The 71,929-nt window shown below is 42.1% G+C and overlaps 1 protein-coding gene across 7 annotated transcripts; it reads left to right on the top strand.

Moving 5' to 3' along the window:
- The first annotated feature begins 12,356 nt into the window (after positions 1-12,356).
- On the top strand, positions 12,357-62,138 carry SMAP2 (small ArfGAP2). Of its 7 annotated transcripts, none has more exons than XM_055392449.2 (10): positions 12,357-12,888; positions 45,541-45,674; positions 47,472-47,557; positions 48,572-48,650; positions 51,827-51,913; positions 52,970-53,051; positions 54,083-54,192; positions 54,987-55,152; positions 55,591-55,907; positions 60,483-60,770. In XM_055392449.2, the coding sequence occupies exons 1-10, from the start codon at positions 12,786-12,788 to the stop codon at positions 60,633-60,635; spliced, it is 1,317 nt and encodes a 438-aa protein (XP_055248424.1). In that variant the 5' UTR covers positions 12,357-12,785; the 3' UTR covers positions 60,636-60,770. The 7 variants fall into 7 exon arrangements, with proteins under 7 accessions (XP_055248424.1, XP_063556036.1, XP_004025585.1 ...); XM_063699966.1 differs by having other exon boundaries at positions 60,539-60,769; XM_004025536.4 differs by lacking the exon at positions 60,483-60,770 and adding an exon at positions 60,792-62,138 and having other exon boundaries at positions 12,358-12,888.
- Positions 62,139-71,929: the final 9,791 nt, after the last annotated feature.

The following is a 71,929-nucleotide window of genomic DNA, read 5'->3' as shown; positions in this document are numbered from 1 at the left end:
ATTCTGCTCTCTGTCTCCATGAGTTCAGTTGTTTTAATTTTTAGCTCCCACAAATGAGTGAGAACATGTGAAGTTTGTCTTTCTGTGCCTGGCTCATTTCACTAACATAATGACCTCCAGTTCCATTCTTGTTGCAAACTAGAGGATCTCATTCTTTCTTATGGCTGAATAGTACTCCATTGTATGTACGTACCACATTTTCTTTATCCATTTGTCTGTTGACAGACACTTAGGTTGCTTCTAAGTCCTGGCTATAGTGAACAGTGCTGCAATAAACAGGACAGTGCAGATATCCCCTCGATATACTGATTTCCTTTCTTTTGGATATACACCTTGCAATGGGATTGCTGGATCATATGGATGTTCTATTTTTCGTTTTTTGTGGGTTTTTTTTTTTTTTTTTTTTTTTTGAGACTGAGTCTCGCTCTGTCGCCTAGGCTGGAGTGCAGTGGCGTGATCTCGGCTTACTGCAAGCTCTGCCTCCCAGGTCCACGCCATTCTCCTGCCTCAGCCTCCTGAGTAGCTGGGACTACAGGCACCTGCCACCATGCCCGGCTAATTTTTTATATTTTTGGTAGAGACGGGGTTTCACCATGTTAGCCAGGATGGTTTCAATCTCCTGACCTTGTGAGCTGCCCGCCTTGGCCTCCCGAAGTGCTGGGATTACAGGCGTGAGCCACCGTGCCAGGCCCCTATTTTTAGTTTTTTGAGGAACCTCCAAACTGTTCTCCATAGTGGTTGTCTTAATTTACATTCCCAACAACAGTGTACGAGGGTTCCCTTTTCTTCACATCCTCTCTAGTGTTCGTTATTGCCTGTCTTTTGGATAAAAGCCATTTTAACTGGGGTGAGATAATATCTCATTTTAGTTTTGATTTGCATTTCTCTTATGATCAGTGATGTTGAGCAACTTTTCATATACCTATTTGACCTTTGCGTGTCTTCTTTGGAGAAATGTCTGTTCAGATGTTTTGCCCATTTTTAAATCAGATTATTAGATTTTTTTCCTATTGAGTTATTTGAGCTCCTTATATACTCTGTTTATTAAGCCCTTGTCAGATGAATGGTTTGCACATTTTTTCTCCCATTCTGTGGGTTGTCTCTTCATTTTGTTGATTATTTCCTTTGGATTGTTGAGTATTTCCAATGGACCCCATTGTCCATTTTTGCTTTGGTTTCCTGTGCTTGTGAGGTATTTCTTGAGAAATTTTGGATCACCTGAGGTCAGGAGTTCGAGACCAGCCTGGACAACATGGTGAAACCTCATCTCTACTTAAAATACAAATATTAGCCAGGCATGGTGACGTGTGCCTGTAGTCCTAGCTACTCAGGAGGCTGAGGCAGGAGAATTCCTTGAACCTGGGAGGCAGAAGTTGCAGTAAGCTGAGATCACACCACTGCACTCCAGCCTGGGCCACAGAGCGAGATTCTGTCTCAAAAGCAAACAACAACCACAAAAAAAAAAAGAAGGAAATCTTTGCCCTGTCCAATGTCCCGGAGAGTTTCCTCAGTGTTTTCTTTTAGTAGTTTCACAGTTTGAAGTCTTAGATTTAAGTCTTAGATCAAATTTTGGTTTGATTTTCGTATATGGTGAGAAGGGTCTAGTTTCATTCTTCTACATATAGGTATGCAGTTTCCCTAGCACCGTTTATTGAAGAGACTGTTTTTTCCCCAGTCAATATTCTTGGCATCTTTGCTCAAAAAGAATTCACTGTAGGTGTATGGATTTGTTTCAGGGTTTTTCATTTTGCTCCATTTGTCTATATGTCCATTTTTGTGCCAATGCCATGCTGTTTTGGTTACTATAGCTTTGTAGTATAATTTAAAGTCAGGTAATGTAATTACTCCAGCTTTGTTCTTTTTGCTCAGGATAGCTTTAGCTATTCTGGGTCTTTTGTGGTTTCATATAAATTTTAGGATTGTTTTTCCTATTTCTGTGAGGAATGTTATTGGTTTTTTTTAAATAGGGATTGCATTAAATCTGTACATTGCTTTAGGCAATATGAATATTTTAACAATATTTATTCTTCCAATCCATGAACATGGAATACGTTTCCATTTTTTGTGTCATCTTGATTTATTTCATCAATGTTTTATATTTTTATTGTTAAGATCTTTCACTTCTTGGGTTAATTCTTATGTATTTTACTTAATTTGTAGCTATTGTAAATGGGATTACTTTCTTGACTTCTTTTTCAGATTGTTTGCTGTTGACATACAGAAATGCTACTGATTTTTGGCCGGGTGCAGTGGCTCACACCTGTAATCCCAGCACTTTGGGAGGCCAAAGTAGGCGGATTACTTGAGGTCAGGAGATCGAGACCAGCCTGGCCAACGTGGTGAAACACTGTCTCTGCTAAAAATACAAAAAATTAGCTGGGCGTGGTGGTGGACATGTGTAATCCCAGCTACTTGGGAGGCTAAGGCAGGAGAATTGCTTGAACCCAGGGGGCGGAGGTTGCAGTAAGCCAAGATCACACCATTGCACTCTAGACTGGGTGACAGAGCAAGACTCCATCTCAAAACAAAACAAAACAAAAAACACACACAAAGTGCTGGGATTACAGGCATGAGCCACTGCACCTGGTCTTGAATTTTTAAAGACTTATTTTATGGCCTAACATATACTCTATCCTTGAGAATGATCCATGTGCTGAGGAGAATAATACGTATTCTGCAGCTGTTGTATGAAATGTTTTGTATCTATTAGGTTCATTCGATTTTTAGTGCAGATTAAGTCTGATGTTTCTTTGTTGATTTTCTGTCTGGATGATCTGCCCAGTGCTGAAAGTAGGGTGTTGAAGTTTCTAGCTATTAATGTATTGGGGTCTATTTCTCTCTTTAGCTCTAATAATATTTCCTTTATATATTTGGGTGCTCCAGTGTTGGATGCAGATATATACATCCTCTTGCTGAATTGATTCCTTTATCATTATATAATGACCTTCTTTGTCTCTTTTTATAGTTTGTATCTTGAAATCTATTTTGTCTGTTATAAATATAGTTACTTCTGTTCTTTTTTGTTTTCATTGACATGGAATATTTTTTTCCATTCCTTTATTTTCAGTCTATGTGTATCTTTTTTTGTTTGTTTGTTTGTTTGAGACAAAACCTTGCTTTGTTGCCCAGGTTGGAGTGCAGTGGCACAATCTCAGCTCACTGCAACCTCTGTCTCCCAGGTTCCAGCAATTCTCCTGCCTCAGCCTCCCAAGTAGCTGGAACTACAAGTGCGTGCCACCATGCCGGCTAATTTTTGTATTTTTAGTAGAGACGGGGTTTCCCCATGTTGTCTAGGCTGGTCTCAAACTCCTGACCTCAGGTGACTCACCCACCTTGGCCTCCCAAAGTGCTGGGATTACAGGCATGAGCCACTGCACCCCTATTTGTGTCTTTATAAGTAAGTTTCTTGTATGCAACAGATCACCAGGTCTTGTTTTTTCATCCATTCAGCCACTTTATGTCTTTTCATCAGAGAGTTTAGTCCATTTACATTCAGTGTTATTATTGGTAAGTAAGGACTTATGCCTGCCACTTTGTTATTTGTTTTCTGGTTGTTTTGCGGTTTTCTCTTCCTTCTTTCCTTTCTACTTGTCTTCCTTTTAGTGAAGGTGGTTTTCTCTGGTGGTACACTTTACTTTTTTGCTTTTTATTTTTTGTTTATCTGTTGTTTGTTTTTTATTTGAGGTTACCATAAGGACTGCAGATCATCTCTTATAACCCATTATTTTAAACTGATGACAACTTAACACTGATTGCATAAACAGACAAGCAAAGAAAAAAACTAATAAAAACTCAACACTTTATCCCCCTCCTTTTTAACTTTTTGTTGTTTCTGTCTATCTCTCATTGGACTGTCTATGTCTTGAAAAGTTGTAGTTATTATTTTTGATCGGTAAGCAATCACAGTACCTGGTTTTAACTTCATATTACAGAAAGAGGCACTGAAGGGGGTACAAAAGACAGTCTTTTTTCTTCTTCTTCTTTCTTTCTTTTTTTTTTTTTTTTTTTTTGAGATGGAGTCTCACTGTGTCACCTAGGCTGGAGTGCAGTGGCACGATCTTGGCTCACTGCAAGCTCCGCCTCCCAGGTTCATGCCATTCTCCTGCCTCAGCCTCCTGAGTAGCTGGGACTACAGGTGCCCACACCACACCTGGCTAATTTTTTGTAATTTTAGTAGAGACGGGGTTTCACCATGTTAGCCAGGATGGTCTCGATCTCCTGACCTCATGATCTGCCTGCCTCGGCCTCCCAAAGTGCTGGGATTACAGGCGTGAGCCACCATGCCTGGGCTTTTTTTTTTTTTTGAGATAAAGTCTTACTCTGTTGCCCAGGCTGGAGTGCAGTGGCAAGATCTTGGCTCACTGCAACCTCTGCCTCTCAGGTTCAAGTGATTCTCCTGCCTCAGCCTCCTGAGTAGCGGTATTACAGGTACCCACTACCACGCCTGGCTAATTTTTGTATTTTTAGTAGAGTCATGGTTTTGCCATGTTGGCCAGGCTGGTCTCAAACTTCTGACCTCAGGTCATCCACCTGCCTCGGCCTCCCAAAGTGCTGGGATTACAAGCATGAGCCACTGTGCCCAGCCCAAAGGACAGTCTTGAATTGCTGATGGCACTGCTCCCCCATTCCGCAGCAACAGCTGTGTGGCTCAGAGAGAATCAGTGTGCTTGGGAGAAGGAGAGCACAGTGATTGTGGGACTTTGCATTAGAACTCAGTGCTGCCTTGTCACAGTGGAAAGCAACCCTGGGCAGAACTCAGCCAGTGCTCCACAGGGAGCATTTAGATCAATCCTCACCAGAGGGGAGTTGTCCATACCAGTGGTTGGAAACAGTTCACATTAGTCTCACCACCCCAGGCCAAAGTGCTCTGGAGTTCTAAGTAAACTTCAAAGGCAGTCAAGGCCACGAGGACTGCAATTCTGGAGAAAGTCCTGATGCTATGCTGGGCTTGAAGCCAGTGGACATGGGGGGCACATGACCTAATGAGACACCAGCTGGGGCTGCCAAGGTAGTGCTTTTGCCATCCCTTCCCCAATTGCAGGCAGCATAGCTTGCAGTTCCAGGAGAAAGTCATTTCTTCCACAAGAGAGGAGAGAGAAAAGAGGGCTTTGCCTTGCAACTTGGATACCAGTTCAGCCACAGTAGGACAGGGCACCAGGCAGAGTCCTGAGGCCCCTATTCCAGGTCCTAGGTTTTGGATGACATTTCTAGACACACCCTGGGTCAGAAGGGAACCCACTGCCTTGAAGGGAAGAACCCAGTCCTGGCAGGATTCTTCACTTGTTCACTCAAGAGCACTTGGGCCCCGAATAATCAGCAGCAGTACCCAGGCAGGACTCACCATGGGCCTTGGGTGAGACTCAGAGATGTGCTGGCTTAATGTGTGACCCAGCACATTCCCAGCTGTGGTGGCTGCAGGAATGGACTCCTTCTGCTTGAAAAAGGAGAAGGAAGAGTAAAGGGAACTTTGTCCTGCAGCTTAGGTAACAGATTGACCAAGTGGGCCCTTGAGGTCCCCAATTCCAGACCTTAGCTCTTAGCTGGCATTTCTGGACCTTCCCTGGGCCAGAGGGGAGCCCACTGCCCTGAAGGGAGAGTCCCACACCTTGCAGCATTCACCACAAGCTGACCAAAGAGCCCTTAGGCTTTGAATGAACATCAACAGAAGCCAGGGAGTACTTTCCGTGGGCCTGGGGCACTGGTGGCCACAGGGAGAGACTCCTCTGCTTGAGCAAAGGGAAAGGAAGAGGGGGAAGGACTTCGTCTTGTGGCTTGGGTGCCAGCTCAGCTGCTATAGAATAGAGCAACAGGTAGATTCCTAAGGCTTCTGACTCCCGGCTTGATTGTGCTGTCATTTTTGACAAAGTGTGCATGGGAGATAAACTGGTTAGGATTCCAATAGGAAGCCCGTGGCCAACGCAAAAGAGGCCAGTGAGGAGCGTTTAAAGAAGGGACCATTTTGTAAAGTGTGGGTAGGGTGAAAGAAAATCAACCAAGGGCATGATGTACCTTGGGGCGAGCAAGTGCAGATGGCTGTTGCCCTCAAAGCCTGAAGAGGCCAGGGGAGAGAGTATGACCAGAATGTGATGTGAGCCCTCACTGTAGGAGAGGGCCACCATCACAGTCAAGAGGGCCACTGTCGCAGACACTTTGACTGTCACTGGAGGGGGGCAGTAGCTCTGCCAGTAGGGAGAAAGCAGAGAAAATAAATAACTCGACTTCTCTCTCCTCTTGCCCTCTGATTTCCCACTGTTCTTCCCATTGGTTGAACACAACCAAAAGCTGGTGTGCAGAGAAGCCAGGTTGATGCCATCTATCAAAGTTGTCTCTTAGACCTCAGAGCCAGGTGAAGGGCTGAGAGAGGATGTGGAAGCCAATGGAACACAGCCAGCGCAGGAGGCAAGACTTTGAAATCTGCGGTATGTGAAACTGTCTTTATTCAACACTGCCTCTAGAATAGTAGTTTGGCTGGTACAGAATTCTGGGTTGGCAACTCTTTTTTTTCTCAGAATTTTGGAGGCAAAGTTTCATTGTCTCCTGGCTTCCAGTGCTACTGTTGAGAACTCCATGCTATTCTCATTCCCGATTCTTTTTCATGTGATTTGTTTTTCCTCTCTGGAAACTTCAGATCTTGCCTTTTCCCCCAGTGTTCTGCCATTTCACATTGATATGCTCTGGTGTGGGGCAATTTCCTATCATTACACTACAGAGTTCTTGGAGTAGGCCTTGGTCAGTTATACTTGCTCTGTCCCTCGTAAGCACCAAATCCAGAAAATAGAGCATTCAACACAGGAAAAAGAGGAAGGCTATTCCCAGGATGATAGTGAAGGGGAATTCCAGGGTGATGATTACACAGCAGCAGGCCTCCTCCAGCTTGGAGCGGCAGGGCAGAAGCTTCAGGATGGACAGCGCCAAGAATAATGAAATTTATAGCTTAGCTGATGTGTTAGAACTCACTAAGAGGAAATTCTCTTCTGTCAGAGTATTAGGAGATGAATTAATCATAGGTTCATAGAAAATTAAGCACTCCAAAGTGGAGCAATTATTGACTCCAGGAAAAACAAAAAGTTTAACCAGGAAAAAAATGCAATCAATGAACACAAAGCACAACTGTCAATAATATTAAGTCATAATATTATAAATATTGAGCATTAATTTAACAAAATATTGTCATTTAACTATACTAGGAAAATGTGGGAAAGGAAGTCTGGGGGAGTATATATAAAGAAATCTAAATCTTCATCTTCCATAGCAGGAAGTGAATAAACAAAGCTGGGAAGGTAAATCATGGTGATAGAAACATGTTATTTGGGCAATACATAAATTGTAGAAGAAACAACTATAAGAGTTGAAAATGGTTGTCTCAGAGGAGTAGGGACCAGTGTGGGCAGAGATGGGGCAGAGGATTACTGTTTGTCATTATAAGCCTTGTATAATTACTTGCCTTTTAAAACTATGTGCATGTTTTTACTTTGATTTAAAACTTAAAAAAAAAAACAAAAACCTAATATATAGGAAGGCAGAGCAAGATGGCCAAAAATAGAAGACCTCACCAATTGTCCTCCCCACAGGAACACCAAATTGAACAACTATCCACACAAAAAATCACCTTCGTATGAACCAAAAATACAGTGAGTAATCACAGTACCTGGTTTTAACTTCATATTACAGAAAGAGACACTGAAGAGAGTACAAAAGAAAGTCTTGAATTGCTGATGCCACTACTACCCCATTTCCCACCAGCAGCCGTGTGGATCAGAGAGAGAACTGGTGTGCTTGGGGGAAGGAGAGTGCAGTGATTGTGGGACTTTGCATTAGAACTCAGTGCTGCCTTGTCACAGTGGAAAGCAACCCTGGGCAGAACTCAGCCGGTGCCCCCAGAGGCAGCATTTAGACCAGCTGTAGCCAGAGGGGAATCACGAAGCTCACTAAGCTTAGTCTCACCAAGCTCATTTGCATGTGACAAATAACACTGAGCTCATAGTAAAACAGGGAGCATAATTATCCAGCTTTCTAAATGAACAAGTCATTCTATGAGTGTTATCTGGCATAGGTAAAGTGACTGGCCAGTGAATCAGAAACTGAGTTATCTGGTATAGGTAAAGTGACTGGCCAGTGAATCAGAAACTGATTAACATATGGCTTAAGAGATTTTGATCTCTTAACTATAAGATACACCAATGAGAGTTTCCTGTGGCAATAGTCCAAAAATGTTCACCATACCTCTTTCTTGGTAGTAATCTGGGCATTTTATTACTGTGGCTTCTCTAGTATAGTGGTTTTTATTTTGTCCTTATTTATGTGAGTTGGGGTTTCAAAATACTCTGATTTAAAGAAAAAAAAGAGGCCAAGCATGGTGGCTCACACCTGTAATCCCAGCACTTTGAGAGGTTGAGTGGGGAGGATTGTTTGAGGCCAGGAGTTTGAGACAGCCTGGGCAACATAGCCAGATCCTATTTCTACAAACAGAAAATAATTTATTAAAGAAAAATAAGATGGGCCAGGCACAGTGATTCATGCCTGTAATCCCAGCACTTTGGGAGGCCAAGGCAGGAGGATCGCTTGATTCCAGGAGCTCAGGACCAACCTGGGCAACATGGTGAAACCCTGTCTCTACAAAAAATACACAAAATTAGCTGGACATGGTGATGTACGCCTGTAGTCCCAGCTACTCAGGAGGCTGAGGTGGGAGGACTGCTTGAGCCTGGGAAGTCGAGGTTGCAGTAAGCTATGTTCGAGCCTCTGCACTCCAGCCTGGGTGACAAAGTGAGACCCAGTCTCCAAAAAAAAAAAAATGGCTCAAGGCTGTGGATATCCTCCACAGGGACATCAAGGTGCTGAAAAGCTCAATAAGAATAATAATCGGTCAAACAGCTGTCGAAGAAGTATAATGTCTTTTTAGCCTCAGAGTCTCTGATCAAGCAGATCCCATGAATCCTTGGCCCAGGCCTAAATAAGGTGGGTAAGTTCCCTCCCCTGCTGACACACAACAAAAACATGGTGGCCAAAGTGGATGAGGTGACATCCACAACCCAGTTTCAGATGAAGAAGGTGCTATGTCTGGCTGTGGCTGTTGGCCATGTGAAGATGACAGACGATGAGCTTGTACATAACATTCACCTGGCTGTCAACTTCCTAGTGTCATTACTCAAGAAAAATTGCCAAGACATTCGAGCTTTATATACTGAGAGCACCGTGGGCAAGCCCAGGTGCCTGTATTAAGCCACATTCTAGGCTCGTGCCTGTAACCTCAGCACTTTGGGAGGCCAAGGTGCGAGGATCATTTTAGGCTATGAATTCAAGACCATCCTGAGCAACAAAGCAAGACTCCATCTCTATTTCAAATAATTTTTTAAAAGGCACATTCTAATAAATTCTACTGCCACCAAAACAAAACAAAACAAAATAAAAACAATAAAGAGAAATTATCTGGAAGCTGAGTATGAAATGTGGTATCAGGATTCTTCAATTCATTCCAATTTTCTGAAATCCATTAGATACAGTGCAACCAAACTATGCTCAGTAGCCACTGGGACAGATAGAAAATTCTATAACTGGCCAGGCGCGGTGGCTCATGCCAGTAATCCTAGTACTTTGGGAGGCTGAGGTGGGCGGGTCACGAGGTCAGGAGATTGAGACCATCCTGGCTAACAGGGTGAAACCGTCTCTATTAAAATACAAAAAATTAGCCAGGAGTGGTGGCACGTGCCTGTAGTCCTAGCTACTTGGGAGGCTGAGGCACAATTGCTTGAACCTGGGAGGCGGAGGTTGCAGTGAGCCGAGATCGCACCACTGCACTCCAGCCTGGCGACAGAGCGAGACTCGGTCTCAAAAAAAAAAAATTCTATAACTAATGTGGAAACAGTTTTATGATAAGATAACATGTGCATGATGGAACAGAGTGAACATTTTTGCAAGACTTGTCAAAGCAAAATTCAAGACTTCAAAAAAAATGTGTACTTGGGAGGAGCAGTTTGCTTTGTTTATATCCTCAGACCCTGGGCTATGCACTCACTTTACTCTGCTATTAGTAATGATAATAAAAAGAGCTAATACTTGATGTATCTGCTAGGATAGGCTAGCTTATACAGTGGTAAACAAACGAAACTCAATGGCAACACAATGCTTATTTCTTGCTTATGCTAAGTTATCCTCTATGGGCTGGCAGAGAGCTCTTGTTTATCAGCTACACAGAAATCCAGGCTAATAGAGCAACCAACATCTTCAGCATCAATAGTTGCCATGCCAGAGGGAAAGAGAAGCAGAAGAGGCTCAAAGCAACAAATAAATGCTTCAGAGACAAAGTAATCCATCCTTTCTGCTCAAACTCATTGGTCTTTCCCAATCACTTGAAGGCCAGGAAATAAAATCCTACCATGTGCTCAGAAGGCAAAATGCCAGAAATATTTAGTGAAGAGCGCTAATTGTCTATCATTCACTATCTGCCAAGGGCTGTTCTAATTATATTACAGGCATTATCTCAGCTAAGCCTCATAATAATCTTGTGAAATAGGTACTATTAATATTATCATCATTCCCATTTTATAGATGAAATAACTGAGGCACCAAGAGGCTAAGTAACCTGCTCAAAGTCACACATATAATAGGTGGTAAAAGCTGAAGATTTAAACTTAAGCATTCTTGCCCCAGAGTCTGTGTGCTTAATCACAAAGCCATGAGATCTCTCACTAGGTGGAACAATTTGAGAAACACTGCCATAGGCAATGGAGAGCCATTAAAGGATTTTTTAAGCAGGAAGTGTGAGTCCATCAGAATTGGCACTTAAAAGCTCCCTCTAGAGAGCACGGTGAAGGATTAATTTAACCAGATTTAGACTAAGGCAGGAAGGCTATTTGCAGAGTGAGGAGATGAAGATGGGGAGGGCTTGAACTAAGGTACAATCACCACTCACCGCAATTAACTGGGTTTTGTTGTTGTTGTTGTTGTTGTTGGAGACAGGGTAACGGGGTACATTGGGGGTTGGAGGGGTGGTTCTTACTGTGTTGCCCAGGCTGGATTCCAACTCCTGGGCTCAAGTGATGCTCTGGCTCCGGCATCCTGAGTAGCTAGGACTACAGGTATGTGCCACCACACCCAGTAACTAGTTAATCTTGACTGTCTATTTCAACTGAAAAATGGTTATGGTAATACCTACTTGGATGGGTTTTCTGAGGAAAAACACCCCAATGAACATGTGTGTTTTTAAAAGTCAAGTCCCCTAGGCATGGCTAGAAGGGAAGAGGCTTAGCCAGAAAATTTAATTGTTGTGATTAATAAAGTAATACAAATGTTTAGTTTTCCTCTGATGAGATGAAAGCTTTGAGGGGATCCTGGTCTTGGGAGAAAGTAAAGAAATGGAGGAGAGGGTTTCACTAGAGTTTAGATAACTCTTAGCATCTGCTTACTGTCTTCCCTGATTAATTATTTCCATGGCAGCCAGAGTGACCTTTTAAAACCACAAATCGGATCATGCTGTTTCCCTCTCCCCTAGTACAGTGCCTGATACTTAGAAATTTCTCAGTAACATCGTGCTCAATGAATGAATGAATGAGTGAATGAAAACACAAGCCAGATGGCAGGTGGATCCCTAAGGAAAAGGACAGCCAATGAGAAATTATCTGTAGCAACGGTGGCTTTGGATGATGATGTTTAATAATCATTTTTAAGGAGTTGCCTGTTCTGTGCTATGCTTTAATCACTGTCCCCCACCCTTCCCAAATAATGTTCAGTAAAAGTCTGCCACACAAAACTCGCTGTTTTGTGAGAATTTAAGAAATGGAAGAAGAAACAAACTGTCTGGGCACCAGGCCAAACAATATCCAAAAAGGCAGGAGTCACAGAGGAGAGCTAATGAGTATCAGTGGGAGCAGGTATTCCAAGTGAGAGGTGACCAGAGTCCTCTGAAAATTTGGGGAGGGGGTGACGTTCCTATATCCTGGGTTAGGGGCTTGGACTCTTCTATTTGGCTGTTGGAAAAAACTAGCTGGAGGACTTTGGGGTATCAACAACCCTCAGGTTACATAAGGATGATAAATAATTCATAGGGTTGTTGTGAGGATTATGTTGGGATGATTCATGCAAAGCGCTTAACACAGTGCCTAGCGCATAGTAAGAGCTCAGTAAATGTTAGTTGTTGTCTTCCTTCACTTTCTTCCATTCCCTCCACTCCCTTTTTACCAGGCTCCATTCATTCTCTTCCAAGGACACGCAGGGGGCGTGCCCACCCCTTCCCTCCGCCCCCACCCAAGGCCCGCCCCGCGCTTCTCCACGGATTGGTTCCCGAGAGGCGGAGCTGAAGGAAGAGCCCAGTGCGGTGCGGTGGGGGCGGGGCGCATGCGCGAGCTGGGCAGGGTGGAGGTGGGGAGGAAGAGCTGCCGGAAGTAGGCGGTGGAGGTGGTAGCGGAGCTGACGGCAGCTGCCAGGGAAACCGAGGCGCGGGACGCAAGGCCAGCAGACAGGCCGGCCAGAGGGTCATTTCTGCGTCCGGCACCCAGGAGGCTCGTGGTCCGCCTTTGCCTGGGCTGAGGGTCTCTGGCCCCGCAGCCTCTCTTGGACGCGGGCCTGTCCCTAAGCCCGCCAAGGGGCGCCGCGCCGAGGGGCTGCGGAGTGGGGGACGGACGCCCCCGACCCGGGAAGGGGCGTCCGGCGGGGCCGGAGGAGAGGGCTCTTCCCGCTCAGGAGGTGCCCCTGGGCGGGGGACCGGGAGTCCTCACCCCCGGACTGAGGCAGGGGTCTCTGGGGGCGAGGAGGGCGCGTCGCCCTCTGCCCCCGCCGGCACCCTGGCCATGACAGGCAAGTCGGTGAAGGACGTGGATCGGTACCAGGCTGTCCTGGCCAACCTGCTGCTGGAGGAGGATAACAAGTTTTGTGCAGATTGCCAGTCTAAAGGTAGCGCATCCCACCTGGCGGGCCAGGGGTCCAGCCGCGCTGGGGTGGTGGGGGTGGGCTGCGTGAAGAGGAGGTTTCTGAAGCTTAGGCCGCCCAACTCGGCTTATAAGTGGTAACGCGTGCTGCGCTTGCAGTGAGCCTGCTGGGCTTTCTGCAGCTGGGGGATTGGTATGGGTAGAGCTTGCGAGGGCGAGTGTGTGTGTGTCGGGGAGGGTGGAGGTGATGGTGCGGGTGGAAGTTGCCTGGCGTGTTCAGGTGAGAATGTCTGTATTTGAGGGCTCTGAATGAGTTCTGGGCCGGCTGTCCAGAGCTCCCAGCATGTCACTTGCAAAGCTGAGGATGAACTGCAGTGCGTGCGTGCGTGCGTGTGTGTGTGTGTGTGTGTGTGTGAGAGAGAGAGAGAGAGAGAGAGAGAATGACGAGGAGGAGGAGGAGGGAAGTGAGATGGCGGAGAGGAAAACTGCTTAAATGATTTTTAAAGGTGGTGATTTTTGCTTCCTGCTATTTGGTTAGCAACTCCTGTCATTTTGCAGCCTTGCTAAGATCTGACAAGAGTGCTTAGGTGACTTTATTCTTCCTGGATGTGTGCAGTGGGAAACTGCCTTATGCAGTGACACAGTGCGGATTTCTAGGCAGTGTAGCCCTGGCTTGTAGAGTGCGTTGGAGGCCTATGTATGAGTGGTGGCAGAAACTAGCCGATTATACCTGTAGTGCAGGATCCGTTTAATCAGTGGAGAGAGAAAGATGAATTCGATGAATTCATTGCTTCCATGGTGATTACACTTCTAAAGGTGAAATATGATCATTGTAAATTTAGTAAATTTAGTAAATGCAGAACCATTTAGTCTTTGTTTTCTGTGCCCTAGAAGATTCATGATTTGATACAATTAAAAGTCAGTACAATAGGAAATCTTGGTTATTAGTGAAATGTTGGCACTTGACATTTATACAAGCTTCTATGAATCTTTCCTGTATTTTCTAATTCTTTTGGCATATAATTGGAGGATTGGGAAAATTATTTTCCCTTTGGTTGGGTCGAAATGGATAGTTATATTTTGAGGGCGACTATTAATTTACTTTTGTTCATAATGCAGTGGATTTGCCATGGTTGTTTGCCGTACAGCGTAGTGGGCATATACTATAAAACACAGATTCAGTTATATTCGTATTTATCTATTTTGAGAAAGGAAGGACATATTTAATTGATGCTTTCACTTAATTACCTTTTATTTTTGAAGAATAAGGTTATAAAAGGAGAACAGGAGAGGGATACGTAGACACCTAGTAATGTATTTTAGTGACCTCTACCAACAGATAAATGGAATGTGCCATTAGGAAAACAAATTCCTAGACTTCTTTCCTGAATTTTTGCATTAGCAATAATTCATTTTAAAAAGTATTTTAGAATCAATTTATGTTGAGTAGGTTAGCTTATTGATTCTTGTTACATCTTCTGTTAGGTCTATTGGAAGATTCGGTTTATTTTAGGAGTGTACCTTGGCTTTATTCAAATTCCCTTATGTCCTCATTTGACAGATTTTGAGTCACAGTGAAGCAACCCACTGGAGTGAGCATTGCTGCATTTGGAGAGTCAGATGCCATTTTGGTGACTAGAATCCCCCCCATTTCTCATATTACCCTTATACTTACTCATATTCCAATAAAATACAGCACATAGCTGATTCACTACTTCTTCCTCCAAATTTCCATTGCTTTTTATTTATTTTATTTTTTATTTTTATTTTTTGAGACAGTTTCGCTTTGTCGCCCAGGCTGGAGTGCAATGGTACAATCTCGGCTCACTGCAACCTCTGCCTCCCGGGTTCAAGTGATTCTCCTGCCTCAGCCTCCCGAGTACCTGGGATTACAGGCGCCCGCCACCATGCCCAGCTGATTTTTGTATTTTTAGTAGAGACAGGGTTTCACCATGTTGGCCAGGCTGGTCTTGAACTCCTGACCTCAGGTGATCCATCCGCCTCAGCCTTCCAAAGTGCTGGGATTACAGGTGTGAGCCACCATGCCCAGCCCGAAATTTCCATTGCTTTTTATTAATAAGCTTACTGGGGATCAGGTTATGAAATATCAGTTAATTCTTAATGAGAACTAGTAACTGCTGGCTTGTAAACTTTATTAACTACTGTTGATGGTAGAATCCTGGATCCTCAATTTCTTTTCAGAAGTTCGTTTTACATTTTACCAGGTGGCTTCAGGGACTTGGTCATTGTATTAAAAATGAGATGACAATGGGTCAGTCATCTTTCGATTATGACAAATAGGCATTTGTTGAGGCCTCTGTTTATCCAATTTATGAATTACCTATCCCATTCCACCCCTCCAAGCCCTCTCACTCTTTTTCCCCTGCTGTTTTCTAATTTTGGTTGTCATAATGATCATTTGGACAACTATCAGATTGTTGAAGGAAAAGACATTTGGATCAATAAATTGTTACCTGTTAGCGCTGATAAAAAATACATTTCATTGGAGGAAGAATTTAAAAAATGTTGGCTAAAATGAGAATTGGGTTTCAGTTTATTTACCTGTATTCCTGTGTCCTTTCCTAAAAAATTGGAAGTTAACTGTACAGGATATGGTGAGTGATTGCTCATCTATTAATATCCAGTTAGATGATGTGGCATAGACTATCGATCTATGAGCAGGTATTTTTGCAATGTTCCAAAATATAACTCTTTGGCAATGACTTTTATTTTTAAATTCTTATACTTATTTAGGAACATTTATTAGTTGACTTTTAAGGTATGTGATTTAAACTTCAGAATAGAGGCTGGGTGTGGTGGCTCAAACCTGTAATCCCAGCACTTTGAGAGGCCAAGGAGGGAGGATCACTTGAGTCCAGGAGTTCAAGACCAGCCTGGGCAACATAGTGTGACCTTGTCTCTACAAATAGTTAAAAAAAATTAGCTGGGTGTGGTGTTTTGCATCTGTGGTCCCAGCTACTCAGGAGGCTGAGGCAGGAGGATCACCTGGGCACCTGAGCCCAGGAGGTCGAAGCTGCAGTGAGCCATGATTGAGTGCCACTGTGCTGCAGCCTGGGTCAGAGAGCAAGACCCTGTCTCAAAAACAAAACACAACAAATAAACATCAGAATAGAGAACAAGCTTGTGTTCTTTTTACTTCGTACAAGTTTTGTTGATCCTGGGGTTTTTAACTGTCCTGGGCACGAGTCTTACCAGCTTCTGGGACCACTAAACCATTCCAGTAATTTCAGTGTGGGAAAGGAAACTGCTTTGGGGCTGCCTATTTAAGAAATGCTATGATTCGCTCTAGGCTCAAGATGTGATTTCTTCATTACCCAAAGCCCTGGGGTTAATGTGACTTTTAGGGTGAACTTTTGAACTAACTTAGGTAGTGATAGAACAGAGGACAAAACTACTGAAAATTCCAGATATGTCAATGGTAACTCTGGCTGATTGAGGCTGGGTTCCATTTTTGGGTATGGGTCATACTTCCTTTGTACTTGGGGTCATACTGTTCCAAGTTTTAACTTCTAGCTCAGCAGTTCCAGATTTTATCAGTGTGTCAGGAATAACTGCTAAGCCACCCCGTCAGAGACTGTGTTTTAAACTGGACACTATCTTATTTACCATGAAAGGATCTACAGTTGTCCTTTGGTATCCATGGGGGATTAGTTCCAGGAACCTTCTGGGGTACTAAAATCCACAGATGCTCAAGTCCCTGATATAAATGGTGTAGTGCTTGCATATAACTTATACACATCCTCCCTTATACTTTAAATCATCTCTAGATTACTTATAATATCTAATACAATGTTAATGCTATGCCAGTTGTTACTCTGTATAATTTAGGGAATAATGAGAAGGAAAAAAGTCTGCACATGTTCTGTACAGATGCAACCATCCATTTTTTACTGAATATTTTCTTTCCTTTTTATTTTTTTTAGAGACAGGGTCTTGCTCTGCCACCCAGGCTGGAGTGCAGTGGTGCGATTATAGCTCACTGTAGCCTCAGACTCCTGGGCTCAAGCTGTCCTCCCGCTTAGCCTCCCAAAGTGCTGGGACTACAGGCATGTGCCATGGGGCCCAGCCATTTTTTCGAATATTTTCAATCTGCAGTTGGTTGAATCCACAGATGCAGAACCCATTTCTAATGGAGGGCTGACTATACCTTTCTGATGACCTAAATATTTGTGTCCACTATTGGGACACTCCTTTCTTAGTGTCAAGGTTTGTGAGAAATTGAGGGCTGTTTGATGGGCAAAGATTTATTTATTTATTTACTGGCTTATCTACAATTGAGACAGGGTCTCACTATGTTTCTCAGGCTAGTTCTAACTCCTGGGCTGAAGCAGTCCTCCCATCTCAGCCTCCCAGAGTGCTGGGATTACAGGTGTGACACACCATACCCGGCAGAGCAAAGAGTTAAGAGTACAAGACTTTTGATCATCTTGAGGAGTATTTACTTCAGACTGAAACACCACATGAAATTCTAGAGTCCAACAGAAAGTGTAATAATTTTTTGCTTTTCCCTTCTTCTGCTACATCCAATCTCTGAAATGTTTCACCCCACCCAACTACTGCCTCTGTTCCAACTCCTATATTTTTAAATCTACATTTAAATGTACTTTTTGAAAAAGGTAGCACTTTCATGTAGTTCAAAATCCAAAAGGTCCAAAGGGGAATATGTACGGTATAAAATCATTCTGCTGTCCCTTATCTCTGAGCCACCATTTTCACTCCATGGAAGTAACAATTGTTGGCAATTTCTTTTCTTTTCTTTTCTTTTTTTTCTTTTTTTTTTTTTTGAGACAGAGTTTCGCTCTTGTCGCCCAGGCTGGCGTGCAATGGCAAGATCTTGGTTCACTGCAACCTCTCCCTCCTGGGTTCAAGTGATTCTCCTGCCTCAGCCTCCCGAGTAGCTGGGCGCTCACCACCACGCCCAGCTAATTTTTGTATTTTTAGTAGAGATGGGGTTTCACCATGTTGGTCAGGCTGGCCTCGAACTCCTGGCCTCGGGTGATCCACCAACCTCAGCCTCCCAAAGTGCTTGGATTATAGGTGTGAGCCACCATACCTAGCCCATTGTTGGCAATTTCTTACGTGACTTTTAAGAGATAATGTATGCATAGACAAACAATTACATTTAAATATATTCCTTTGCAGTGCTTTTATGCAAATGGTAGCATATTACCCACAGCTCTTGACATCTGTATTTTTCAATCAACAGAACATGGAGAGCATTCACTTTCCATGCACATTGAGGAGTGCTTTGTTCTTTGAAGGTATTTTCTAAGGCTGTGACCAAGTTATCTTGACTAAGTAGAAAGATATTCTTAAATGATTTGGAAGACACTGTTGTCTTTTTTTTTTTTTTTTTTTTGAGGCGGAGTCTTGCTATGTACAGTGGTGCAGTCTTGGCTCACTGCAAACTCCCTCTCCCGGGTTCAAGTTCTCCTGCCTCAGCCTCCTGAGTAGCAGGGATTACAGGCACCTGACTAATTTTTATATTTTTAGCAGAGACAAGGTTTCACCATGTTGTCCAGGCTGGTCTGGAACTCCTGACCTCAAGTGATCTGCCCACCTTGGCCTCCCAAAATGCTGGGATTACAGGCATGAGCCACCATGCCCAGCAGACACTGCTCTCTTTGAAGGCATCTTAGAAAGTGTCCTAGGCCCATAGACACATATAAGCCTACTGTTAAGATGGCAGAGAGGCAGAGTAATGGAAGAGTCTGTAGACTTGGTATTGGAACAGCCAGTTAAATTCCTTTACTTTGCTTATTGCAGCTTGGTGACCTGATTCCACATAACACCTAACTTTCTCAGCTTAATTTTCCTAGTTTGAAAAATGAAATTGCCTTGTAAACTAATGTGTTACACAAATGTCTGCATTATTTACTTTTACCATTGCTGATCATAAATTTTTTAATCTTGATTTTATTAGTTTTACTTTTGACTTTATTCCCTTTTAAGATAGTCTGGTTACTGGAAGCCACAGTTAGAATGACTCACCCAGTAATTCCCCAGTTTTTAAGCCAAAACCATTTCCTATATATGGAGTTCTGACATTTTTGCAAATGTGCTTTATGGTACCCTTGAGGATGGTCTCTGGATGTTTCCCGATTTCAAACTTGTATGAAAGATTAGACCAGGGAATTTCTTTGTGTAGAAATTTTCTCATAGTTGTCTTAAATTTTAACTCATGTACATTAATCTTTAGCTTTGCTTTACATTTGTTTTCTGTTGATAGCCAAGTCATTGCTTGTTAAATATTCCTTAGAAATGAACTTTCCTATCAATTTTAAATTATTTTAGCTGTATCTGTGGCACTTTTTTTTTTTTCTTTTGAGATGGAGTCTCGCTCTGTTGCCCAGGCTGGAGTGCAGTGGCGTGGTCTTGGCTCACTGCAACCTCCGCTTCCCGGGTTCAAGCCATTCTCCTGCCTCAGCCTCCCGAGTGGCTGGGATTAGAGACGCCTGCCACCACACGCGGCTAATATTTTGTATTTTTAGTAGAGAGGGGTTTCATCATGTTGGCCAGGCTGGTCTCGAACTCCTGACCTCAGGTGATCGCCCACCTTAGCCTCCCAAAGTGCTGGGATTATAGGCGTGAGCCGCTGCACCCAGCCTGTGGTATCTTTTAAAAAGTAAAAAATTCAATGGCGCTAAACAACAGAAGGAGTTCTGCTTCCATTTCTAGTTGTTAAACGCCTTTCTTTGGCCAAGATCACATATATTTCTGGTTTTTTACAGCTAGTGCACTATAACTCTGACAGTCATGGTTAGATTGATAGTTTTACTGAAAGTGATTTATCAAAATCCCCATTAGATTGTCTTTTAATGTCAACATATTAAACCTGTTCCCTGAGAGATACTTTCCTATTTGTTCTCCTTGCCCTTTAAATATCATTTGGTGCCAGTGAGATGAAGAATAGAAAATGTAATATGTTTTAGGGGAACTTTGCAAGCCTGAGATCCCCCACTACATATAGTCATTCAGAAAATGTTTCTTAAGCACTTACTACCTACTTTTTCTCAGACATTGTACCGGGACATATAGATGAAAAGAAAGGGTCTTTGGTCTCAAGGATTTTACAGTCTAATGGGGAAGCAGATGCGTACAAATATAAATGATGCAATATAGAAATTATTGTGGCATGGTATACAGGGAGAAATGAAAGCATTGAAGAAGGCAAAGAAGTCTTCCTCAGGAAGTCATGGCTTCAAAGAGAAAAGTAGGCTGTGTCTTAAAGGATAAGCATGACTTTGCCAAGCGAATTTAGGGAACTTTGTATTCTAGGAAGAGGGAACAGAATGTGCAAAGCCTCGAAGGTGTACTGTTTTGTGTGTGTGCGTGTGGGGATTCTTTAGTATATTTTGACTGCATGTTGAGGAGTGATGAGGAGTAGAGTTTGACAGGTAGTCAGGATCCTGTAAGGTTAAAACCTGAGCTCTGTGGTTGACTTGCTTCGTGGCATTGAGATTTTGAATATGCACTATGCTTTAGACTTCCTGTTGTGTAAGAAGCCCATAGTATTGTAGGTCCACCTGCTATTCACATGGGGTTATAAATATTGCAGGCATGAAACGCTTCCTGATCGCTGAATAGGAAGAAAGGTCTGAGCATGGTGCCCATTAAATTCTCCATTGAAATGTACCTTTGTGGGTACATTAAATTATTTTAGCATAAGTCTAGTGAAGTGCCAGCAGTAGATACTATGTTATTTCTGGAGCTCTTGATGTTGATTTTTGAGGCTGAACATGCTCTTAGCCTCAAGCAGGTCATATTTGGAATACCTGATGTGTGCTCCTGGTTGCTCAGTGCTTAGGATGCATAAACAGGTAGCTGCAGTCTCATCTCTCAGTATATATACTTTTCAGCAAATCTTTTTTTTATAGATAAATCGGAAAACTACCTTTTTTCTGCATTTTTCATCTGATGTCATTATGGTATGTAGGTGGCAGCTTTCTTGGGCACAGTTGTCTATATAACTGTTCATCACATGAGTCATTGTCTGTTTCTGTTCTTCTGCCTGAAAATTCCATCTTGGAAATCGTGTCATGCAATCGGTGACTGCGACATTCTACTTGTTATGTACACTGCCACTGGCTTTGTATGTTACGTTGATGGACTCTACCTGTGCTACAGTGAAGGGATAAAGTGACTTATTAAATTGAGTCAGACTCAGTTCCTCCAAATGGTATTTCCTGTAAAAATGATGCCAAGCAAGAATCTGCATAAAACATGCATATGCTTTACACTGTAAGCATACAGTGCCTATCTTTTGTTATTGTGTCTGCTTAAATCCTTACCACAGTTGTACTCCTGTTTGATCAAGTGGCCAGTTTAACTAAATACTAGCTTTGAAGAAGTTCTGTATTGGCCCCTGGAATGTGACAGTTCATACCACATTGAAAAGGTAAGAACCAAGTCTTTGTAGAGTAGAACACCTTAAAGTTAATCCACTTTTACCAAATTCCTCTATTGTTAAAGCAACAGTCCTGTATTGGCTAATTTTTAAAATCATAATGTGCCACACTTTAGACATCCCTAGAATGTAAGCTAGGGGCCAGGGGCCTATGCCTGTTTTGTTCACTGTAGTGTTCCCAGCACCTAGAACAGTGCTTGGCACAGACCAGGCTCTCAGTAAATATTTGTTTGAATGCATGAATTGATTTTATCATTTGTAAATGTTTTGTTTCATATTAGAAGAGATCTTTTCTAGGTTATCTGAATAATTGTTTTAATTCTTAGGAAAGCTATTAATTTTCTGAAAAATAAGTTTTAAAATATGTTTGGAAGGCCCTATGTCAGTCAAGGACCAGTCAGAGGAACAGAAGCCACTGTTGGTCTTATAAGCAGAGGGAATTTAAAATAGGGAGTAGGTTACAAGGCTGCTAGAAGAGCCAAGAAGCTGAACAGGGGCTGGTGAGGCACCCATTCGATTAGCAATGCCTGGGAACTACTATGCCCGCAAGGAAAATAGTGCACTGGTGTCACCAAGGGCTGGAAGTCCGAGTGGTCTGGTGTGAGCGGAAGCATGGAAAGAGGAGCAGTCTGGTGGCAGCTGGAAGTAGGCCGAGTGAGAGAGCGTATTACCCTGGCTGCTCCCTGCTCCTGCCTCTTATCCTCATCAGTGCCTCCCATTGATGGAACTTATCCCGAAATCAGTTGGCAAAGGGAGCCTGGGAGATGTAGTTCCCTGTGATCAAGCGGAGCAAGGGAGGGATCCCAGCGCAAACAGGCAAAGACACAAAGGCACTGAATTCTCCAAGATGTAATTTCTTTCCCCTTACAGTATTTGAATTATTTTGGACAAGAGAACAGAAGGGTTTTCCGGCAGATACAACATTGCGTGCTTCTAAAGGATCTTGACTGTTGCTGAAACAATTATTAGTCCCAGGAAGTAATGTAACAACTCAGTCATAGTTTATATACTTAGGGGGTATGACTAGGCAAATTGGCTCCTGTATTGAATATGTATTTGACTGTTGGCTGCTGCCAGGAGCAACTTATCATTTGGTTACTCAGAAAATAAGTTCCCACCCTGTCAATTCTGGGAAGTCTTAGGTATGGTGTATCCACATTGAGTATATCTACAACTGGACAGCTTGAGTTAGTAACACAGAAGCCATACACAGAAAATGTTGAGGATTGCAGCCTTAAAACATGGTACAGCTCACTCTTTTTTTTTTCTTTCGTTTTTTTGGAGACAGAGTCTTGCTCTGTTGCCCAGGCTGGAGTGCTTTGATGCGATCTCAGCTCACTGCCACCTCTGGCTCCCGGGTTCAAGTGATTCTCATGCCTCAGCCTTCCAAGTAGCTGGGATTATAGGTGTGTACCTCCATGCCCAGCTAATTATTTGTATTTTTAGTAGAGACAGGGTCTCACCACACTGGCCAGGCTGGTCTCAAACTCCTGGCCTCAAGTGAGCTACCCTCCTTGGCCTCCCAAAGTGCTGGGATTGCAGATGTGAGCCACCAAGCCTGAGCCTCAGCTCAGTGTTTTCTTTACAGTTAAGGTAACTGCAGTGTGGCTGTTTTATCTTGTGCTGCATGTCAGTTTAACTAGTCTTATTGATTTGTTTGTTTTACCCCACAACTTCAGATAAGTTTGCACTGGGCGAGGGAGGCAAGATCACTGGGTCTGTTTTCTTCTACCCTGACCTGAAAAAATATTTTGTCTTGTAAGGAATGTTGCTGCTGCTCCATTTAAGGGCAGAGCTTTCCAAGTTGTGGCTACTTGTTTTCTACTTGATTATAAAAGTGTCTAATGAGTTATGTAAGACAAGTTCAGCCCTTTCTAGAAGTGCTTTTTTTGTCAATCAGGTCACCTGCATTTGGGCCCTTGCTATATTAATGGAATTGGTGGAACTAGGCCAGCAGAGTTTTCAGTGCAGTGTGAGTATGTTTGCTTTTAGGCTGTTACTTCCCACAGAGGCCACAGATAAAGGACTCTCGTTGTTTGAGTGAAGTTACCAACTGTAACAATTGCATAGGTTTCCTTGTTTCTTTCTTTTCTCCAAAAAACTCATTTCCTCTTGGCAGGTGTTACTATAATTCACAGGTGTAATGAAAATGTAATTCGGGATTTGAAAAAGCATATCAGACTGCTTCCCAGAGTACCGGTTCTTTTCAGCTGGTCCATTTCAACTTAAGAGGTCCATCTATGCATTTTTGAAGCTTCATATTTAATAAATATAATATTTCACTGCTGTGTTTGACTATTCCGTTTCCCACACTTTCTCCTTCCCTACCCCACTCTTCTGGATCCTGTGTTTCCCCACAGGCTTTGTGAATGCCGGTCCACTGATGGCTGAACTGCAGGTCTCTCCCCAGTGGAAAGCCCCAGAGATGAGCCAGATCTGCCTCAGCTGTGGCCATCCGTCAGCGTAAGGTTGCTCTGGTGGTCGTCTTCAGTTTGTCCAGCTCTTCCCCTTATCCCCCATCCTCCCTCATGTGTGGCTGAAGCTTGCCCTGGAATCCCACCTTTGTAGCATGTCACTGGGTAGTAGTAGAATTTTATTATTGTTGCTTTTTTTCATTTTCAATTAATGTTAAGTGATTCTCTGACAAATTTTGTTGACCATAGCCCTCTTTTCCCCTCAGTTCATAGATTTCCTATAGGAATTCTGGTTTGCTTTTAAATACATATAGAATACAGTTTATTTAAGTTCTGGATTTCATAAGCTTACTTGGAAAATACTTTTTTAAAAAAAACATTTCAGGTCAAAGCTTCCAAAAAGAAATTTCTTAATCTGAAACAATGAGAACTGGGTTCCTCAGGCCTCATGTCATTTCCCCTCACCCACAAATCAAATGTGTAATGCTCTCATTTTATGATGTATTGAAACAGTGAAGCAAATGCGAGAGGGAGAGAGACCTACTCTCAGCTGTAGCTGATAAGTGTGTCCTAGCATGGTGATTTGAGCAAATAGAGCACCTTTTCTTTTCCTTTTCTTCAAATAGCCATGCTGTCTTTTGCAGCAGTTGCTGGTGATGGAATACCATAAATCCCCAGGCCTTTACCACAGAGCTTACATCTTTAGATGTGGGTTTACATGTTAATCCTACAATGTTATTTCACCTCAGTGGTCTGAAGTGCGCACACAGTACATTTTGTTCTTTAACTTCCTCTTTTCTTGTCTAACTGGAAGTCCCCAAATGTGTGGATTTAGAAATGAGTTCTCTGGTGTTTCTAGTTTTGAGTTAAGGAAATTTTGTCTTAATATTATTTAGGTGGTTGTTTTTGTTCTGTGCCTTCAAAAATAATTTCTTACAGAATTTTCTGTGTGAACTGGTGACATCATATGCTGTAGTGTAAAGCTTGTAGAGAAGGGCGCATTGGTGTCTTTTTGTTGTTGTTGACACTTTATCACTCCTTGTAACTGACACAAACCCTGAGAAGAGAAACAGGAAGGAAACTCCCTGTTCTTACCATGATGCTTTTGTTCAAAATAGCTGAAAACAGCAGAGCTGACGGAAACCAATTTGAATGTGACAGCTGATTTGAGAAAGAATGAATTAAGAGATTCAGGCTCTTCTGCTATGTTGAAATCATTTTTACTGAAAGATTAGCTGTTTGGAACAGGGATTGACTTTGTCTCTCTGAAAGTAGGCATGAAGAGTTCGGTTAGAGGAACCGTTACAGATGGAGGAGAAACTTGTGGAAAGGTCTTTCCTGTAGTGTGACTACAGTATTAACATTCCCAGATTATATGAAAGAGAAAGGAAGCTTCATTAAATGAAACATTGGAATCAGGAAGACTCCGGCTTGGCTCCCTGAGCATTCTGACTTGTTCTGAGCCTAGTCTCGACAGAAGTAGCCTGACACAAGTGGCTCAGATCAAGGGTCCATATTACGGGCAGAGTAAAAATAGGTCCCAGTTTCATTAGACTTCTCATACATTTAAGGAAAAAAAGATTTGTTGCCATAGGAACAGACCAGTTGTTTTCTTCTGTCTTGTGGGATTTTAGGAGCTGGGGAGATAGGAGGATCCCTGTGCTTATAATCTAAACATCAGTAAATGCCGGTTTTTTTAAAAACAACAACAACAACAACTTTATCTTTTATGATTCTGAAACCTATCCATGATAAAAATCATTGGAAAGTATGAAAAATATAATGATGCTGAAGGTATTTTTCATAATTCTTTTTTTTTTTTTTTTTTTGGAGACAAGGTCTCTCGCTCCGTCGCCCAAGCTGGAGTACAGTGGCACGATCTCAGCTCACTGCAGCCTCTATCAGGCTTAAGCAGTTCTTCTGTCTCAGCCTTCAGAGTAGCTGGGACTACAGGTGCACACCACCACGTCCAGCTAATTTTTGTATTTTTAGTACAGACAGGGTTTTGCCATGTTGCCCAGGCTAGTCTCGAACTCCTGAGCTCACATCATCTGCCTGCCTCGGCCTGCCGGAGTGCCAGGATTACAGGCATCAACCACAATGCCCAGCCTTATTTTTCATAATTCTTATCACCCATTTACTTGAGCTTATACCATAATGATTTTATATCATTCTTTTTTGCTTAACATTTATTATAAGCTTATTTCATGACATTAAAAACGTGTAAATATCTTTATTGTATCCCAGCATTGGAATATGTCATTATTATCTCTTGCCCAATTGTTAATATTTGAGTTTTCAATTTTTTAACAATACAAATAAGGAAGTATAAATTTTTGTGTTGTTGTTAGAGTGATGGGTTATTTATGTATTCAGATTTGAGTAGTCAAGTGGGCCCTCTAATTTAAAAAGTTACCAAGGGGATTCTCTGGGTTGAGCCCACGTAGAGATGGCTTTGCTATGGGCGTTATCATTCTGAACTGCTTCATTGCAGTAGATGTCTGCTGAAGCAAGGAATGGGGAATTCGGGAGAACCCTGGTTTCCCCATAAGGGACATAAGGAACATAAGGGACATAAGGAACAGCTTTATGGGTCATACCACAGCAAGATGGGCCGGCACTTTCACATTGAGAGGTGACAGCGTGCTGGCAGCCCTCACAGCCCTCACTCGCTCTCGGCGCCTCCTCGGCCTTGGCACCCACTCTGGCTGCACTTGAGGAGCCCTTCAGCCCACTGCTGCACTGTGGGAGCCCCTTCCTGGGCTGGCCGAGGCCGGAGCTGGCTCCCTCAGCTTGCAGGGAGGTGTGGAGGGAGCCAGCTCCGGGAACCGGGGCTGTGCGCCACATTTGTGGGCCAGCTGGAGTTCCGGGTGGGTGTGGGCTTGGCGGGCCCCGCACTTGGAGCAGCCGGCCAGCCCTGCCGGCCCCGGGCAATGAGGGGCTTACCACCTGGGCCAGCGGCTGCGGAGGGTGTGCTGGGTCCCCCAGCAGTGCCGGCCCACCGCCACTGCGCTGGATTTCTCACCGGGCCTTAGCTGCCTTCCCGCGGGGCAGGGCTCGGGACCTGCAGCCCGCCATGCCTGAGCCTCCCCGCCGCCTCTGTGGGCTCCTGTGCAGCCTGAGCCTCCCCGACGAGACCGCCCCCTGCTCCACGACACCCGGTCCCATCAACCACCCAAGGGCTGAGGTGTGTGGGCACACAGCGCAGGACTGGCAGGCAGCTCCACCTGCAGCCCCAGTGCGAGATCCACTGGATGAAGCCAGCTGGGCTCCTGAGTCTGGTGGTGCCTTGGAGAACCTTTATGTCTAGCTCAGGGATTGTAAATACACCAGTCAGCACTCTGTATCTAGCTCAAGGTTTGTAAACACACCAATCAGCACCCTGTGTCTAGCTCAGGGTTTGTGAATGCACCAGTCCACACTCTAGCTACTCTGGTGGGGCCTTGGAGAACCTTTATGTCTAGCTCAGGGATTGTAAATACACCAATGGGCACTCTGTATCTAGCTCAAGGTTTGTAAACACACCAATCAGCACCCTGTGTCTAGCTCAGGGTTTGTGAATGCACCAGTCCACACTCTAGCTACTCTGGTGGGGACTTGGAGAACCTTTGTGTGGACACTCTGTATCTAGCTACCCTGGTGGGGATTTGGAGAACCTTTGTGTCCACACTCTGTATCTAGCTAATCTGGTGGGGATGTGGAGAACCTTTGTGTCTAGCTCAGGGATTGTAAACGCACCAATCAGCACCCTGTCAAAACAGACCGCTCGGCTCTACCAATCAGCAGGATGTGATTGGGTGGGGCCAGATAAGAGAATAAAAGCAGGCTGCCCCAGCCAGCAGTGGCAACTTGCTCGGGTCCCCTTCCACGGTGTGGAAACTTTGTTCTTTCGCTCTTTGCAATAAATCTTACTGCTACTCACTCACTTGGGTCCACACTGCCTTTATGAGCTGCAACACTCACCGCGAAGGTCTGCAGCTTCACTCCTGAAGCCAGCGAGACCACGAACCCACCGGGAGGAACGAACAATTCCAGACGCGCTGCCTTAAGAGCTTTACCACTCACCGCGAAGGTCCGCAGCTTCACTCCTGAGCCAGCGAGACCACGAACCCCACCAGAAGGAAGAAACTCCGAACACATCCGAACATCAGAAGGAACAAACTCCGGACACGCCGCCTTTAAGAACTGTAACACTCACTGCGAGGGTCCACGGCTTCATTCTTGAAGTCAGTGAAACCAAGAACCCACCAATTCCGGACACAACATTATACACCTGATGTGCGGAAATACCCTTACGCCATTGACTAGCATCTTATGTTGTTCATACAGTCCTCATTCACTTAAACTTAGTCCTCTAGGAAGGTGGATTAGAAGTCCTACATTAGTAGAAAGGAGGTAACAGCTACTGCATTATTTTTTTTTTTTTGAAGAAGGGCCCTCAGACTGGAGATGAGGACAGGGACTGTGTTTTCATGTCTATCTGCATACTTAATGCACGGTGTCTGGCACATAGTGTCTATGTCCCTATTATGAGCAGCATTATTCTGTTAATGTGTGTTCAGGTCATATGCTTTGTTTTGTTTTTTGATAGTCACCCTCATACTGTTAGCCCAGATAGCTGAAGATCTGTGACACCAGGAAGCTGAGCAGGTGAATCTCATGGTTGCTTTGTGGTAATTGCTTCTTTGTGCCACTTCATTTCTGTGCTTCTGCCACCTGTGCTGCTTTGGAAGCTGGAGCTAGACATGAAGTGAATCCTCTGCCCTCTCAGTAGGAGGTTTTGGTGTGACACATCATCTTGGGGAAAAATGTAGCATGAAGTGTGAAACAGGAGGCTGAAATAGCAGTCCTTTAGCCCTTTTGTGGGATGGGAGTAAATATTTAGACGTGGTTCTCAGGTGCTGTAGAATTTAATAACTTTGCAGCAGTTTTAGAAACTCCTTGTGCCCACTGGAACAGGTTCGTTTAAAGAATCTTACTTGGGCTCTTTTGAAATTGTGATGCTCCCCCCTCCCCCCACTCTCCTCGCCCCCCCCCCCCCCCCCCCCGCCCCCAGACCTGCCCTGGGTTCATCTGCCTAATGTTCCCTTTGCAGGATCTTTGTACTCACATGGCTGGTATCTTTGCCCCACCCCCTTGTGCCATATATTTTGACCTCATTGCGTTCTATTCTGAAACGCCTGGGTTTTGAAACATCGTGGTGAATGTTTTCTTTTTCAAAGGGCAAATCTCCATCTTTTGCTCTCCTCCCTTAAGCCAGGGCTGTTTTGATGACTGATATTCTGCACACCACTGGACTAACCAACCATCTGTACTTTGATCCTAGAATTCATTTTGATTCTGCTGTTTGTTTAGAACTGAAAGCTTTCTAGCTTGTTTGGATGTGGTTGTGATTCAGTGAAACTGGCACTGATTTTCCATCTGTTTGCCATTGGTTGGGACTTCTCCAATGTGTTAGGAAAGCTGCTGTGCTGAGTTGCGAAGAGAAATTCACATGTCCATGGTCTTGCACAAGGGCTCATTTGCTCACTTAGAAGGTTTTGTGTAGAGCCTCTGCCTGGGTGAAAGACATGAGCTTCCTTGGAAACAATTGAAAAACATCTTCTGCCTGGCCACTCAGTCTTGAGCTCTAGTAGGTTACACTGTTTTTCCCTTCTGGGCTTTTTTTTGAGGAAGGGGAGTGTGGATGGGAAGAAATCTTCACAATCAGTCTCAGATTCCCAGCAGCAGAGAGCGAATTGTATGTTGTAATAATAAAAAAAAGAACACCTAAAGAACAAGATATCAATTTAGTGACCATTATTGAGCATCTACTATGTATGACACACATTTGGGTGTGTAAAGGTGATTCTAATTTCAGTCCAGCTGATCCTTTCTTCTGTGAACTTGGGCAAATGACTTGACCTCTCTAGGCCTTAGTTTCTCCAACTGTGCTTAGACTAGATCATTCCTAAGGTTTGTTACAATTTTAGAATTTTGTACTCTAAACGTGTATCTGTTTGTTACAGAACAAGAGAGGCTTTTCCACAAAATTGACATATTCTTATGTCTCACTTCAAACTAAATGGCTTAAAAATGGTTCCTCTAGAGCAGGATTTCTCAACCTCAGACTATTGACATTTTGGGTGATTCCTTGTTGTGGGCACTGTCCAGGGCACTTCAGAATGTTTAGGAGCCAGCATTCCTGTCCTCTGCCCACTAGATGCCAGTAGCTCTTCCCTACCCCTCTGCCCGTTGTGACAACCAAAAATGTCTCTAGACATCAGCATTGCCCCTTGAGGGGAAATTGTTTCTGTTGGGAGCCATTGGTCTAGAGGAACAAAGATGGGACTATTTGAATATGGGCTGTTTTAAATATCAGTTTTCATGTTGTTCCACTATTGCTTATTACCTGTTTAATCAGTAAGTATGCATTAAGTGTATACTATACACAGATGAATGCCGACGCTTGATTATGAGGGACTTTAATGACCATGTCAAGTTTTTAAATGTTGAGTCCACCTGGCCAACTTTGAAATGATTGCCCAGCTGTTAGCGCAGCAGTCCCTACACGCCTACACCCACCAGCCTGCTATTAGCCTTGTTCAGGGTAATGATTGAAATGTATGAAAGCATTCACTCGCAAAGGCTATCAGATAGCAACCTAGGAAGGCCCTGGGATTGTGAGTTATGGATCGGGACTGGGTCTTGTGCATCCAGAATCTAGTATTATGATAGTTATCCCTTCAGCTTCCTAGGGGAAAAAAATCCCTCGTCAATGTGGTGGGGTGAGGAATCTATCCTAGGGATGGAGGATGAAGAGCAATCTCATTGGACAATGACCATATCACCCTTTTTAGTAGCTTCTTCTAAACATAGGCCCTTTCCCTCCCGCAGTGGGCAGGCTCACTTTGCAGCTTTAGTTTTTTGTTTTGTTTTGTTTTTGTTTTTAAATATACGAGTAGATACTGGTTGTTGCAAAGAGGAAGTTAACCTGAAGTAACCTAAAAATGTAAAGAACTGAATGTCCCCAGGAGATGAAGACAGTAACTTGAAAACCAAGTTTGCATATATTACCTGAAGTGAGGTCACTAGGAAATTGGTTTAATTATAATATCAAGTTTTGAAATATCAGGTCCACCTGGCTGACTTTGAAATGATTTGCCCAGCTATTAGCTCAGCAGTCCCTCCCTGCACACCAACTCCACCCAGCCTATTGTTAGCCATTGAAGTGGTGATTGAAATGCATTAGATTGCCCAAGAAATCTAAACTTTGGACTTGCTACATTTGCTATAAAATATCAGTTTAGGTTTAATAACTTTGAATTTGCTCCCAGTACCCCCAGATTTTCTCATCTGTTTTAAATTCACATTCTGCACTTGGTCGGGTACAGAATGGTGCTTCTTGCTGATTGGGGTAGAGTGTGTTCTGTGAGCATCTTTGCTGGGATGCTCTGGGATTCCAAAGCCATGATTCAGACACTTAAGCCTGTGTCAGTCCCTATCCTTAGGTCCTGGCAGGCTCCGTGTTCCATTACAGCTGAGCCTTTGCTGGAGTAATTACCCACATGGAGTCTTCAAGCCAAACAATTGTTTGTACTGAGATAGTCTCACTGTTTGGCTCCTAATGAAATAATCTCTTTCCTGCCCTCAATGAAAGCAGCTATTTTTTGTGTCCTCCCTCCCCTATTCAGAGAAGCCATGTCTCATCCACCACTCTTCCAGCTTATTCATAAATGCTTTAAGCAGGGTCTTTGTGTAAAGGAAATTGGCTGGAGCTGAAATATCATAGGCTAACCAGGAGACAAGGAGCATTAAGGACACCCTTTTCCTTGACTTTCTATTTAGGGTATTTAAATTACCTTTGTGTGATTTTCTGTAATAAGTGATCTAAAACTTAAATCCACATAAGCAAAATAGTCATACTAGGTTTTTAAAAAGTATACTAAATTAGGCCGGGCTCAGTGGCTCATGCCTGTAATCGCAGCACGTTGGGAGGCCGAGGCAGGTGCATCACTAGGTCAGGAGATCAAGACCATCCTGACTAACATGGTGAAACCCCGCTGTCTCTACTAAAGACACAAAAAATTAGCCAGGCGTGGTGGCATGCACCTGTAGTCCCAGGTACTCGGGAAGCTGAGGCAGGAGAATAGCTTGAACCTGGGAGGCAGAGGTTGCAGTGAGCCAAGATCACACCACTGCACTCCAGCCTGGGTGACAGAGCGTGAATCCATCTCAAAAAAAAAAAAAAAGTATACTAAATTAGTATAATTTTATTGTTGTTGTTACCTAAAGGAGCTCTCAAAAATAAAAGCTGGCCAGGCGTGGTAGTACATGCCTGTAGTCCCAGCTACTCAAGAAGCTGAGGTGGGAGGATTGCTTGAGCATAGGAGATTGAGGCTGCATTGCACTCTAGCTTGGGCAACAAAGCAACAAACCCTATCTTAGAAGAACAAACAAAAAACCCAACAACAGAACAACCACAAATGAGTGAGTGCAGCAGGAGAGGCAGCAGAGCGCTGTGGGAGTTGGAATAGGAGGAGAAAAGGCTTCATGGGGAAAGTGGGCAGAGCAAGATTTGCACAAAAAGATGTTTTGCAAATAGAGGAAATAGGCCCTGTAAAGCTATTTGTGAGAGACTATAAGTTGATCAACAAAGTGTAAGTAGTTCTTCTAACTTTTTTTTTTTTTTTTTTTTGTGACAGAGTCTTGCTCTGTCGCCCAGGCTGGAGTACAGTGGCTCAATCTTGGCTCACTGCAACCTCCACCTCCCAGGTTCAAGCGATTCCCCTGCCTCAGCCTCCCGAATAGTTAGTATTACAGGCGTGAGCCACAATGCCTGGCTAATTTTTAGTAGAGATGGGGTTTCAGCATGTTGGCCAGGCTGGTCTTGAACCCCTGACCTTAGGTGATCCACCGGCCTTAGCATCCCAAAGTGCTGGGATTAAGGCGTGAGGCACCGCGCCTGGCCACTTCTAACCTTTTTAAGGAGTATTCGCGTGAACAGAATCAATGAGTTTCTTCAAATTAACTTCTGACAATAATCTAAATGGTCTCCATTTTCTGATTCACCCTTTTTTCCAATTCCAAGTTGCCATTATCCATGTAATTGGCTCTAAAGAGAGCAAGGAAATCTATCTTCTCCAGGAGTTTCAGTCATAGATTTTTAGCTGGCTCTCTTTATCATTTGCAACTGAGTTCATTCATATGCTTGTTTTCAAGAATTTTTTCCTTTAGTTCCAGAACTCTTTGCTTCCATCCTGTGGTTTCTTGGGAGGACAGTTCTAAGCTTTCTTAAGATAAGTGTTTCAATCACACCATCTACCATTTCCCTCAGAAGTTGTTCTCCTCTTATGTGGTGTGTTTAGGTGTTTGGGGCGCCAATCACTAGGGATTGGAAGGATTTTGATGAATCTTCAAGTAACCATGTCTTGAAGGTTAGCCATCATCAGTTCACTCCATGAAATGAAAACTTACGGGGGTCCACTTTTGCTCTTTTTTGAAGAAGTCTATTGTCCTCAAAGGAAGAGGTGGACCTGTTCAGATTTTTAAGTTTTATCTTATTCAGTGTTTGTAGCATCAAGGGACTGGCCTCTAACGGAAGCAACTGGGGGCTTCATTGGCTTATGCAATCAGTCTCATCTCACTGACTTTACAAGGTTCTTCAATACTGGCAGAAAATCTCTTGGCTAGCTCTTTCTCCCTCCTTAAAATATGTTGGCTCTTTACTATAAAAACAATCATAGCAGCACATACCAGAATCTCCTAGGGAAACCCCCAAAGACTTGGGCCTTGTCTCAGCTCTCAGACATTACCACCAAGAGCACTGCATAGCTTTCCCAGGACCAACTGGAAAGAATTCTTTTTTACGACGATATAATTGACAATGAAAATTGTATATGTTTACAGTATACAATGTGGTGTTTTGATATATGTGTACATTGATTTTTGTGGCAGTCAGGAGGTCCTCTAGTTGGAACAGAGACTCACCACACCCAAGAGTCCCTCTGTCTGTATCCCATCCCCAAATCAGAAAAAGGCCTGTGCGTCTCTGTGGGTAGTATTCACTCTCTCAGATTCCTCTGTGAGTCAGGAACATGACAAGTGGCATCTATATACACAGTTTTAAGAGGAAGTGATGTCACTGTTGGTGTATAGAAGTGAGAAGAGGAGTAATGAGAATTAAAGACCCAGATCACAGGAGAATTTAAGCCATACTTAGAAGTTTGGAGTTCAGTTGATGGTGGGGGGTCCAGTGACATAGCTTTGAATGGGGTGATGACATTATCAGGACGTATGTTGGCAGAATGTCCTTTTCAAAGCCAACAAAGTCCAAACTAGGATCTCATTCTTTCCCTCCTGAAGTCACCTGGGGAATTGAATTGATAATAATGATACAGGATGACTGATTGATAGTTCTTTATTCCTAGAAACATCACCTAAGTATACACTAGTTACCTTCCACTGCTGGGAGAGACAACAAGGAAGAGTCACAGTAAATCCCTACCTGTTAATAATAAACCAATGGCCAGGCCCAGTGGCTCATGCCTGTAATCCCAGTACTTTGGGAGGCCAAGGTGGGAAGATCACTTGAGCCCAAGAGTTCAAAACCAGCCTGGGCAACATAGCAAGACCTCACCTCTACAAAATAATAATAATAATAATAATAATAAAACAGGGCAGTAAGATTAATGTGGAGCCAAATTTACTAAAAGTTAATTGCCTTCAACCTTTTCAGAGTAGTTTAATGAATTTTTGAGATACAGTTACTATCTTTTAGAAGAGGTATGTTTGAGATAATCTGGTTAAGGTATATTGACTTGTCTAAAGTCACACAGGAAATTAGTGCTGTAATTTAGATAATTCGTATCTTTAGCTGTGTAGATAAGAAGGGCCAGTTAAATAACATGAGAAAGATGAAGAATGCCTTCTTCCTTTCTCCTAGTAGACCTCAGTCTGCTTTCCTGTTGATTTCTTTGTGTTACAGGCTTTAATGTTTTTTGAGAAAAGCCATTTTAAGTTAACTGCTGAATTAGTTTTAGACATAGATTGACTAATTATTTCATTAGTGAGTACTTAGCAGTGTTCTACCTCCCTTAACCTCTTTTTTCCGGTTACCTGGTAGGAAGATAATGTTGCTTTGCTTCATCTCCATTGATAATCACAGCAGTCTGTCTAATTGCTATGTCTGTTCTATCATTGAGCTCCTGGATTAAATTGGTTCAGCGGGCTTGTATTTTTGTTGAGTATATAAGTGGCTGCTTTCTTCTGCTAGAATCTCCAAACCTCCATCTTTATCTTGCATACTTTGATATATTATATAAGTATGGGGGGAGCAAAAAGCAGCACCAGGATATCAAAATGGTAGGAAGACAGATTAATGGGACTCTGTATAAGGAAGGCCTCTCTAATAGTGGGTGCCGTCTAATAGACAAACCAACTACCTTTTGAAATGGTACATAACTGACTCAGCATTGGACAAGCCAGGTGATCACCCCTAGAAGGAGGGTACATTCAGTGGGAGGCTGGACCCAAGAGGACTTCTAAAGTCCTTTCCACCTCTGATTTTCTAATTTTAAATTTCTTGGTGTAGGATTTACCTTTATTCTCTAACCAGTCTCAGACATGTTTTAATTTTCTTTGTCTCAGACATTTTTAAGCTTAACTTATGCTCTTTTTTCAACAGTACAAATGTGGACAGTGTTTCTTTTTGACAAACGGAAACAACATTCTTGCAAGATGGCCCAGATGGAAAGGGACTTGTCTTGCAAGTGTTCTGAAAGCAGAGGTTGATTGCATAAGCCTTTATTTTGGTCTCATGGTTCCTTAAAATGTTTGTACTTACAGAAGTTCAAAGTTACTGTTTATTGTTATTTTGGAATAAGGAACTTGATGAACTCTCTTTTGTGTAGATGAAAACATAGAGGTAAACATACCTCTCAGCAGCCCTACATAATTTTTCCAAGATCCCACTGGTGTTTCTGTGTATTCTTCCTTTTCAGTGAATCAGAGAATGGAGGGATATAATGAGTGGAACTGAGGTAACTGGCACTAGATTTGTTCTTAAAACAAATACTGCTGCTTTTTTTACTTTGACTTCCAAATTTTGGGTCAGAGTTAATGACAAGCTATGTCACGTAGAATTAATCTCTTATAAAATCTGAGTTTGTTGATTTAGGTTTTTCCTTATGTGTATGTTGCATTTAACCAGTTTTCAGTGCCTAGTGTAGGCTCCATGAACCAAATTTGATTCCGTGTTTTAGGTTCCTCAAGACCTAACATCTTCATAGATTGTTTGTTTCATTTTACATTTTCAGAACCATTGAACGGTAAGCAGGAAGGGACCTAAAAATTACTGCAAATCATCTACCGTAGTAGTAGGACTGTAGTAGTAGAAAGAACTGTAGGGCTCATTGTTCACCCAATTCACCACATGGGGATCATTTCTCTACCATCCCTGAGAACTGATTACCAAACCTCTGTTTGAACACTGCACTAACTGAGATTTTACAATTTCTGGATATGCTGCATTGGTTTTTACACAACCTTAATTGTTAGAAAATTTTTCCCTAGAGTGTGCTAAAATCAACTTCTACTCCTTGGTGCCAGTTCTGCTTTTGAAGCCTTTCCAAAGTAACCTAATCCGTTTTCTGTGTTACAGCTATCCTTTAAGGCATTTGAAAACTTCTCCCTTCATTTTGCAAAACAGGAAAAATATATACATTTATGTTGCTTATTGATGAATTCATTTAACACACATTTATTGTGTACCATCTTCTGTTTGCTAGCATTGTGTCAAGTGTTTGCGATAAATGATGAAGGAACATGGTCATTGCCTTCCAGAGCTCATAGTCTATTTAGGACAAGAGAGACCTGTAAGCAACTCGAACAAGATATTAAGTATTAGAAGAACAAAGCATACCCTGGGCTATTAGCAATAGAGAAAGTTAGGGTTTATTCCATTGGAGGGCGTCAAGATGAACTGGATTTTTAAGTTTGTCAAGCAGGGAATGAGGGAGAAAGCCATTCCAGGTAGAAGGAGTGGTGTAGTCAAAGAGATTTGAGTGTGCTGCATATTTCACAGTTATGACTTCCTCAGCATGTGTAAAGTACAAGGCTCTCAACAGACTTTATATATTATGTTAAGGAGTTTCAACTTACCCTGCAGCCAGTAAGGAGCCCTGGATGCTTACATTGTTTTGTTTTTACGATATCTGTACTGGTTTTTCCCATTGCAAAATTAATAGAAAGCTCATTGCAAACAATTCAGAGAGGATATATAGAGAAGAAAATAGATGTTTCACTATCCCATTATCCTGATATAGTAATAATTTACATATAGTCTTCTAGATTTTTTTTCTGTGCATACTCGTACATTTCTTTTTTTTTTTTTTGACAAGGTCTCACTCTGTTCCCTAGGATGGAGTGCCATGGTGCAATCATAGCTCATTGCAGCCTTTCAATCCTTGGGCTCAAGCAGTAGTCCCACCTCAGCCTTCCAAGTAGCTAGGACTACAGAGGCATATCACCACACCGAGCTCATTTATTCATATTTTAAACAAAAATGGAATTGTTTCATGTATACTCTTTTAATACTGGATTTTTAAAATTACTATATCATGGAGATACTTTTATATGAAATAGAGGCTCCAAAATTTTTCCCCGTTAAATGGGGATACCATAATTCCTTAATGTAACCTATTGATGTTTCTAATTTTCATAAAGATGTAATAATGAACATTCTTAACGTATTTCTTTGTGTACTTGACCTGTTTTTTCCCTGATGAATTCTTACAAGTGGGGTCAAAGAATTTACTTAGTTCTTTTGTTTTTTTGAGATAGGGTATCAATATGTTGCCCAGGCTGGCCTCAAACTCCTGGGCTCAAGTGATCCTCCAACCTCAGCCTCCTGAATAGCTGGGACTACAGACATGTGCCACTGCACCTAGCATACTTAGTTTTAATTAATCTTTAAGCAAATGTTGCTTCCCCGCTATGTTCAAGGAACCAAGCTATGCCGTGAGTATATGATAGTGAATGTTACAGGTCTGGTGTCAGCTCTTGTGGCACACATAGTTAAGCGGGAAAGACATCTTAAACAATCAAATAATTAGATAGTAACAAAATGTGGTATGATTTAGAAAAAGTAAAGGGTGGCCAGGCACAGTGGCTCACTCCTGTAATCTCAGTGCTTTGGGAGGCCAAAGTAGGAAAATCACTTGAGGCCAGGAGTTCAAGACCAGCCTGAGCAACATAGTGAGACCCTGTCTCTTTTTTATTTCATTGATTTATTTTTATTTTTATTTTTTTCAGACAGAGCCTTGCTCTGTTGCCCAGGCTGGAGTGCAGTGGCGGGATCTCGGCCCACTGCAACCTCCGCCTCCTGGGCTCACGTGATTCTCCTGCCTTAGCCTCCCAAGTAGCTGGGACTACAGGCACGTGCCACTACGTGTGGCTATTTTTTTTTTTTTTTTTTTTTGTATTTTTAGTAGAGATGGGGTTTCACCATGTTGGCCAGGCTTGTCTCAAACTCCTGACCTCAGGTCATCTGCCCACCTCTGCCTCCCAAAGTGTTGCGATTACAGGCGTGAGCCACCGTGCCTGGCCCATTTCTTTTTTTTTTTTTCTTTTCTTTCTTTCTTTTTTTTTTTTTCCTGACTCTTAACACCACTCAATGACCCATCTTTACAAAAATTAAAAATTCAGCTGAGCGTGGTGGCTCATGTATCTAGTCCCAGCTACTTGGGAGACTGAGGTGGGAGGATTGCCTGAGCCTGACAGCCCAAGGCTGCTGTGAGCTATGATCGCACCACTGCACTCCAGCCTGGGTGAGAGAGTAAGACCCTGTCTCAAAAAAAAAAAAAAAAAAAGAAAAGAGTGAAAAAAAGAGTAAAGGGTAAATGAAAGTTCATAACCTTTAAAAAAAGGTCCTTATCTTTTAGAGATATATGCTGAAGTATATACAGATGAAATGGTGTGATATTTAGGATTTGCTTCAGAATAATCCAAGGTTGGAGTTGAGGGGCAGTGGGTGGGAGTATAGCTGAAACAAAATTGGCTAGGAGTTGATAATTGCTGAAGCTCATGGTTAATTATGCTCTGCTTTCGTTTGTTTGAAATTTTCTGTAAGGTAAAAACCAAAAGAAAGGGTAGAAGAGACGTTACAGTCGGGTTTAGACTGGGGAGCCAAGGAAAGACTCCTTTGAGGAAGAAACATTTCAGCTGAGACCCTTGTGATGTATAGGAGTTGGCCAGGCTGCAAGTGGCATTTGGCAGTTAGGGAAAGAGTTTTTTTAGGCAGCAGGAGCAGCATGTACAAAGGCCAGCAAGCCCTGAGGAAGGAACATGTTGGTCCCTTGAGGAAATGAAAGAAGGCTGCTATCATAGGAATTGAGAGGCTGCGGAAGGAGGCATGGGCTAGACCTTTAAGACCTTGGAAACTATGTTAAGGATTTTGTTATTTAATCCAATAGTAATAGAAGAATTTTAAGCAGCACAATGTGGCTTTGCTTCTTTAAGAGCTCAAGTTGGCTGTTTGGTGGAAAATGGTTTTGGTTTGGGCTCAAGGGAGAAGAGAATGTAAAAGTGGAGAGAGAGCTATTAGGAGGTTATTGCAGTGGTCCAAAAGAGTCTGGTGGCTTTAGATTACAGAAATAGTGATACAGATGGAGAGAAGAGATACTGATTTGACAGATATTTTTGTCTTGGTGATGTGGGGGCTGAAGGAGAGAGGTTTCATGATGCATAATTTTCTGACTGACGCAATGGAATGGATGGAGGTGTAGTTGACTAAGATGAAGAAAAAAGGAAGAGATTTTGTAGCAAGAGATTGAGAGCTTAGTTTGGAATATGCTATTCAGAAAATGTGCACCAATTTACATATTTACCTTTGTGTATGAGACTACATGGAATGTTTATATTTAGATGTGTGATCTGTACAGATTTGTGTTTTAGAAAGATTATTCTGGTGGGATTCTGGAGACTAATTGCTTGTTAGTCTGTGAGCTTTTTGAATTGAGGAATCTCATCCTTATTTTCTCTGCCTTTGTATCCCCAGTACTTAGCAGGCAAATTGCTTGGCACATAGGTACACAATAAATAATGTTAAGAGAACCAATGCTGGTTGGGCGCGGTGGCTCACACCTGTAATCCCAGCACTCTGGGAGGCCGAGAAGGGCGGATCACTAGGTCAGGAGATCGAGACCATCCTGACTACCACGGTGAAACCCCGTCTCTACTAAAAATACAAAAACAAAATTAGCCGGGCGTGATCGCGGGCGCCTGTAGTCTCAGCTACTTGGGAGGCTGAGGCAGGAGAATGGCGTGAACCCGGGAGGCGGAACTTGCAGTGAGCCGGGATCGCGCCACTGCACTCCAGCCTGGGTGGCAGAGCGAGACTCCGTCTCAAAACAAACAAACACACACAAAAAAGAACGAATGCTTATAGGTGAGACATGAGGTCTAGGTAGAAATGGATAGATTCTGGAAAAGTTTCCAAGATAGATTCCACAGGATTTGGATGGAAGATGGGAAAGTTCTCTCCCTTCGCGTAGCCTGCCCGTTGAACTTTTTGACAGGTCCGTTATGCCAGCAGGTCTAAATATAGGTAGCCATCAATTTATCAATGTTTTTTCCTCCTCAATATTTATTTGTTTGGAACTCCATAGATTAGAACTCAATGATGTAATTATTATAATATTAGTAGTAGCTTGAAGTCCTCCATCATGCTAGTTCCCCTTTTCTGTCTGCTGAGTTGTCAATCCCAGAGCCCCTCTAATCCTGGCAGCTTTGGTGGTGGGGGAAGTTTCAGCAGCAAGAGGAATTTGCAGCAGTAGTTACTCGGTATGTAGAAGCTGTCCAGACGTTGAATATGAGTTGGATATTACGTATATGCTTTTCATTTTACAAACGGAGACATAAGCCCTAGAGAAACTTGTCAAAATACATGCAACAGGTCCATGTAAACCCAGATTTTTCCGATACTGAACTGGTACTTAGGACAGTTGATTTCTTGACTGATCAACCAAATCCATCTCCATCTACTTTTTTCTGATCCCTTATTGCAGAGTGATTCTATGTTAGTTTTAGTATTGCTTGATGCTGCCCGCGCCTGCTCTTAGGCTCCTGTTGAATATGTGCACTTATGTGTGACCTTGTTCTTGTGTTGTGCCGATCACTACCAGTTTACATCACTTGTCTATCCTCTTTGCTTTCAAAATTGTTTGGCATATTGCCTCTCAGCATCTCTTTTCATTTTAAATTTCAAAATGGTATCTTTTATATTTTTTCCTTGATTGCCATGACCAATGTGTATTAAACAATTGGTTTATCTCTTTTTATTGATACATAATAGATGTACATGTTTTCAGGGTACAAGTGATATTTTGATACATTCACATAATGTGTAATAACCAAATCATGATAATGCTATATCCATCACCTTAGACATTTATCTTTTCTTTATGCTGGGAATATTTGAATTGTTCTCTTCTACCTATTTTGAGATATATGGTAGATTATTATTTACTATAGTCACTGTACTGATTTATTGAACACTAGATCTTATTTCTTCTAACTGTATTTTTGTATTTTTGTTTTTTTTTGAGACAGGGTCTCGCTGTCATCTAGGCTGGAGTGCAGTGGTGTGATCTCGGCTCATTGCAACCTCTGACTCCTGGATTCAAGCAATTCTCCTGCCTCAGCCTCCCCAGTAGCTGGGATTACAGGCGCGTGCCACCATGCCTGGCTAATTTTTTGTATTTTTAGTAGAGATGGGGTTTCACCGTGTTGGCCAGGCTGACTAACTGTATTTTTGTACCCATTAATCAACCTCATTTCTTCCTCCATCCGCCTACCCTTCCTGGCTTCTAGAACACCGATTTACTCTCTCTTCATGAGATCCACTATTTTTTAACTCACTAACATTTGCAGCAACATGGATGGAATTGGAAGTCATTATGTTAAGTGAAACAATTGGTTTCACTTGCATTTTTGCAAGTTTACCAGATTAAAGTAGGCCGGCCTTATAGCAGCAATACCAGGTACTGTGGAATCCAAGTACCCACCACTTAGGTTGACAGCCTTGGGCCTTCTTTCTTTGCCTGTGTAATGGGGGCATATGCAAGCACAAGGGCAGGGTGGGGGTGTGTAGCAGAGAAAGGGAACAGGTGAGGGTTTAAAAAGTGCATTTTCAAGAAATATTTTAAGAAATAAAGGAAGCTGCTTGAATTTTCATGTTTTCTAGAAGACTTTGAAATTGGGTCTAGGGTAAATTTCTTCTCTCTGTATTCAGTTCATTTTGGTTCTGATATTTTAGGACCAGAACTCATATTCCTTTTTAAAAAGAAGCACTCTGGCTGAGCGCGGTGGCTCACGCCTGTAATCCCAGGCCTTTGAGAGGCCAAGGTGCGTAGATCACCAGAGGTCTGGAGTTTGAGACCAGCCTGGCCAACATGGCGAAACCCCGTCTCTACTAAAATACAAAAATTAGTGGGGCGTGGTAGCACGCGCCTATAGTCCCAGCTACTCGGGAAGCTGAGGCAGGAGAGTTGCTTGCACCTAGGAGGCGGAGGTTGCAGTGAGCCGAAATCACGCCGCTGCACTCCAGCCTGGGCAACAGAGCGAGACTCTGTCTCAAAAAAATAAAAAGAAGCACTCTGTGGTGTTGCATGGAGTGTTGGTATATATTACATATATGAATGAGTTAACTGGCCCTTATCAGGAAGATGGATGGGAAGTGGGTTCTGGAAACCTCATTCTATACCACATCCTTATATATAGTCCTCAGTTATTATTGTCCCTCTGTGTTCTAGGCACTGTGAGGTGAATGCTATTGTACACGTTTTATAGATGAGGAAACTAAGGCTCAGGAAATGTAAGTATCTCTCAGAAGGTCACACAGGTAATCACTGAAGGAGCTGCGCTCAAACCTAAGTCCTACAACTGGCAGAGCGTGGTTGCTCCCACCTGTAATCCCAGTGCTTTGGGAGGCTGAGGCGAGAGGATTTCTTGAGGCCAGGAGTTCACAACCAGCCTAAGCAACATAGGGAGACCTTGTCTTTAAAAAAATTAAAAAATTAGCTGGGCATGGTGGTGCATGCCTGTAGTCCCAGCTACATGGGAGGCTGAGGTGGGAGAATCGCTTGAGGCCAGGAGTTTGAGGTTACAGTGAACCATGATCTTGCCTGTGCATTCCAGCCTGGGCGACAGAGTGAGAGACCCTGTCTGTAAAAAATAAAATGAAATAAAAGTAACTACACCATTTCCCCATGTTTTCAGCCATATAAGTAATATTTGTCTCTTTTTTCTTTTCTCTAATTTCAGAATATTTTATGGAACATGTAGTTATTCACTAATAAATCTAGTGGCTCAAAACTAAAAGAGACTGAGTATCTGGGATATAACTATCACTATATTCACTGGGAAAAGGTTTCACAAGGGATGTCAGGTAGGGATTTGGCGGGGAGAAGAGGCTGTTCTTTGGCTTTTCATGAAAATACAGTTGCCTGTATTTCTGTCCTGAGGCCTTGTCAGTGGCTTCAGAGTCACCCCAAGGCTCCAAGTCTTAGCCTTGCATTCCTCAGAAGCAAAAAGACTTTAAGTACGCTGGAGTGGGAGCTGCAACAGCGGCTTAGATGACTGGGAATTGCCTTTTCCCATCTTAAGGCCAGGAAGCAAACAGTGTAACATTTCACAGCTGACTTTTAATTTTTAATGAATGTGTTTGGCTTCTGACTTTGTTAGCAAACAAATACATCTTAACTTGTCTTATGAGTTCTAGACTCTGGAATCTAGAGCAAAGGAAAAATGCTTTAAGAAACATGAAATATTAACTTGGTGCCATTTTAAATCTTGTATAACTTAGATCTTATTGGAGTTCCTTTATGAAAACTGTAACCTAAAATGGATATACAGCATGTTAAGAAACCCCGTTTACATCAGTTTAGGGTTTTCATTTTGTGTTTGACGTGACACTCTCCCACCTGAAACAAGTGTGCGAATTGTTTTTGTGTTTATTAGATACATGGCGGACCAACTATGTAAATCCATCTAGGAATGTGAAGGGACGAAATATCTTTTTAGAAGGTAAATCGGAGCTTGTGATAGCAATGAGGTATTGGGATGAAATTTCAGGCGGAGAGCACCACCTGGTGGTGGTGAGAATGTGAGCCTTCTGTTGCAGTATTTGCGATAGTAAATAAGTGATATCTTTGTCAAAAAATTACATTCTTATTTGTAATAATCATGAATTCAAATTTCTAAAACTAATTTTCTGCCACACAATTCTAGCATTCCTTCATTAAAACTGCTGTCCAAACCTTCAGGCTGGCCAGGCACAGTGGCTCACACCTGTAATCCCAGCACTTCGGGAGGCCAAAGTGGGAGAATTGTTTGAGGACAGGAGTTCAAGACCAGCCTGGGCAACATAGTGAGACCTAGTCTCTACAGTAAATAAAAATATTAGCCAGACAGGGTGGCACACGCCTATAGTCCCAGCTACTCCAGAGGCTGAGGCAGGAGGATCGCTTGAGCCCAGGAAGACGAGGCTGCAGTGAGCTATGATCATGCCACAGCACTCCCTGTCCGGGTGACAGCGAGACTGCCTCTAAAAATAAAAATTAAAAAATTAAAAACCTGCTAACTAACCAAATAATTGTCTGTGTCCTAAAGAACTGAAGTCTTGTGCTCGTTGTTGTTCCAAGCGTAGGCCCTGTTTATGTCTGTAGAAAATCAGTGTCTTTTCACCTCTTCATTGCATCCTCTAATTTTTATGTCACACTTATTTTATGTGGTAAATTTCTGCCAAGTGGGATAGTGGAGAAGGAAGTATTTCTGATTTTTTAGTAAGTTTTTGGCAGGTTTCATATAAGTCATTTTTTTTTTCCTGGGTAAAAATTATGAAGAGGAGTATGATAATTTTTCAGAGTGATTATTAGGATGAGTAACGCTGGCAGGGGATGGGAGATTCTGTAACAGTTTTGAATTAAAATTCATATTTGAGATTTCTTTTTTGTTGCTATAAGCATCTTTATTATTTGGCAATCTTGAAACAAGATACTTCAGTAGTTGAGTACAGTAGAAACATCAGCCTAAGGGGAAAGGATCCTATTAAGTTAATGCGAATGCATATTTTATAGGCCTGGGGTTGGGGGGAAGATAAACACAGTTTCAATTACAGGTTGAGCCATGGACAAGCATGCCATATATATCTTTTTTCCTGGTAGGAAAACCGAATACAGGCCACCACTAAAAAGTGGTGAATACAGGCCCATCACCACTAAAACGTCTCTTGGGAGAGGACTGTTTATGTGAGGTGCTTGGCCAAATAGAATATGACATGGCTTTGCACTCCTGGGATTTTTCTTAATATAAGTAACAGTCTTATAACATCTGCGTTTCAACACTCATATTAGCAGACACTGTAAAAAAATTGTACCATGCACAAATGCCCACGTATTATATAATTCTTTTTATATTAAATGCCGAGAATTGGCAATCCATAGAGATAAAAAGTAGATTCATAGTTGCCAGGGGTGGGAGGAAGAGCTGGGAGAAAATGGGTAGTGCCTGCTAATGGGTTTGTGATTTCTTTTCGACTAATGAAAATGTTCTGGAATTAGATAGTAGTAATCATTGCACAACTGTGTGAATATACTAAAAACCACTGTATTGTACACTTAAATTTAAACTAAAGAAAAGCTGACACATGGAGGAATGAGCAGAGTCAATAAACAGGTGGTTATGGTAAAAATTCTTTCACTTATGTTCTAGCAGAAATGTCTGATAATCTAATGTTGTAGTTTAGGCCTTGAATGTTGTAATTTGTACTTTATTGCCCTGTTCCTGACTTTCACAGGGCCACGATGGGCCTCTTGGAACATTGGTGTGTTCATCTGCATTCGATGTGCTGGAATCCACAGGAATCTGGGGGTGCACATATCCAGGGTAAAGTCAGTTAACCTCGACCAGTGGACTCAAGAACAGATTCAGGTACTTAGCCCAAGAGTGAGTCAGCTGCTTCCATATATCTATGTAAAAGGAATTCCAGATGAATTTCAGTCAAACCTGGCACAAACCTTTATCCTGAAGATAAAGGAAAATTTAGTTGTTAAACACTTAACGTCAAATTCTTGTACCCTAACAGAAATTTTTATTCTTTCTATTTAAGATACAAGTTATTCTACCTATATTTTACCTCCTTAAAAACAGAAATAGTCTATGGTCTAGGATTCCATGGGTCCACGAAAGTATTAAGAGGGATCTTTGGGTGATTTTCTAAGACTCTTAGCATTTGCAGGTCTAAAATTTATAGTTTCAAATATTCACTTTTGGTTGGGCACGGTGGCTCATGCCTGTAATCCCAGCACTTTGTAAGGCCGAGGTGGGTGGATCACTTGAGTCTAGGAGTTCAAGACCAGCCTGGGCAACAGAGTGAGACACCTGTCTCTACAAAATAAAGAATTAAAAAATTAGCTGGGCCTGGTGGTACGTACCTGTAATCCCAGCAGTTTGGGAAGCTGAGGTGGGAGGATTGCTTGAGCCCAGAAGTTGAAGCTGTAGTTAGTCATGATCATGCCATTGCACTCTAGCCTGAGCAATAGAGTGAGAACCTGTCTCAAAAAAAATAAATAAATAAAAATTCACTTTTTGAAAAAACCTCCAAATCATAGACTTATGGAAAAATTTTATTGCTAAAATGCATACATGAATCTTTTTTTTTAGACAGAGAAAATATTTTAATGGTACATAATATTAAAATATATCCATTTTTGTAAACTCATCATTTCTGATAATATATTTTTAGACACATACAAACGTGGAATTAGATAACATTTAAAATTTCAAAAATTTTAAATAAATTTAAACATAATTAACCTTAAAAGTATATTAAATAAGACAACGTATATATTATATTTATTGTTATCATCTTTAAAAAGCTGTAACAGCTGGAATGCATACATGAATCTTGCATGCTGTTAGCTTGGTGGGCTTGGAGTGAGACTCCTAAGTTAATGAGTCTGGCTGGCCTAAGAGCTGTACCTTGATATGGCTTCATTATTTTTTATTCTCTTCCTACACTGAAACGCTTTAATTTTAATTTTTTTCTTTCTTGGGAGTAAAAGGGAAGCCCCCCGCCCCCCAAATCCAGTTGCTAAAGTTGGTAATGGAAATCAGAGGTTACTCTTAACCAGAAAATGGCTTTAGAAATTGCTTTAGATTGTATTTATAGATGTATTAAAGGTCTAAAAAGGTGAGTTACATTTTTCAGTTACACTTTACTCTGTTTTATGAAGGAAATTATAGGCCGTGGAGATATTCAGGAATTTGGAGATTTAAAAAGCTTTTGGGATTTATCCCTCACAAGTGTTAAGGAGTCTACTTAAAAGCCTAATGGGAAACACATTTATTGGAATTGATTAATAGTATAAACTCAGAATGATAACACTTATCATTGCCTGCCAAGTAGACATTTTAATTGGTAGCTGTGTATCTAAGAGTTTCAAATGAGATCTTGATTTATTACTGAATTAAATGTATCTTGGTACACAAATATTTCAGTAAAAGGAACCTATGGAGTAGGGGAAAGACAGCTTGGGGCAAATGATTGGGAAATCCTAGTAAGGTAGAGGGAATCATGAATTGGAAATCAGAATACACAAGTTTAAATGTTGGTTCTGACACTCTCTAGGTTGGTTCTTCAATTGTACAGTAGTGGAATTGGGTGAGAAGTTTTTCAGTTCTTTCTTGATCTGACGTTCCATGTTTCTACATTCTCTTTGGTCACAGTGCATGCAAGAGATGGGAAATGGAAAGGCAAACCGACTTTATGAAGCCTATCTTCCTGAGACCTTTCGGCGACCTCAGATAGACCCGTATCTTTTCTGGAGCAACTTAGAAGGCTGAGTGGTATTTTGACGCTTGGGGAGAGTCAGACAAGACTCCAGTCCTGTAATGTGACTGGGTCATCTCTATGTGGATTAGTCAGTGTCCTTGCTTGTCCTCTGTCCTGCAATCAAGGTGCACAAAAAGCACATTTATTTGTGAATGTCAGAATTGTCATACGGTGTCACTTGAAGAAGACTCACTCTGGAATTAAGACTGCAGTGATTTCACTGTGAATTCTTCCATAAAGTTACATCTCCACTAGTTTATTCTGGATCTCTGAAACTATTGTTTGATTAAAAAGAATAGTTCATTGTGCTCTGTTAACCCTGGCAGTCAGCAAAATTGCCATTCATTTTTATCATCTTTTTGTCTTGGGTGAAAGAATTAACTGTTGTTTACCAGTTTGTCAATAACCAATAACTTTCTTCCACCATCTGTTCAACAGAGGATAGCACCTAGGACACAAAACCAAATCCCTTAAAGGCAGCGCTTCTCAAAATGTAGTTTGTAGATCATCTTGTTAAGGTTCTTTTTTTTTAATGGGTTCAGGTGGAACCTGTTAAATGCAGATTTGGGCCTTGCAGAAGACCCACTGGTCAGAATTTGGCAGTGGGGCACAAGAGTTTATGTTTTTAAGGGGCACTTACGTGCCTTTGTTTGAGGCCTATTGACCTAAGTGCTTTAAAATAGACATTTGACTGCTTTACCTATATTCTAGAACAGCCACAGACAGCCTCTAATGTCAGTTTGAAGGTTAATTCCACTTGCTGCTATCATCACGCTGAAGGGAAAGCATAGGAAGTAATGATTCCCTGCTTTAACTGTGAAGGAGGCATTTTAAGGTTTTGGTCAGAGAAATTGCATATGAAGAGGCAGGAGCCATGTGGGGAAACCAGGCAAGAGGGAAGGAGGAGAACAATCGTCCGTGGAACACAATTGACCTTTTATCTTCTTGCTGTTTGAGAGGCTTGTTGGATTCATCCTTAATAAGCTTTTTGCAGAGCTGTCGAAGGATTTATTCGAGACAAATATGAGAAGAAGAAATACATGGACCGAAGTCTGGACATCAATGCCTTTAGGGTTGGTTATACATCTTTCAAGTTTTGTCCATAATAAGTAATGTGCTTATTAAATCAGGCCAGAGAACACGTTGAAGAACTGCTACCAAAACACTCCAAAACCATCTTTTAAAAAATGCAAAAGTAGACCAGGTGTGGTGGCTCATCCCCTAATCCCATCACTTTGGGAGGCTGAGGTGGGAGGATCACTTGAACCTAGAAGTTTAAGACCAGCCTGGGCAACAAAGAAAGACCCCCATCTCTACAAAAAATTTAAAAATTAGCCAGGCATGGTGGTATACATGCCTGTAATAACCAGCTACTTGGGAGGCTGAGGTGGGAGGATTACGTGAGCCAGGGAGGTTGAGGCTGCAGTGAGCCGTGATTGCACCACTTCACTCCAGTCTAGGCATTGGAGTTTGACCCTGTCTCAATATAAATTTTTAAGCAAAAGTAAAAAGTGCCAGTTACTGAGTCAAGACCATGAGGCAGAAACAAACTTCTGCCTATCAGTGAATTCTTGCCTTAATCTGTAGTTAGAAGGTGTTAGTGATGATTCCCAGTTTTGAATTATTTCTTGGGATGGACATGTTGCATATACTAGATCAAATAAAACAGTATATGTGTATATGTACTACAGATATATCTATCTACATAGATATATACACACATATATACTTTTTTCCTGTAAATGAAATCAACAAAAGTAGGTGTAATTAAATCACCAGAGTTTCCTTCAGTTTGACCAATGTATATTTCCAGCATTACCTACTGATAACCAGTGTGTTGGTGGACTGATTGCCAATGGGACCCTTGTTTCTGAGAAGGGTTTCAGAGGGAGACTGACTACCAGTTGCCAAGAACGCATTCCATCCTAGGCATGTTTAGAATCTGCAATACAGTATATGATAACTAGGACAAATATAATACACGGGGACAGACAGCATGGTTTCTGAAAGAGGAAAATATGCCTAACTAATGACAGCTAATGGAGAACCAATAGATATGACTATTTAGACCTTTAAATAACCTTTCACAAGATTCTACAGAAAATTATCTTAGGAATAATTGGCTATTTATCTAGTCACAGAAGTATTGAGAGTAAGGGATTCTCCACTTCCAGCGCAGGTCCTACCTATCTATCATCTATTCTAGTTATGTAATAATGATATAATAGCCAGTGAAATCACTGTTTGCACTGAGCTCCAAGCCCTTCTGGGTAATTAAAAGTTAAGCTAATTGGAATCCACTTCAGGCTGATCTTATGAAGCTGTGTGAAAGGGGCATTAACTGGTAGGTGAATTTCAACACAGGCAAGTAAGTGTAAGGTAATACATATAGTTAGGTAAAAATGATTCCTTCTCAACTTTGTATGAAGGACTCTTACCTTGCAGTTATCCAGAAAAGGGACTTGTCAGTATCATATCTGTGCCAAGAAAGAACCCAGTGTGCAGCTGCAACTTGCATGGCATCATTAAAAACAATTTAGAACCCAAGCATACACATTTCGTTTTATTTGTAGAAAGCTGTGGTCTGTCTGCCCAGCTCTGTTCATTGTGCCTAAAGATATGAACTCAGATGAGGTCAGAAAAGGGTATCTGAGATAATTCAGATGACGAAGGAGTAGAGTTGCTATTTGTACACAGCTATTGTGGAAACAGCAGCTCTGCCCTCAGGGTATTCATGATTACGTTGCTGGTATACTGTACCCATGAAAGCAAGTCCGGTTACCGGATGTTTTTCTTAGGAAGGAAATAACCTCCCATTTACCAAAAAGCTATTTCAGAATTTGTTATTTAATGTACTTAGATTTTTTCATATTTTGTGAAGATTTTTATGCCAATAATTAGTATTTGCTAAGTGAAGATGTTTAATATCAAGTGAAAAGAAACTGGCTTTGTTAAAAACTATTCTTTTTATAATGGACAGATAGAACATTTTTAACTTAAATGAAATGTCTGTGTTAAAGACATACACTTTGTATGAAAAAAACAGCTGCATGTATTGATTATAAAATTATTTTAGAGAAAATGAAAATTAAAGTGAAATATCCATACATACTCTCACTCTTTGCTAATAATTATCTTCTTGGTGTGTTCCCCTTTTTTTCTATATAGTTTCTTTTTGGAGGCATAATTATAATACAGTTATGTAGACTTCTCCTGCCTTCATTCCACCTAACATATATTTCTGTGTTGCTTATATAGTGTTTATAATTTTTAATTGTTGCATCATCTTTCAGTGAGTAGCTAAATCACTGAAAGTAATAATTTATTTTACCATTTCCCTTCTGTGGCATAAATGTTATTTAAGTTTGTTTTAGCATAAATAATTCTGGGGTGAACTTGGTGCATTTAACCTTTTTCATATTTTGGACTATTTTCATAAGATACATTACAAGATATGGTATCATCTAGGTCAAAGGATTTCAACATTTGTCTCTGCCAATATACTTTCCAGAATTTGTACCATTTTACTCTCTCTTCTCAGCATTGTATAAGAGTACTGGTTTCACTTCATCCCTCCCACCATTATAGAAAGATCTTTCTCCCTGCATAAAGTGCATTTTAAATTGCATTTTTTATCACTGGCAAGACCAAGCATGTTTTTCATATGTAAGCTATACTCTGTATTCTTAAGGTTACTTTGTGGTTTTGTTTTACATTTAGATGTTTATTTGATTTTAAAACTTAATTTTTGTTCTTCTAATCTGTAAACTTGAAATTAAGGTTTATTTTCTGACTGTTAAAAAAATGAATATTGAGAGGACCTATGATTGAATTTATGATATCACAAAGGACATAAGCTGAGTAAGATGAACTTATTCACTAGTATACCGACATGAGGGGAGACCTCTCAAAGCATGGGCAAATTAAATTTGGGGCACAGATGGGCAGCATACTGGTAAAATGTTTTAGCGTCTGTACATAGCCTCGACTGCAAATGTCAACAGTCATGAGTGGGTTAGGAGGGCGGGCGCCTAAGGTGTTTGGAAGATGCCTCGTACAGCATTGAGGCTAATGTGGAAGAGGTCAACTCTCCTGCTCCACACCAAGACACCGCCCCCCAAGCTTGTCAGACACTTACGTCAGAATCAATAGGGATTGGAGGTGTCCTTTTCGGACACTTGGAATTATCATTTATCCAACTATTAGTCACCTTGGGCCCTGTGTTCTTTGTCTTGTTAAATCATTATAGAAAGAAAAAGATGACAAGTGGAAAAGAGGGAGCGAACCAGTTCCAGAAAAAAAATTGGAACCTGTTGTTTTTGAGAAGGTGAAAATGGTAAGTTGGGAAGTATTTGCACTGTATGGACAGCCTCAGGTATGTGTATATTTGTGAAAGGGAAAGTAGGAGGTCTCGTGGTGAGTACCATTGCACCATCACAGCTGGGGCTAAAGGGTTCTGCGTCTGGATTGGACTGCCTGCTGTCATTTCTGCTCTCTCATTACCAGTTGCTGCCTAAATCTGCTCTGTAAGGGCTTCTCTTTGGGGCCAGATGAGAACTCAGGAAAGGCATCTGTTCTATCTAAGCAAGAGGCACATTCCGAGCCAGAATGCCAAGGCTGAGGGACACCATCTGAGCAGATGCTATTTCCACATTAGTCCTTCTCTTGTTAGACCTTCTGTATCCCATTTTCTGATTTCAATGAAGAACAGTCCAGAAGTGAGGCCATATTAGTCCATTTTAAATGATCCCTTCTTATGTTCTTGCTTTGTCATGTTGAAACAGACACCCTTCTTTTTCCACAGGACATATTGTGGCTGTAGTAGTAGAATCTCTAATATAAAAACTTGGAATCTTGGGAGAGAGGACTTTACTTACTATTGCTTAAGGAAGAATCTTTTATCATCGTTCTGAATCACATTGTCTGTGGACACAATCACTAGTGATACTGGCAGAGTGAATTAGGTAATCTTTAAACCAACCTCCCTTTTGGTGTTAAAGTAAAAGGTTTTCTAACCACTGGGAGATTTGTTGGCTCTTGGCTCTTGTACCATCAGATACCTACCTTTATTCTTGGCTTTTCCTGGGACCAAAAACTGCTGCTTCTGTTGGATCCCCTGTTCTGTGGTTGTCTTGGTTTCAGAAAGATCTGTCTCTTTAGGACGCCAGACAATCACAGGCGATATCTTTGTTTTTCACTTTAGGTTTGGTTTATGCACTTCTGCCTCCTGACTTGATTCTTTCACCTAATACTTCCTGAGTTTTGTTTCTTTGGTAACTCTCTTTGAATAACAGCAGCCCTACCCACAAGAACACCGTGGCTTTACAGTGGAGATGGGAAAAGAATTCAAAACCACCTGCTTATTTCTTTCTATAACATATTTTCACCTTAGCCACAGAAAAAAGAAGACCCACAGCTACCTCGGAAAAGCTCCCCGAAATCCACAGCGCCTGTCATGGATTTGTTGGGCCTTGGTAAGAGTTGGACTTTTCAGCTTCCATGTTCTTACAAATTTTGATAAATTCTCAGTGACCCTGGAAGATAGGTAGAGATGGGGTTCTCCAGTTTTGTCTTCATTGCTAAGACTGTTCTCTCACATTCTTCCTGATCTGTTTTACATCTGAGCAGTTGCTCTAAGGAAGTGTTTACTGTGACACTTTTCAGAGCGACAGTGTGGTGTAGTGGTTAAGAGCATGGCCTTTGGAGCCAGTGTCGCTCTGTGTTACTTACTGTCTGTGTGACCATGGGTAGTTTACTTAACCTCTGAATGTTGCTTTCCTAATCCGTGCAGTGAGAATAAGTCTCTACTTCAAAGGTGTTGTTGGAAGGATTAAATGAGATAATGCCTCTAAAGCTCTTAGCCCCATGCCTGGCACATACTGAGCCCTCCATAAATGTTTGCAGTTTTGCTAAACAGCACCTTTGAGCCTCATGTCAATTCCCTGTACTCCACTCCCTGCCCCCATTCCTTTCATTTTTCAGATGCAACCTGTTTCTGAGATGGCCTGTGGTCATTTTTCTCCAAACCTTTGAAATCCTGAACTAGTGATTCTGCCCTTTCAGAAAGAAAGCCTGTTGTCTGCCTTTCACAGCACTGATGGTTGCACTTTGTTTCCATCCGCTTCTGCTGATTGAGGTTATTGGCTACTTAGGCTTCTAATTTTTGTACCTTTCCTTGCTCTCTGAAAATGAACCCTCCTCCATACCTTGCCCTTCAAATAGCCAGAAGGGAGCCAGCCAGCCCCCCACTGTGGTGCTGAAGTACCCTTCAGGCCTGGGCGTCTGCTGCCCTGTGCCTGATAGCTGGGCTACAGGCTTCCCCAGAGCACTCTGGGAATGTGGGGTGAAGCCTCTTTTGAGAAGCCCCGTCCATGCTAGATGGTTCCAGAAGTCTAGATTTCTAGGTCCATGAGCTTATGGGCCACCTTTGCTTTTTGTCTAGAATAGAAGGAAGGCATGGGCTTAATAAGCAGTGCTGCATCTTAACTTCGATCTCTCTTTCTAGATGCTCCTGTAGCCTGCTCCATTGCAAATAGTAAGACCAGCAATACCCTAGAGAAGGATTTAGATCTGTTGGCCTCTGTTCCATCCCCTTCTTCTTCGGGTTCCAGAAAGGTGAGTCTTGTGGGCTCCTCGGGATTAAAGAACATTCTGAAATGGGTGATTTTGATATCTTAATCATGGAACCACGTCATGCTTCCTTGGTGGAGTTGGACTTTGGTTTTCTTGATTCTTCATTCTTCCCTTAACATTGTGTCATTTCTGTCACAGTCTAAGATTGCTGTTCATGCCATTTTTTCTACTGCTCAAAAAGGGTGGGCCGTTTGAGTTGCCTCTCTGGAAAGTGTGTGATACTGTGAAGGCTGATACTTGAGGCTAGCTCCTCGGCCTGAGTTACTGCCAGAAAATTGTAGGTAGGAAAGACTTGAAACCTTTAATGGCTACCATTCGTGAAATGCCTGCTATGTCTCAGGCACAGTGTGAGGTGGTTTTTATATATCATTTTGTATATTTCATTAATAATTTCACTCCTTCACCACAAACCTGCAAAGTGGAAATTTTACAGATGTGGAGACATTAGTTCGTAAAAGTTATGTGACTAGCCTGTGGTTATGCTAGTAAATGGCTACACTGGGGTCTAAACTCAGTTCCCTCTGCCGCATCATTTCTGGGTTGTTTTGTTTGTTTGTTCCTACCAAATCACATGTTTTGGTGAAAGGAAAGAATTGTAACAGAGCTTAATTATCAGGTGTGTTCAGATAGTTGAATGGTAAAAATGTTAGGAAGCTATTAACTTGAGCCATGAATTCTTATTGCAGATGTTAGGAGCAGCAGAGAGGGAAGGGAGACCCTTAAAGAGACCCCCATGAGAACCATTTCAATTCTCCCCCTGCCCTCTTTGCCCTAAGGTTGTAGGTTCCATGCCAACTGCAGGGAGTGCCGGCTCTGTTCCTGAAAACCTGAACCTGTTTCCGGAGCCAGGGAGCAAATCAGAAGAAATAGGCAAGAAACAGCTCTCTAAAGACTCCATTCTTTCACTGTATGGATCCCAGACGCCTCAAATGCCTACTCAAGGTAGATTTCATGGGTGTCACGGCCATGTGCCAGATAGAGACATGAGGGCTTCCATGCAGGAATTATTTATTGTGACAGAGGACAGTTGCTTTAGGGGCCAGGATGTCATACACCAAACAAACCTGAACATGACCAACGTATCAGCAGATAGAAATTAATGTAACTCAGAGTCATACTTCTGTGGAGTCTGGGGTCACAATTCGGTGAAGTCTAGCTCAAGGTCTGGATCTGGACCCTAAAGGGAAAATGGCTCGGTCAGCAGCCCATTGGTAAGCTATAGCAGGCCTCGTAGGGACTCTAACTACTTTGCTGTGTAAAGAGCATTGTGAGTAGAGTAATCCTGAGAAATTCCGGCTGGAAAGGGGTAGCCAGGGAGAGTTCCGGCTGACTTTATGTTTTTCCCTCTTTAACAGACCTGTATGTGTGTTTTCTTGGCAGCAATGTTCATGGCTCCCGCTCAGATGGCATATCCCACAGCCTACCCCAGCTTCCCCGGGGTTACACCTCCTAACAGCATAATGGGGAGCATGATGCCTCCACCAGTAGGCATGGTTGCTCAGCCAGGAGCTTCTGGGATGGTTGCCCCCATGGCCATGCCTGCAGGCTATATGGGTGGCATGCAGGCATCAATGATGGGTGTGCCGAATGGAATGATGACCACCCAGCAGGCTGGCTACATGGCAGGCATGGCAGCTATGCCCCAGACTGTGTATGGGGTCCAGCCAGCTCAGCAGCTGCAGTGGAACCTTACTCAGGTAAGCTACCCCATTTTACTTGCAGCAAGAGTTTTGAGCCTTCCTCAAGTTTTTCTCACTTTGTACCTCTCCACTATCCTTTGAATCCTTTCCATGTAGATGAGATAATGTAAGAGACATTGTTAGGTTTGCTTTTTTTTTTTCTTTTTTTTTTTCCTAGAAGGTCTGTCTAAAGTCAGACTTTCTGAGGAGTTCTGGGCTCCTGTAGAATAAGCCCAACTGCCTAAATCTGAATCTCTCCACACATTCTCAAAAGCAAAAACAAACACACAAAGAAACCCTGTACAAACAATGAATGCAGATATTCTCACAACAATCTCATTTGGTAGACAGAATACTGCAAGGTTCAAATGGCATGGCAATGGGCATATAAACACCAAATCCAGCGGAGCCAGCATCACAGAGGAGACTGTAAAAAGAGAAGATGGAGCAGGGGCCTAGCAATAATACCACAGATAAAGTAACCCCCCAGAAGGAGAAGGACCTACCCTCATCAAAGACGTACTGAGAACAGGTCTGAGATGTGGTAGATTAGAACTCTGTTTACTTGGAGGATCAAAAATAAGAGACTTCAGATATATAGGAGTATAGGTAGTAACCTTGGGAAAGCATTGCTTCTCGGGGGGATGGGCATGGCCTAAAAGGAGGAGGTACCCTTTAGAGGACTGGTGGCGAAGGGAAAGAAAGACATGAGAAATGGGAATGAGAATCACAAAATCAAATATACACCTTCTTCCCTCTTCCAAAATAACCACTTCACTAATAAAAGATGGTGCTCTTAATCTAAGAAATTTAGTAAGCCTCCCCAAACCTTCACACCTATTATTGCTGATTGAGAAAAAAATAAGACCTTACAAAATGAACCAAACATGGCAGCTGACATTTGTACACAACTACTACAAGAAGAAAATAGAAAATGAAAATCGAAACATTTCACGTAATGAATATTCTCCCTCAAAAAACAGTCATGAAGCAGAAGAAAATTGTTACACAATCTACCAACCTGAATTAAATGTCCTTAAACATTTGCAGATAAGACAAAACACCTTAAATCAGAAATTCAAAAACTTAAAGCCAAAATGGATAAAAAACTGCATGCTGTGAGATGAAAGTTTACTAAACTCAGAAAAGAAATTGAAGAAAAAGCCAAAATTTTCATATAAAGACTCAATTACAAGTTAGCTAAAGAACAATAGATTGAGCTGAAAATATATTCGGCATTGAGGAAAGGCATGAAACAGCTAAGAGAATGAAAACTAAATATAGAAAGGAGTAAAAAGAATCAGATGGAAATTAATATGGAAGTTAGGCAAAGAAAACTTACATATATTTGGAGATGTCCAAAGAAATAAAGACAAAATAAATAAAATATGGGACAGTATTAATGTGTTTAACATCAGAAGACATTCTAGAAATAAAAGACTTGGATATAATGTGGAAAGAGCCCACTGTGTATCTGGGAAAATTGACCCAGAACAGTCAACTTTAAAACATATCCCAGCAAATCTACAGACTTTAAAGAACATTCAAAATGTTTAGGGGTCCAACCTTTTCCATACCTCCTACCCACAAAAATCTGTTACTTAGAACAAACAAAAAATACCCAGGTTGACATCAGACTTCCTAGTAGCAAAATACAAAAAGAATAACAAGGAGAGTAGTATTTTAAAGACATTCAAGTGTATGCAAGACACAACAAGCATTTTACAACCAAGCCAGCCAAGCTATCCTTCAGGTATCAAGGCTGTAAAAAATAAATATGCAAGAACTCAGAGAATATCACACTTACAAGACTTTCCTGGGGAATCTAACAGAAGATAAGCTTCATCCACCTAAGAGATGACTGGGGTCATTTTCATTTTTGGCAAAAGAACTGATGGTGAGAATTGAATGTTTAATTGAGAATCTAAGACTAAAACAAAGGTGGTGACAAGGGTTGCAGAATATACATTATATTCTGACAAACAAATACAACTGAAAATGAAGGAGGAGGGAGAAAAGTTGAATAATAAATATTGTATGGGAAATAAGTAGAAATCGAAGGATGTAATAAGCTGACAAACCAAATCATGGAAGCTTGAATAAGGAAAAAGGAGACCAAGGACATTGCTAAAAAGTATTACTATAAAGGTAATCACTAGAACAAACACGTGAAATGTTCTGAATACCAAGATAATTTTCTTCCTTTCTTTTTTTTTTTTTTTTTTTTTGAGACAGAGTCTCACTCTGTCACCCAGGCTGGAGTGCAGTGGCACAATCTCGGCTCACTGCAACCTCTGCCTCCTGGGTTCAAGTGATTCTCCTGCGTCAGCCTCCCGAGTAGCTGGGATTACAGGCACCCACCACCACACCCGGTTAATTTTTTTTGTATTTTTTAGTAGAGACGGGGTTTCACCATGTTGGCCAGGCTAGTCTCAAACTCCTGACCCCAGGTGATCCACCCGCCTTGGCCTCCCAAAGTGCTGGGATTACAGGCATGAGCCACTGCGCCCAGCTGAGAATTTTTAAAAGCAGACTACAAAGTGCAGCAAATACAATAAACACAGTAAAAATCTAATATGATGGAATTGAGACCAAACATACCAGTCATATCAGTAGGCAACTCTTCTATCAAAAGAAAATGATGTTCAAATTGGCTCACAAAGCAACACTAGTTTTGCACTAGGTACAAAGAAATACAAAGTGATTTAATATGAAAACCAAGAGACAGGCAAAGGAACCCCAGAGAGGTGATATGGTGCATGTGTACTGCACATGTGCATGTATAGCTATCTTTATCAGGATTATACTTATTTATAAGAAGTACTTTTATGTTTTTGTTTCTCTGTGGTCCAAAATAATTTATGTAGCTCTGGTCTTTGAAGGTTTTGTGGAATTCCCATGTGAAGTTTGTGGGCACTATTGCGTTTTTTGTAGCAAATCTTTGATACTTTTCTCTGTTTCTTCTATGGAAGTCAATTTTGGAAAACTGTATTTACCTAGATTTTCCATTTCGCCAAGGTTTTCAAATTTATCAAAAGTTATGCCTAGCAGTCTCATTAATTTTTTTCAAAGAACCAGGATTTCGATTTATTGGTGCTACATTTTTCTGTTTTCTACCTCAATTTCCATAGGCTTTCTATGGGTTTACTTTGTTATTTTCTAGCTTTCATAGTGGAGATTTTAATTCACTTACTTTCATTGTTTCGTTTTTATTTATATAAGTAATGGAATGCTATAAGTCTGATGGGAATATGTCAGAGGGATGCATGAGCCGACTTCCAGTGGCTCTGACTGGCCAAATGTGAGACAATTTGAACATCAAAAAGAGTAACAACAGTAATGGATTATGACACACTGAATGGAAGAAACAAAACAAAACCATGAGTCCACGGTGATATTTTTTAAAAACCAGGTGTGGAATGGAGGGAGGAAAAGCCTTCTTTACAGAAGAATGACAGTAATTGTAAAAAGAGCAAAGGATTGACACATTTGCAAAGAAATGCCCTTCAGATTATTTATTAATTATAATGAAAGAAATATAGCCACTACCTCAGCCAAGTGATCAAACATAAAATTACTGACAGAGGAACAAAGTAATGTCATATGCTTCCTGATATTTTGTACTAAGAAAGACATGTGTCACCTCCGTAGAATCTTGCCAAAAATATTGAACCTGGATCCAATTATGAGAAAACATGAGATGAATCCAAATTGAGGGGTATGCTACAAAATAACTGTCCTGGGTTCTTAAAAATGTCAGTGTCAGGAAGAAATGGAAGGAAGTGTTAGGGAAACTGTTCTAGATTAAAGGAGACTACAGAGATCTGAAAATGAAATGCCATGTACATTAGAATATTGTGTTAATGTTAAAATTCTTGAGCGTGTTCATTGTTTTGTGGTTCTGTTAAAGTGTTCATTCTTATGAGGTGCCTCCTGACTTAGGAATGAAATGTCGTGATAGCTGTGGCTTTTTTTTTTTTTTAATCTGCAACTTTTGATACTCATCAAAAAAATGTAAGTTTTTTAATAGGGAGGGACAGAAAATATGGCAAATGTTAACAGTTGGTGAATTTAAGGAAGAAGATACATGGGTTTTATTGTACTGTTGTTTCAACTTTTATGTCAGTTTGAAATTTACTTTAAAAGTTGGTACAAGAAAATAATAGTTTCTCCTAAAGAAAAATAACTTATATAGAAAATGTACTAGGCTGAGGAAATTCAAGGCATTTTTCTCCATAAAGTATTTTTCTGTTCACTGCTAGGGGCCAGTCTTTCCATCAGATTCATGAAGGACCCCCGCCCCATCCTGCCCCAGGCCTTATTCCACTGACTGTTTTCTCCCAGCTCCTTCCCTTCTTATACACTGAAGACACATTAGTCTTCCCCCGCCCCCCAACCACCGCCTTTGTTCATTCTGAACAGTCCAGTTCCTTTTTTTCCCCCTTCTGCAAATGAGCGAGCCTGCTCAAGTGCTTTCCCTGACACTGACAGTAATAGCTGTGCTGAAGATGAGGCGGGAGCACTGGGGAGGGGGCTTTCCTTTCAGCTTTTAGGATTGGCCAGGCAAGTTAACAATAGGCCCCTTCTATTTAGGATGAGGGACTGGAAAGGAAAAAGAGAGGAACTCATGCTGATTTTCTGTCGACTAGATCCAGATGCCAGGATGCCTTCTTTCCCTCCCTGAGCTTCAGTCTCCGTCAGCATTGCACTTCCAAAAAGTCATTCACGTATGTGGCCTTGAAATGATCTGACTGCTAAGGTCCAGGGTTTACTGTCCATAATAGAGTTTCCCTTTGTCTCATTCTCCCCACCCTGGCAGAGAAAGGGACTCCCACCCTGCCTTTTGCACTAATTGGCAGAATGCCCACAGCCTGGTCTGAAAGTCTCCTCTCTCCCTTTCAGATGACCCAGCAGATGGCTGGGATGAACTTCTATGGAGCCAATGGCATGATGAACTATGGACAGTCAATGAGTGGCGGAAATGGACAGGCAGCAAATCAGACTCTCAGTCCTCAGATGTGGAAATAAAAACAAAACACCTGTATGGCTGCCATTCTCTTCAGCCCTCGCTCTCCCCTTTCCACAGCCTCCACCCCTGACCCCCATCCTCTTTTCCTACCTCTCTGTTTGGTTTAGAAATTGCTCAATAAGTCATTTGGGGTTTGGCATCCTGGCCAGCCACTTCCCAAACGTGAAGACCTCTCTGTTGCTTTATGTTGTACATGCCCCATAGCCATCCCAACGTCCTCCCCAGTCCTCTCCTGGCACCAGCACCTTAGAAGTTGTTGGCAGAAGGCACTTAAACTGTGGGAGAAATGTGCACACCTTTGAGTCCCTTCCCTCAAGGTTAAAGCTCCTGTCAGACTCTCAGAAGGGTCTGTGGGTGTTGTATATTAGGCAAACAGGGGAAAGCTTAGAGGTCCTTCTGTATGTGTTAATAAGCTGTTTCTAAGTGTTTAAATTTGAAAAGCATCATGTTCTCATGATTTATGGGAATGAAGCAAGTACTGAAATCAAATTAAATACTCCCTGGGTCCTGGGTCAGTTTGACCCTAGCCCTGGGGTGAGGCAAGCCCCCTCCTATGAGGATGAGCAAAAATACTACTCTCTTCGCCCTGAGTTGCTTTCTGGATCTGGGGCTTCAGGACTTGCTGCTTCAGTCAGCCTTTATTAGCACCAAAGACTTTATGAAGATCCCACACACAGACACACATCCCTTCCCGCCTCCCACCTGCCTTCAGTAGGATCTGGCTCTGTGGCTGGAGGACCAACCCCTATAGTGGGAATGCAGAGCTTAACGTGTACTGCTTGTGTGTGTGCGTGAGTGTGTGTGTGTGTATGAGTGTGTGTTCCGCCTCCCACCCTCTCCCCATCTGCTCTGGGTATTTTTGTTTTTGTTTAGTTTCAGGCTTACAACAGAGAGGAATTAATTTATCAGCAGCCTAAAACTGTTGTGTTTTTCTTATGGTTTAAAAAACCCCATGTCATTGATAACTCCCTTTCTCCCTTCCCTTCTCCCGGTCTGCTGATCACTCTTTCATGCCTGTGTATCCAGGGTGCTCTGTTTCCCCACCGTTCCCAGGTGTATGAGGCAGAGGGCCGGGACAGCTTTCCTCTCAGTCATTGTTCACCCCACTTGAAAATTCAGACAAGAAAACTTTGCTTAAAAGATTTCATGTGTGGGAACCACAGTTCCTGGCTGCCTTTCTCCTGTGTATGTGTAAATTCCTTAATAAATATTGCAGGGAAGGACTGTTTGCTTGGCCATTACTGTGCGTCACTCTTGGAGTAGGGTGCGTTACACTTAGGTTTTCTGTTTTCCAAAGGCAATTGTTTCACTTCCTGTATTTTAGAAAATTCTGTACTTCTCATACCCAAGGGTGAGGCCCAGGCTCCAGCAGTCAGAAAGGGGGCCTCTCTCCACTGGCGTCTAGAGCTGTGAGCTGAGAGAACTCCAGAGATCAGCACCTGCTAGAGTCACAGAGCATCAGAGCAGCATGCTTTCCCCCCACAGGTGGAGAAACTGAGACACGGAGAAAGGACATGGTTGGCAAATGTCCACTAGAGAACCCTGGGCAGAGCTGGCAGTAGCCTCCAAGTGTCTGGATTTCCAGCCCCTTGTTCTTTCCCTATACCATGGCAATTAAGTAGTGAGTTGAAATTCCTCTCTGCCAAGAGAGCAGTAGCTTTGGCTGGTAAAGGTAACTCACCCCTCTCTGAGCTATCAGAACTGGACCTTCCGTATCAGTGTCAGGAATTAGGACACTCAATCCTGGGGGCAGTACGAAATACAAAAGGCCGAAGACCATCTTTAGTGCGTTTCCTTCTCCCTTTGACTCCTTTTCTGCTCTCAACAAATGTGATCATTGGACCCTTCCTCCCTTCTTTCCTTTGAGTACACCCTTTGAGTCCTTAAAGATGTAAGTGGGAGGACAGCACAGTGACTAGGAAAGTTGGCTCTGGGTCAGGCTGCCAGTGTTCCTATCCCTTCCTACGCTGGGACCTGAGCAAATTACTGAACTCCTGTGTCCAGGTAAAATGGGGACAATGGTAATACTTAGGATAGTAAGAAGCAGTTCCTGTGGTATATTTAGCACACTACTGGGCACTTAGTAAGCACTCAGATATTAGCAGGTATTACGTGCCAGATCTGTGTTAGGCAGTAGCTCATTTGACAAACATTTAATAAGTGTCAGTAATGTGCCAAACACTGTTTTAGGCTCTAGAGACAAAGCAGTGAATAAAAACTGTCCAATCTCATAGGATAGTGTGGTAGGAGAAATGCATAATAAACAAATAGATTTAATTCAGACAGTATAAGACAAGGGGAGAGAGTGGGCATGGGGCCATTTGGATGGAGTGGTCAGGAGAAGGTTACATTTGGACTGAGACGTAAATAAGCAGCCAGTCCGTAGAGATCTGGAAAGAGTTGGAAATAGTTTGGGGGCATCAGTTTGGGAATCATGAGGGTACGGGTGTTATGTAAAGCCATGAGACCGGTTGAAGTCACTTGAGAAAATAGAAGAGAACTGAGTCTTGGAACCCATCAGCATTTAGAGTTTGGGAAGGATAAACAGATTAATCTGAGATAGTTTCTGCTTTTAAGAAGCTCATGGTCTCATGGGGCAGCAAATTTATAATTTCTTTTTTTCGTTTTGTTTTTGAGACAGGGTCTCGCTCTGTCGCCCAAGCTGGAGTGCAGTGGTGTGATCATGGCTCACTGCAGCCTTGACCTCCTGGGCTTAAGCTATCCTCCAACTTCAGCCTCCCCAAGTAGCTGGGGCCAAAGGCGTGCACCACCACACTGGGCTAATTTTTTTTGGAGAGACAGGGTCTCCCTATGTTGCCCAAGCTGGTCTCAAGCTCCTGGGCTCAAGTGATCCTCCCACATCGTCCTCCCATAGTGCTGGGATTACAGGCATGAGCCACTGTGTCCGGCCTGTAATTTCCTATGCAGGTGGATTATGGGAGCTGAGGTGAGGGGGGACTTAGCCCAGTCAGGAAAACTTCCTGAAGAGAGTGGCACTTGAGCTGAGCCTTAAAGGGAGAAGTAACAGTTAACCAGTGAATTGGTGTGGAGAAGAATATTCCAGACAAATAGTGTTATGTGAATAAAGATACAGAAACCTACAAGAGCATGGAACATTTTGGGAGGCACAAACATATGTCTAGGGTATGATGTGAGTGTGGTGTGCTGTGGGAGAGGTGGAGCTGGACCAGGTCAGGGGCCTTTCCACACCCTATGAAGGAGTTTAGCCTGAAGTATGAGTGGTGGAGAGACTTGGTAGGTTTGAGTTTTAGGTAGCTCACTCTTGCATCACTGTGAACAGCACGTTTGAGGAAGCAAGACCAGAGCTAGGGAACCAGAGATGGGAAGAGCTGACCTAGGGCCGTGGTGGCAGGGGTAGGGGAGAATGGAGGGGCTTAGAATAGCAGTTAATGACTGATCATGAGGCATGTGAGATGCTAAAAGGTGTTCCACAGAAATGCTAAAATAAGCGTGGAAAAGACTGTTATATCACCTCATATCTAGAATATAATATCTACATAGTAATCTCTTTGAAAAGTCTTGTAGTAGACTTTTTTTCGTAGTTTTCCAGCACTTACCAACACTTATTTTACCACGGAGTCAATTTTTCTGGTATATCTAATAACCATAGAATACTATTTGTGGGAAAAGCAACCAGAAGAATACTTTAGGACAGGAGTGTCCTATCTTTTGGCTTCCCTGGGCCACATTGGAAGAAGAACTGTCTTGGGCCACACATAAAATACTGATAAAATGTGATATCTGATGAGCTAAAAAAAAAAAAATCATAATTTTTTTGTTGTTTGTTTTGTTTGCCTGTTTTGTAGAGATGGAGTCTCACTCTGTCACCCAGGCTGTCTCTTGGCTCACAGCAACCTCTGCCTGCCGGGTTCAAGCAATTCTGCCTCAGCCTCCCGAGTAGCTGAGACTACAGGTGCATGCCGCCACACCCGGCTAATTTCTTTTGTATTTTAGTAGAGACGGGGTTTCACCGTGTTGCACAGGCTGATCTTGAACTCCTGAGCTCAGGTAATCCGCCCACCTCAGCCACCCAAGGTGCTAGGATTACAGGTGGGAGCCACCACGCCTGGCCCTCATAATGTTTTACGAATTTGTGTTGGTCCTCATTCAAAGCCATCCTGGGCCGAATGCGGACTGTGGGCCGAGGGCTAGACAAGGTGCTTTAGGAGGTAGAGTTGAGAGGTGTCAGTATTGGACAAGATGTGGGATGGAGAGGGAGGAAGCAGTCAAATCTCCCATGTTTCTAGATTATGTCAAAGAATTTACAGAAGGAAGAGAAGCTGGCTTTTCTCTCTAGGAGGGAAGAAGTAGATAATTAGGAGTTTGGTTTTAGGCTTGTTGAAATTGGATTACCTGTGTTATATCCAGGTCTGGTTTACCAGCTGGAAATTGGATTTAAGTGTCTGAAGTTCAAGGAAGAGGTCAGGCTGGAGAAATTAATTTGTGAGTTAGCCCATGGGGTGGTAATTGATACCATAGGAGATGGATGGGAATCACATAGGGTGGGTTTGTAAAATAACAGCAGTGGGCTGGGACAATTTGTGGGGAAATATTTATTTTTAATAGAAGCTAAGGAGGAAAGGCCCAAGAAGGAGAGGAGATGGAACAGGGATGAGGAGGAATAGTCAGAAAGTTATGCAAAACAAAACAAAACTCTAGGAAAGTACAATGTCAAGGAACCCTAGGCACTATAATATCTAGAAAAAGGGATGATCACAAACATCAAATCAGCAGGAAAATCTAGTGAGATAAGGATTGGTAAAAGGACTACTGAATTCAGCATTTGGAAACTGTAAACTTCAGTTGGAGTGGTAGTGCCAGAAACCAGATTATAGCGAGTTGAAGGGTGAATTGAAGCAGTTGTAAAGTAGAGAAACAGGCTCTGTAAAATTAAATATACCTGGTAAGATTTAAGGGTTACCCTTAAGAGTAGAAATAGAGCCGGGCGCGGTGGCTCACTCCTGTAATCCCAGCAGTTTGGGAGGCCGAGGCAGGCAGATCATGAGGTCAGGAGATCGAGAAGATCCTGGCTAACACGGTGAAACACGTCTCTACTAAGAATACAAAAAATTAGCCGGGTGTGGTGGCGGGCACCTGCAGTTCTAGCTACTCAGGAGGCTGAGGCAGGAGAATGGCGTGAACCCAGGAGGCGGAGCTTGCAGTGAGCCGAGATCACACCACTGCACTCCAGCCTGGGAGACAGTGAGACTCCGTCTCAAAAAATAAATAAATAAATAAAAATTAAAAAAAAAAGAATAGAAATAGAGTATGTAAATTCCAAACCAATAAAGAGGAAAAAATTAGAATAAGAAAATGCAAATAAGCAAAAATATCAACCATCTTCCTATCCCCCAAGAAAAAGGCAGGGTTAAGAATGTATTTGTTTTAAAAAAAAAAAAAAAGCTCAGGAAAGTGGACCAAACTTAACTGAAAAGTCATATGATTGAAACAAGTCTAAATACAAAAAATGCAATGTAGATGGAATAAATACAGTTGGATTACTGACATTGTCAGATTGCCGGGTGTGGTGGTCACGCCTGTAATCCCAGCATTTTGGGAGACCAAGGCGGGTGGATCATGAAGTCAGAGGTTTGAGACCATCCTGGCCAAGATGGTGAAACCCCGTCTCTACTAAAAATACAAAAATTAGCCGGGTGTGGTGGCAGGTACCTGTAGTCCCAGCTACTCGGGAGTCCGAGACAGGAGAATTGCTGGAACCCGGGAGACGGAGGTTGCAGTGAGCCGAGATCACGCCATTGCACTCCAGCCTGGGCAACAAGAGCGAAACTCCTTCATAAATAAATAAATAAATAAATAAATAAATAAATAAATAAATGTAAACAAATAAAAAAGGCCTGGTCTGTAATCCCAGCACTTTGGGAGGCCGAGGCGGGCAGATCATGAGGTCAAGAGATTGAGAACATCCTGGCTATGGCCAACATGGTGAAACCCCATCTCTACAAAAATTATGAAAATTAGCTGGGCGCGATGGTTCGCGCCTGTAGTCCCAGCTACTCAGGATGCTGAGGCAGGAGAATCGCTTGAACCTGGGAGGCGGAGGTTGCAGTGAGCCGATATCACCCCACTGCACTCCGGCATGGTGAAAAAAAAAAGGCTGGGCACGGTGGCTCAAACCTGTAATCCCAGCACTTTGGGAGGCAGAGGCAGGCAGATCATGAGGTCGAGAGATCCAGACCATGCTGGCCAACATGGTCAAACCCTGTTGGGTTTCCAAGATTGTCATGGCTAGTCTAGGTCCTTTGTATTTCCATAATACATTTTTGAATCGGCTTTTCTTTTTTCTTTTTTTTTTTTTTTTGAGACACAAAATTTTTTTTGAGACTCTGTCTCAAAAAAAAAACCACAAAAATTAGCTGGGCGGGGTGGCGTGCACCTGTAGTCCCAGTTACTCGGGAGGCTGAGGCAGGAGAATCACTTGAACCTGGGAAGCAGAGGTTGCAGTGAGCCAAGATCTCGCCACTGCACTCCAGCCTGGGTGACAGAGTGAGACTCTGTCTCCAAATAAAATACAATAATAAAATAAAATAAAACAAAATCCATTCCTAGCCGGGTGCAGTGGTTCACATCTGTAATCCCAGCACTTTGAGGGGCTGAGGCAGGCCGATCACTTGAGTCTTAGGAGTTTGAGACCAGCCTGGGCATCGTGGCAAAAACTGTTCTCTACAGAAAATTAGCTGAGTGTGGTAGCGTGTGCCTGTGGTCCCAGCTCCTTGGGAGGCTAAGGTGGGAGGATTGTTTGAGCCCAGAGGTCGAGGCCGCAGTGAGCCGGGATCTCCCCACTGCATTCCAGCCTGAGTGACAGAGTGAGACCCTATCTCAAATAAAATAAAATAAAATAAAATAGAATAAAATCCATTCCTTCTGGCATCTCAGACTTTTCTTTAAGATCACTTTCCTTCACCTGAAGTATATCCTTTGGAAGTTTCTTTAGTGAAGGTCTCTTTGAGTCATTCCTGAAGTACTAAAAATACAAGAATAGGAAATGTTTAAAATATAGGAATGGAACAAGCAAGATCAGGCAAATGCTAACCAAAAGTAAATGGGGATCCTTTATATCATTTATATTTATATTTTCAAAATAGACTTTCAGACAAAAAGCATTACAGGTTGAGCATCTTAGCCTGAAAATGCAAAATCCGAAATGCTCAAAATATCAGCACTGACACGACACCACAAGCGAAAAATACCACAACTGACCTCATGTGATGGGGTCACAATCAAAACTTTGTTTCATGCACAAAATTATTTAAAACATTGTATAAAATTACCTTCAGTCTATTAGTATAGGGTGTATATGAAATAAATGAATTTTATATTTAGACTTGGGTCCTGTTCCCAAGATATCTCATTATGTTTATATAAATATTCCTAAATATGAAAAAATCCAAAATCTGAAACACTTCTGGTTCCAAGCATTTTGGATAAGGGGTACTCATCCTGTAATAGAAAGAGGACAGAACTATATGTAGTAATAAAAGGTTCATTTCACAAGGAAAATATTACCATTCTAAACCAGTATACATTCTTAAAGCCTCAAAGTACAAATTTATAGAACTTCATGGAAAAAGAATCCATCATCAGTGTGTGAAAATTCTCCACCAATCTGTGTGTGTGTGTGTGTGTGTGTGTGTGTATGTTCGTATGTGTGTGTGGAAATTGAAAAGCTGATTCCTTGCTGGGCGCAGTGGCTCACATCTGTAATCCCAGCACTTTGGGAGTCCAAGGCAGGCGGATCACGAGGTCAGGAGTTCGAGACCAGTCTGGCCAACATAGTGAAACCCCGTCTCTACTAAAAATACAAAAAAGTAGCCGGGTGTGGTGGTGTGTGCGTGTAATCCCAGCTACTCGGGCGCCTGAGGCAGGAGAATCGCGTGAACCCAGGAGGCGGAGGTTGCAGTGAGCTGAGATAGTGCCACTGCACTCCAGCCTGGGCAACAGAACGAGACTCTGTCTCAAAAAAAAAAAAAAGCTGATTCCAAAATGTATGTGGAAATACAAAGGACCTAGACTAGCCATGACAATCTTGGAAAAAGAAAGAAAAAATTTGGGCCAGGCATGGTGGCTCACACCTGTAATCCCAGCACTTTGGGAGGCTGAGGCGGGTGGTTCACCTGAGGTCAGGAGTTCAAGACCAGCCTGACCAACATGGAGAAAGCCCGTCTCTACTAAAAATACAAAATTAGCTGGGCGTGGTGGCACATGCCTGTAATCCCAGCTACTCGGGAGGCTGAGGCAGGAGAATGGCTTGAACCCGGGAGATGGAGGTTGTGGTGAGCCAAGATGGTGCCATTGCACTCCAGCCTGGGCAACAAGAGCGAAACTCCGTCTCAAAATAAATAAATAAATAAATAAATTTGAAGGGATTACACTACCAGATTTTAAGATTTCTTATGCAACTACAGTAATTAAGACAGTGTGGAATCAGTGCAGGATAGACATATAAACTGCTGGAATAGAATACAGGACCCAGAAACAGCCCCAGGCACATATTGATTTATGAAGGTGGCAATGCAATGCAGTGGATTAAGGGTAGTCTTTTAAAGGACGGACACTGGGACGTTAGAGAAAAAGTGAAAGTTGACCCCTACCTCATACCATAACAGTAAATGAATTCTAGGCCGGGCACAGTGGCTCACGCCTGTAATCGCAGCACTCTGGGAGTCCAAGGAAGGTGGATCACTTGAAGCCAGGAATTAGAGACCAGCCTGGCCAACACGGTGAAACCGCATCTCTACTAAAAATACAAAAATTAGCCAGGCGTGATAGCACGTGCCTGTTATCCCGGCTACTCAGGAAGCTGAGGCAAGAGGATCGTTTGTACCCAGGAAGCAGAGGTTGCAGTGAGCTGAGATCATGCCACTGCACTCCAGCCTGGGCAAGACAGCGAGACTCCATCTCAATAAATCAATAAAATACATAAATAAATAAATTCTACATAGATTGAAGATCTAGTGTGAAACTTAAAAAAGTTAAGCTCCTAAAAGATAATAGTAGAGAATATCTTCATGTCCGTGTGGAGAAGCCTTAGGAGTTAAAAAGCACTAATCATAAAGGAAAGATTGATAAAGTTGATTAGATTAAAATTAAGAACTATTTATGATTCCATTAATAGAGCAGAAAGGCTTGCCAGAGAGTAAGATAAGATATTTGAAATGCATATGATAAAGGCATTGTATCCAGAATATATGAAGAATGCCAGCAAAATAAGAAAAAGACATATGAGAAAAATATGCAACAGAGACCAGAATAAGCACTTCAAGAAGACTAACAATGAAGACTAACTTTGAAGAATGACTAACATTGAAGAAATGCTGAATCTCATTAGTAGTTGGGGAAATTAAAACAAAACAAAACAAAACAAAACAGGAGACATCATGAAATGCCTACTAGAATGGCTAAAATAAAAGATCATTCTAAGTGTTGACAAGAATGTGGAGCAACAGAAACTAGTAGGAGTGTAAACTGACGTGACTACTTGGAGAATGGTTTAATAGTATCATTTGCTAGATAGACAAACCTATGACCCAACAATTCTACTCATAGGTATATACCAAATGGAAATATATGTACTTGAGCATTAAAAGATATGCACAAGAATGTTCTGGAAGCATTCATAATAGCTCCAAACTGGAAACAATCCAAATGCCCATCAGCAGGAAAATGCATAGATTATAGTATATTCCTACAATAGAATACTATACAGCAATGGGAATGATCAAACTACAGTTTGCCAGGCGCGGTGGCTAAACATAGGACATTAAATCCAAAATCTGTGGTAGGTGCATTCATATCAGTAAATACCACCAGACCTTAAATGACATCTTTCCCTTCTTGATTGAACACTCAATATTTTCCTAAGAATTACTCATGTTTTTTCCGATGACTGTGTAAGTCTCCTCTTCTGTGTGCTTCCTCTTTGCTTCCTAGTGTGATATGTTATACCCAAAATAAACTGAGACATTCTTAACAAAAATATTTAACCTCAACCTAATCAAGTTTCTAGATGTAACTTCCAGCTTCTAGGAAGATTAAAAAACTTTTTTTTTTTTTTTTTGAGACAGAGTCTTGCTCTGTGGCCCAGGCTGGAAGTGCAGTGGGGCGATCTCAGTTCTTGCAACCTCTGCCTCCTGGGTTCAAGCAATTCTCCTGCCTCAGCCTCCTGAGTAGCTGCTACTACAGGCTTGCGCCACCACGCCTGGCTAATTTTTGTATTTTTAGTAGAGACAGGGTTTCGCCGTGTTGGCCAGGCTGGTCTCAAACTCCTGACCTCAAGCAATCCACCCACCTCAGCCTTCCAAAGTGCTGGGATTACAGGCATGAGCCACCGCACCCAGCCTGCACCCTTAAATTTTATATCACCTAAAATCTGTCCATTTTCAATTTTGCCATTTATCCCAAGAAAGTCTTTTGATGCTTTTCTTTTTAAACCAAGATACAGTCTAGCTTTATGCATTGCATTTGGTTATTATGTCTATTTGGTTTCCTTCAGTTTGGAACAGTGCCTCTCACTTTTTTTTTTTTTTCTCGTGAGAATGACTTTTTGAAGGGCTCAAGCCAATTAGTTGGTAGAAAGTTCTATGTTTTTAATCTTCCTAGAAGCTGGAAGTTAGGTCTAGAAACTTGATTAGGTTGAAGTTAAATATTTTTCTCAAGAATGTATCAGTTTATTTTGGGTACATCATATCACACTAGGAAGCAAACAGGAAGCACACAGAGGAGGAGACTTATGCAGTCATCAGAAAAAACATGAGGAATTCTTATGAAAATACTGAGTGTTCAATCGAGAAGTGAAAGGTGTCATTTAAGGTCTGGCTGTATTTATTGATACGAATGCACCTACCACAGATTTTGGATTTCAAGTCCTATGTTTAGCAGCTGGGCATGTTTTTCATAGGGAAAGCTGAACATAATATTGGCCTATCTATTCTAAAAGCTGAGATGACAGAAATGCCTTTGTATAACGCGGAGA

Source organism: Gorilla gorilla, chromosome 1 (assembly GCF_029281585.2).
Source record: "Gorilla gorilla gorilla isolate KB3781 chromosome 1, NHGRI_mGorGor1-v2.1_pri, whole genome shotgun sequence".
Classification (NCBI taxonomy): domain Eukaryota; kingdom Metazoa; phylum Chordata; class Mammalia; order Primates; family Hominidae; genus Gorilla; species Gorilla gorilla.
This window is presented reverse-complemented; position numbering and strand designations above follow the sequence as displayed.

Excerpts from the sequence above, each read along its gene's own strand:
- SMAP2 (XM_055392449.2), top strand. The coding sequence starts at position 12,786 with ATGACAGGCAAGTCGGTGAAGGACGTGGATCGGTACCAGGCTGTCCTG. Across the intron at positions 45,675-47,471 it reads GGACTCAAGAACAGATTCAG|TGCATGCAAGAGATGGGAAA; the intron begins GTACTTAGCCCA and ends CTTTGGTCACAG. Across the intron at positions 51,914-52,969 it reads TTTTTGAGAAGGTGAAAATG|CCACAGAAAAAAGAAGACCC; the intron begins GTAAGTTGGGAA and ends TTTTCACCTTAG.